Source organism: Ruditapes philippinarum, unplaced genomic scaffold (assembly GCF_026571515.1).
Source record: "Ruditapes philippinarum isolate M1 unplaced genomic scaffold, ASM2657151v2 ctg723_1_1_1_1, whole genome shotgun sequence".
In the NCBI taxonomy this organism is placed as follows: domain Eukaryota; kingdom Metazoa; phylum Mollusca; class Bivalvia; order Venerida; family Veneridae; genus Ruditapes; species Ruditapes philippinarum.
The window spans coordinates 146,243-218,331 of NW_026866929.1; the positions used below are offsets into that span (position 1 = coordinate 146,243).

At 34.1% G+C, this 72,089-nt stretch overlaps 5 protein-coding genes across 5 annotated transcripts in view; 2 read left to right on the forward strand and 3 right to left on the reverse strand.

The window, feature by feature from the left end:
- Nucleotides 1-11,754: 11,754 nt before the first annotated feature.
- On the reverse strand, nt 11,755-22,402 carry LOC132734227 (arrestin domain-containing protein 3-like). The gene is made up of 7 exons (XM_060720930.1): nt 22,212-22,402; nt 20,044-20,154; nt 19,413-19,639; nt 18,613-18,795; nt 17,597-17,782; nt 16,749-16,932; nt 11,755-15,527 (listed from the first exon to the last, which is right to left on the reverse strand). The coding sequence occupies exons 1-7, from the start codon at nt 22,327-22,329 to the stop codon at nt 15,409-15,411; spliced, it is 1,128 nt and encodes a 375-aa protein (XP_060576913.1). The 5' UTR covers nt 22,330-22,402; the 3' UTR covers nt 11,755-15,408.
- A 2,279-nt stretch (nt 22,403-24,681) lies between these two features.
- LOC132734226 (NADH dehydrogenase [ubiquinone] 1 alpha subcomplex subunit 13-like) lies at nt 24,682-35,413 on the forward strand. Its single transcript, XM_060720929.1, has 5 exons — nt 24,682-24,836; nt 29,864-29,942; nt 32,774-32,845; nt 33,255-33,348; nt 35,070-35,413. The coding sequence occupies exons 1-5, from the start codon at nt 24,752-24,754 to the stop codon at nt 35,196-35,198; spliced, it is 459 nt and encodes a 152-aa protein (XP_060576912.1). The 5' UTR covers nt 24,682-24,751; the 3' UTR covers nt 35,199-35,413.
- A 4,152-nt stretch (nt 35,414-39,565) lies between these two features.
- On the forward strand, nt 39,566-41,055 carry LOC132734248 (uncharacterized). The gene has a single exon (XM_060720952.1). It carries the CDS (start codon nt 39,613-39,615, stop codon nt 40,537-40,539), a length of 927 nt encoding a protein of 308 aa, XP_060576935.1. The 5' UTR covers nt 39,566-39,612; the 3' UTR covers nt 40,540-41,055.
- Nucleotides 41,056-52,807: 11,752 nt separating this feature from the next.
- Nucleotides 52,808-59,294, reverse strand: LOC132734251 (uncharacterized). Its single transcript, XM_060720955.1, has 5 exons — nt 58,700-59,294; nt 57,498-57,927; nt 54,468-54,690; nt 53,862-53,966; nt 52,808-53,190 (listed from the first exon to the last, which is right to left on the reverse strand). The coding sequence occupies exons 2-5, from the start codon at nt 57,649-57,651 to the stop codon at nt 53,016-53,018; spliced, it is 657 nt and encodes a 218-aa protein (XP_060576938.1). The 5' UTR covers nt 57,652-57,927; nt 58,700-59,294; the 3' UTR covers nt 52,808-53,015.
- Nucleotides 59,295-60,222: 928 nt separating this feature from the next.
- The window catches only part of LOC132734233 (probable serine/threonine-protein kinase ifkA), a 13,597-nt gene continuing 1,730 nt past the window's right edge, over nt 60,223-72,089 (reverse strand). Inside the window, exons 2-9 of the mRNA XM_060720937.1 lie at nt 67,854-67,953; nt 67,309-67,397; nt 65,438-65,510; nt 64,618-64,689; nt 62,998-63,959; nt 62,787-62,942; nt 61,421-61,686; nt 60,223-60,417 (exon numbers count right to left, since the gene is read on the reverse strand). Coding sequence (XP_060576920.1) covers nt 60,287-60,417; nt 61,421-61,686; nt 62,787-62,942; nt 62,998-63,959; nt 64,618-64,689; nt 65,438-65,510; nt 67,309-67,397; nt 67,854-67,931 — 1,827 coding nt within the window. The 5' untranslated portion in view covers nt 67,932-67,953 and the 3' untranslated portion in view covers nt 60,223-60,286. The remainder of the gene's footprint in view (nt 60,418-61,420; nt 61,687-62,786; nt 62,943-62,997; nt 63,960-64,617; nt 64,690-65,437; nt 65,511-67,308; nt 67,398-67,853; nt 67,954-72,089) is intronic.

The window sequence follows — 72,089 nt, forward strand, 5'->3', positions numbered from 1 at the left end:
TCTACTTCAAACTTCAAATATATATTTCTTATCATTACACACATGTTGTGTGACAAGGTTCATAACTCTAGCGTGACTATTTCTAGAATTATTTCCCTTGATCTTGGAATTTATGTTAACAAATGTTATTTTTTTACTATAACTTAATACATAATTATACATAATTGATTTTTCTTTCATAGTTGTGGCCTTCTTACTGCGTCCAGTATTCTATTAGTCGAGCTTGGCTGTCTTCTGTGACAGCTCTTGTTTTATATATCACTAATGTCAAATAGCTTTTATATCTTTGACTTGCACGAACATGATGTTAGTGAATTTCCTCATACCTGCCTAAAATTCAGGTAACAGTCTTATTTTATATTGATAAATACTGTATCATCATGTAACGCGTGTATAACAAACAAAAAAATCCTGAATTTGGTCTTTTTGAAATTCATCCAATTTTTTCATTCCAGAGTGTGTTCTACTTTCAGTATTGAAAGAAACCATTTTTTTTTTAATTTGACATAAAAAACGCATGTAATAGTACTATATTATAATATCAGTCCCTTTTGTTACTGTTTGTATATATTGTTACAATTATAATAATAAAAAAAACAGACTTTGATATTTTTATCATCTTATGTTACTGACTACAGTAGTGACACAAACAGAACACAGTACAGTCATGTCACATAACATTTACAAGTCTTGTAAGTCTGTTTGTATTCAATAGAATTACTTTCCTTACCAGGTAGGCATCAGTGAAAGCATTTTTTTATTAAATATCTTTCCCCTCTTTTTAATTATGGACAGTGCATATTTAGATAAGTATGATTATGCAAAAAATGGTTTGCAAAACATTTGGAAAAAATCTACAATAGTACTTAATTTGAATATAACATGACCTGTGCATAGGAATAATTTGGTAAGGTATCTGTAATGAGCGCATTTTTTGCGCGGAGCTTCTCAATTGCTGCATTGCAGCAACATTTGTACTTGTTATATACAAATGTATAGTAACGGGTGCTGGATAGAAATTTTAATGATGATCAATGGTAGATTATTTTATGAAAATTTGACCATTTATTGGCAAGACAAATTTGCCGAACGCATGTGTTACAGATAGGCATAAGACTAAGTATCAAAATACCTCTGTCTGTGGAAGTAAAATTGTTGATTTTTGTTAGAAAAAAAATGTTTGAAGTACATTTGCAATTTGAAATAATAGACTCAAATTTAATAGGCAAGATTGTTTTGCCAGTTTACCTGCCGGCTGTATGGACAACGACATGTTTATTTTCAAAATCTTGAAAATTATCTACTCTTAATTGGTTTTCCAGAGGTTAAAATTAGTAGCCACGTCGCTTTCAAAATTGTGAAAGCTCTCCGATGATTGGCTGTTTGAAAGGTCACAAGAAGGTAACTTCCTATTGGTGCCCGTCAGATCCTAATGCGTAGCATTAATTAGGAGCTGAGTTAAATCTGACTGGGGCTGCTTAAGCACAGTAACCGAGACCAATTACGATTTCTTTAAACTTTAATTTCCTGGCGACTGGTCTTGTCAAAAGAAAACGTGTGATATAACGCTCTGAAAAAGAAAATGGTGCTACTAGTATTTAGCTTACTGTACACCATAAGTGCAAAAATGTAGACTTTTTTCCAAAGAAAACAGTGACATTTAGTCAAAATATGCACGCACCTGCGTTGGCTGTTGTCCATTTTCTCTTGGTACAATGTAAAAACATATTCTACCAACTTATGTTCCTATCAACAAAGTTGTTAAACAACGAAATACATAAACAATCATACTGCTAGTCACCAAACGTGAACCGTAACACCAACACTTGACACTTAGCAAACTATCACAAGTTTTAGTTGTCAAACCATCTTCTCCAAAACTAGTCGGAAAACCATACTAAGATTGACTAAATTTACCCCAGGGCCAGCTTTATTGCATGAACACTTTAGAGTATAAAAGAATATCTATAGCTTGTCGGTTTTAAGTTTGACATGATAGTATACCATACTGTTGGTAAAAAAAGTTTAAGAGAAAGTTTTGTGAATTCCAATAGCTGGTCATCAGCAAGGGCGTTTTGAGTAGTATACGTTTGTCATAGATACATACAAGAAATCACCTATTCGGGACAATTTACACAAATAAAAACAAAATTTAAACTGAGTTAAATTAATTTTGAAACAATTGCTTTACTAGCACCAACTTATTTCAACCACTTTCTACATAAAATCTTTCAAACATTTACAACATAGATAATGTTGAAACTAATACTGACTAATAACTAGAACTGCCACTGTCATGGCGTGAATACCCCCGCATACCACTTTGTCAGAATCAACAGTGGCCATTAAGAGCTCAAGGACAACCACCCTGTCAAATCTGAGGTTACTAAGCCAGTGCATTGCTAAGGTATGTATTCTCCATGCTTCAAATGTGAAAATTTTAAAATCAAGTTTTAAAGTCAAGGCCCCTGTGACGTTGACCTTTGACCCAGTGACCTCAAAATCAATAGGGGTCATTTACTAATCATGACTAACCTCCATGCCAAATATGAAGACTGAAGGTCAAAGGAATCTCAAGTTATTGGGCAGGAAAGCTTTTTTTAAGTCAAGGCCCCTGTGACCATGAACTTTGACTCAGTGACCTCAAAATCAATAGGGGTCATCTACTTATCATGACTAACCTCCATGCCAAATATGAAGACTGTGGGTCAAAGGAATCTCAAGTTAATTGGTTGACAAGCTTTTTTTAGTCAAGGCCCCTGTGACTTTAACATTTGACCCAGTGACCTCAAAATCAATAGGAGTCATCTACTAATCATAAACTAACCTCTATGCCAAATATGAAATCTGTGGGTCAAAGGAATCTCAAGTTATTGGACGGACAAGGTTTTGTAAGTCAAGGTCCCTGTGACCTTGACCTTTGACCCAGTGACCTCAAAATCAAAAGGGGTCATTTACTAATCATGACTAACTTCCATGCCAAATATGAAGAATGTGGGCCAAATGAATCTCAAGTTATTGGGTGGACAAGCTTTTTAAAGTCAAGGCCTCTGTGACCTTGACCTTTGACCCAGTGACCCCAAAATCAATAGGGGTCATGTACTAATCATGACTAACCTCCATGCCAAATATGAAGACTGTGGGTTAAAGGAATCTCAAGTTATTGGGCAGACAAGGTTTTTTTTAGTCAAGGCCTCTGTGACCTTGACCTTCGACCCAGTGACCCCAAAATCAATAGGGGTCATCTACTAATCACGACTAACCTCCATGCCAAATATGAAGATTGTGGGCCAAAGGAATCTCAAGTTATTGGGCGGACAATGAAAAACCGACGGACGGCCGGACGGGGAAACGTCCGGACGGCCGAAAGGACAAGCTGATTCCAGTATACCCCCTTACGTATACCCCCCTTACAACTTTGTTGTGCGGGGGTATAACAAGTACCAAGCAATATTAATAGCGTAACGTCCCATTTTCACCGATATAATGATTTCAGTTGAGACAATGCGTTTCAACTGTCTCTGAAACCCACTGGTAAGTATTCAAAAAATTACATATATTTATGATAAAAGCTTAAAACATTCTTGAGTCCAATTCCTTGAACTAACCAGTATACCAGTATACTGGTGTCACACGAGGAAACACGGCCGTGGTCTTATAGGGCCTGATCCAACGATCCCTCAAAGGTCTTAAAGACGCGGCAACTGCCTAACTTAACAAACTATACAAAACTGAACAAAATATAATGAGACTCTCTTTCCTCTGAAATATTAAGCTCTAACTCTATCACTTTATTGACGACCTTTCTGTTGAAAATGTGTCAGAGTTAAATCGTATACATATGCATGCACATTGCGTTAACCGGAGTGCAGGTATTAGTTACCTGCACTCAAGAACATGCCCATTGATTGGCTCATATTTACCTATTGTGACGACAGAGAAAGGGAAAGCGACAGAAATATCGTATTGAGATGCTCTTTTTTGTGGGGTTTCATATTGTGACAACAGGAAACGTGTTTTTATGTTTGACTATGATACAAAAGAGAAAAAACATATAAACACTCGGCAATCTGATTAATACTCGGGGGCTACGCCCCCTCGTACAAATCAGATACCTCGTGTTTCGATGATTTTTCTATTACTAACAAACGGACATTTAACTACAAAAAACTATCACTAATATCTGTTTTTGTTGATATTGTGGCATTTAAACAAACATATTCAAAACAGATGAGAAAAAGTCGTCTGTAAAGATTATTCCACGTAACAGCTACTTTATGAAATCTGGGACATTATATATGTGCAAGATTATATCATGACCAGGTTAAATATTTGAGATAAAAATTAATTAAACTTAAAATTTAGCAATGATAAACATTGAAGGGAGATTTTTATGTTTCTATGTGGTTAATTTACTATTTTATTTAAGAGGGGAAAAGCCGTGACTTTCACTATAATATTTAAAAAGACGCTGAATATCATAATTTCTAGGCTCCTAAATATGTCTACTATGGAGACATTGTGATAGGTCCATATTCACGGTAACTGTGTATCCACGGATAGGTTCTTCTGTGATAAAGTATAACTCATATTTTCACATGATTGTGACTATGGCAGCTTAGCAGCCTGAAGTTAGCAGTTGACACATACGAAACATACAGATATAGTCGAAAATACATTAAAATCACTTTTTGGGGGATATGTCACCTCTAGGGCACTGTTCAAAAAATATTTCAACACAATATTCAGTATAATTCGCTCATGCTACACTTATTGTAAACCAATGATTTGTGACGCGCTTCTTATGCTTCAATCAACAAATGAGCCGCGTCACGACAAAACCAACGTAATGGGTTTGCGACCAGCATGGATCCAGACCAGCCTGCGCATCAGGATCCATGCTGTTCGCTTACAACCCCTATTACAAGTAGAGAAAATGATAGCTAACAGCATGGATCCTGATGCGCAGGCTGGTCTGGATCCATGCTGGTCGCAAACGCATTACGTTGGTTTTGTCGTGACGCGGCTCAAATATCTCTTTTTCAAAAGCATACTAAAAAACTTCCCAATATCAGTTTCTCTCTCTGTCGAGCTGTCTATCTGATCCTAGCTATAACCGGCTCAGTCGTTCATTTAAAGGTGTGTGTTAGGTCGTTTAATGTTCTCATGCTCTCATGATTTTATATCATAAATGATGCGGATGCGGATGCGCAGGCTGGTCTGGATCCATGCTGGTCGCAAACGCATTATGTTGGTTTTGTCGTGACGCGGCTCAAATATTTTGTAACTTCTAGAGTATGAAGTCTTTTTGGCTAATAATATTGGACATGCTGTGCCAATTGTGATGGATTATTTTCATGATTTGAAACTATAATTTTAGTTTTACTTTTGATGACATCTTGTCCAACAAATTTACTTTTGGATTAAGTTTTTGCTCATATTATATAAGCTTACCTAAGAAAAAATGTTCCATTGTTTATTGAAAACAACATGTGGTAATTTATTCATTCCGCTGTTGTAATGCGATTTGTGCGCGTCGCAAAAAGGCAAAAGCGTCCCTGTTCTCAGTTCTGTACCAAGGGAAGTAAACCCGTTAGTCCTTTCAGGGTCTTTCAAATAGATAAATATTTGAAAGACCCTGGTCCTTTCCAGCCTGGTCAAAAAGGTCTAAAATCCCAGTGTCGCACAGTTTGGATGCCCACTCTGGCATAACTTCTTGAAACGCTTCTTGCGGCTAGCAGCCAAATCTATTGAAAGAACCTAACTCGAACTATTAGGCTGGCGTCCAGAAACTATGTAAAATGTCAAATTATTGCCTTACCAAGAACATATCTGACATGCGGTTAAATATGTTCCTGCTTAAAGACGAAAATCATCAACTAGAATTTCCTGATATATGCAGTATGCTTTTCACATATGGGTTATTCAAGCATCTAAATGAATAGTTACAAACTAAATGGACCTAGAAAATATAGAAAAACCAGCTTTGATTCCAATCAAGATATTGACTGGGAAACTAGAATCGAATCTGATCCAGATTTTTCATATGGCATTATCTACTTCAATGTTTTAGCTTTTAGCAGATACGAAATATCTTATATGTCACGTCCTTAGAAGCATAAGTTACATACATTTGTAAATACAGGTAACGAGAACAATTGTCAGGTTTGTCAATGGCAAAGCTGTTATATAAATAGGCATATTATATCTGAATTTACGAAATTTATTTAACGAAATTATGCTTGCATTTCTGGTAGAAATTCTCCAAAACTTTGGACCATCAGTATTCCGATACATAAGATGTGACAGCTCTGGACATTTTCTTAGGTGTCTTATTGATCCAGACATTTTGAACATTCTTGGAGTAGATGCTAGCATGTCCCGGTGCTATACAACATTGATATAACGTTAATTTTTATTATGAATAGGGCATACAAAGTATTTTACTAAAGCAAATACCACTAAAGCTACAGTCTCACTTACATCCCGGCAGAGCCCCGGCAGAGCCCCGGTAGACGTCCGGGGTGATCCGGGAACGACCGGGGTACGACCGGGAACAACCGGGTACATCCGTAACTCTGCCGGCAACGTCCTGGATGATCCGGGATGATCCGGGAACATCCGGCATTCAACCCCGGATGGAATAAAATATTTAATATCACCGGAGTGGTCCGGGATGATCCGGGAAGGTATAGCTTTGCCGGCATCATCCTTAGCTCTGCCGGGAACGACCGGGGTGATACCGGGAAAGCACCGTAGCTCTGCCGGCACAAACCGGGGATGATCCGGGCTATGATATAGCCGGTAGAGCTACGGTAGAGCTACGGTAGAGCCCCGGTATATGCCGGCAGAGCCCCGGTAACTACAGGCAGAGCCCCGGAGGATAAAGGTAGAGCTACGGTTGATCCCGGTAGAGCCCCGGTAGAGCCCCGGCAAAGCCCGGATCATTTCAAAAAAATAAGGACAATTTGTGATGATTGAACTTGTTTGTATTAAAAGCCTTCCCATTTCCCTTCTATCCAGTATTGCATAAGGATTTTTCAGAAAATCATCATGAATTACTATTCTGGAACAATAGATATTAAATTAAATAAAAATTATTTATCAAAGTTATCATTTTCGGGCGTTTTCAATCCACCGGGGTTCTACCGGGGCTCTGCCTGGATCGTCCTGGGCTTTGCCGGGGCTCTGCCTGGATCGACCGGGGCTCTGCCTGGGTCAACCGGGGCTCTTCCGGCGTCATCCGGGAACGACCGGGGAAGCACCGGCATGAACCGTAGCTTCACCTGGGCTCTGCCTGGATGATCCGGAGCGCATCCTGGGTGGTTAGTAGGGAACTACCGTAGTGCTGCCGGGGTAAGTGTGACCGCAACAATAATTTCATCCCGGATCGTCCAGGATCATCCCGGTAACTTACCGGGATGGTCCTGGGCTCTGCCGGGAGTAAGTGAGACCGAGGCTTAAAACGGTGTCCTTCTTCCTTTAGATATGCCTTTAACGGTGTTTAGTGTCATTCTATCAGTGTTTAATGTCATTCTATCAGTATTTAGTGACAGTCTATCAGTATTTAGTGTCATTCTCTCAGAGTTTAGTGTCAGTCTATCAGTGTCTAGTGTCATTTTATCAGTGTTTCGTGTCATTCTACCAGTGTTAAGTGCCATTCTATCAGTGTTTAGATCAGTCTATCAGTGTTAAGTGACCGTCTATCAGTATTTAGTGACAGTCTATCAGTGTTTAGTGTCAGTCTATCAGTGTTTAGTGTCATTCTACCAGTATTTTAATGACAGTCTATCAGTATTTAGCGTTAGTCTATCTGTATTAAGTGACAGTCTATTAGTATTTAGTGTCAGTCTATCAGTATTAAGTGTCAGTCTATCAGTGTTTAGTGTCAGTCTATCAGTGTTTAGTGTCAGTCTATAAGTGACAGTCTATCAGTGTTAAGTGTCATTCTACCAGTATTTAGTTACAGTCTATCAATATTTAGTGTCAGTCTATCAGTGTTTAGTGACAGTCTATCAGTATTTAGTGTCAGTCTATCAGTATTTAGTGACCGTCTCTAAGTGTCAGTCTATCATTGTTAAATGTCAGTCTATCAGTGTTAAGTGCCAGTCTCTCAGTGTTAAGTGACAGTCTATCAGTGTTTAGTGACAGTCTATCAGTGTTTAGTGTCAGTCTGTCAGTATTTAGTGACCGTCTCTAAGTGTCAGTCTATCAGTGTTAAGTGTCAGTCTATCAGTGTTAAGTGCCAGTCTCTCAGTGTTAAGTGACAGTCTATCAGTGTTTAGTGACAGTCTATCAGTGTTTAGTGTCAGTCTATCAGTATTTAGTGACCGTCTCTAAGTGTCAGTCTCTCAGTGTTAAGTGCCAGTCTATCAGTGTTAAGTGCCAGTCTCTCAGTGTTAAGTGTCAGTCTTTCAGTATTTAGTGTCAGTCTATCAGTATTAAGTGACCGTCTATAAGTGTCAGTCTATCAGTGTTAAGTGTCAGTCTATCAGTGTTAAGTGTCAGTCTATCAGTGTTAAGTGACAGTCTATCAGTGTTAAGTGTCAGTCTATCAGTGTTAAGTGTCAGTCTATCAGTGTTAAGTGTCAGTCTATCAGTGTTAAGTGTCAGTCTATCAGTGTTAAGTGTCAGTCTATCAGTGTTAAGTGCCAGTCTATCAGTATTAAGTGTCAGTCTATCAGTGTTAAGTGTCAGTCTATCAGTATTAAGTGTCAGTCTATCAGTGTTAAGTGTCAGTCTATCAGTGTTAAGTGTCAGTCTATCAGTGTTAAGTGTCAGTCTATCAGTATTAAGTGACAGTCTATCAGTGTTTAGTGTCAGTCTATCTGTATTAAGTGACAGTCTATCAGTGTTTAGTGTCAGTCTATCAGTGTTTAGTGTCATTCTACCAGTATTTTAATGACAGTCTATCAGTATTTAGCGTTAGTCTATCTGTATTAAGTGACAGTCTATTAGTATTTAGTGTCAGTCTATCAGTATTAAGTGACAGTCTATCAGTGTTTAGTGTCAGTCTATCAGTGTTTAGTGTCAGTCTATAAGTGACAGTCTATCAGTGTTAAGTGTCATTCTACCAGTATTTAGTTACAGTCTATCAATATTTAGTGTCAGTCTATCAGTGTTTAGTGACAGTCTATCAGTATTTAGTGTCAGTCTATCAGTATTTAGTGACCGTCTCTAAGTGTCAGTCTATCAGTGTTAAGTGTCAGTCTATCAGTGTTAAGTGCCAGTCTCTCAGTGTTAAGTGACAGTCTATCAGTGTTTAGTGACAGTCTATCAGTGTTTAGTGTCAGTCTGTCAGTATTTAGTGACCGTCTCTAAGTGTCAGTCTATCAGTGTTAAGTGTCAGTCTATCAGTGTTAAGTGCCAGTCTCTCAGTGTTAAGTGACAGTCTATCAGTGTTTAGTGACAGTCTATCAGTGTTAAGTGTCAGTCTATCAGTATTTAGTGACCGTCTCTAAGTGATAGTCTCTCAGTGTTAAGTGCCAGTCTATCAGTGTTAAGTGTCAGTCTATCAGTATTAAGTGACCGTCTATAAGTGTCAGTCTATCAGTGTTAAGTGTCAGTCTATCAGTGTTAAGTGTCAGTCTATCAGTGTTAAGTGCCAGTCTCTCAGTGTTAAGTGTCAGTCTTTCAGTATTTAGTGTCAGTCTATCAGTATTAAGTGACCGTCTATAAGTGTCAGTATATCAGTGTTAAGTGTTAGTCTATCAGCGTTAAGTGTCAGTCTATCAGTGTTAAGTGTCAGTCTATCAGTGTTAAGTGTCAGTCTATCAGTGTTAAGTGTCAATCTATCAGTGTTAAGTGTCAGTCTATCAGTGTTAAGTGTCAGTCTATCAGTGTTAAGTGTCAGTCTATCAGTGTTAAGTGTCAGTCTATCAGTGTTTAGTGACAGTCTATCAGTATTAAATGACAGTCTATCAGTATTTAGTGACAGTCTATCAGTATTTAGTGACAGTCTATCAGTATTAAGTGTCAGTCTATCAGTATTTAGTGTCCGTCTATCAGTGTTTAGATCAGTCTATCAGTGTTTAGTGACAGTCTATCAGTATTTAGTGACAGTCTATCAGTATTAAGTGTCAGTCTATCAGTATTAAATGACAGTCTATCAGTATTAAATGACCGTCTATCAGTATTTAGTGTCATTCTATCAGTATTAAATGACAGTCTATCAGTATAAAGTGTCAGTCTATCAGTGTTTAGTGTCATTCTATCAGTATTTAGTGTCAGTCTATCAGTATTTAGTGTCATTCTATCAGTATTAAATGACAGCCTATCAGTATTAAATGACCGTCTATCAGTATTTAGTGTCATTCTATCAGTATTAAATGACAGTCTATCAGTATTAAGTGTCAGTCTATCAGTGTTTAGTGTCATTCTATCTGTATTTAGTGTCAGTTTATCAGTGTTTAGTGTCATTCTATCAGTATTTAGTGTCAGTCTATCAGTGTTTAGTGACAGTCTATCAGTATTAAGTGTCAGTCTATCAGTGTTTAGTGTCATTCTATCAGTATTTAGTGTCAGTCTATCAGTGTTTAGTGACAGTCTATCAGTATTTACTGTCAGTCTATCAGTATTTAGTGTCAGTCTATCAGTATTTAGTGTCAGTCTATCAGTATTTAGTGTCATTCTATCAGTATTAAATGACAGTCTATCAGTATTAAATGACCGTTTATCAGTATTTAGTGTCATTCTATCAGTATTAAATGACAGTCTATCAGTATTAAATGACCGTCTATCAGTATTTAGTGTCATTTTATCAGTATTAAATGACAGTCTATCAGTATTAAATGGCCGTCTATCAGTATTTAGTGTCATTCTATCAGTATTTAGTGTCAGTCTATCAGTATTTAGTGTCAGTCTATCAGTATTTAGTGACAGTCTATCAGTGTTTAGTGACAGTCTATCAGTATTTAGTGACAGTCTATCAGTATTAAGTGTCAGTCTATCAGTATTTAGTGTCAGTCTAACAGTGTTTAGTGACAGTCTATCAGTGTTTATGGTCAGTCTCAGTCTATCAGTATTAAATGACCGTCTATCAGTATTTAGTGACCGTCTATCAGTATTTAGTGTCAGTCTGTCAGTATTTAGTGTCAGTCTATCAGTGTTTAGTGTCAGTCTCAGTCTATCAGTGTTTAGTGACAGTCCTCGTAGTTTACAAATTCAGATCATCACAGTATTTGTTCGGCTCCGCCTCTGGTAACAGTATTTTCCTCGGGATGATATTTTTACTGTTTCCCACAAACCCATGTTTTTATTTATATAATATACAATATTGAAAATAACAGTTGTACATATGACAAAAGGAGGTATAAAATATGTATCAGTATCTTTGTTACATCATAATATATTTCCACTCTTTAAACTATTTTATTTATTTACAGTCTATATTGAGTTGTTAAACGTATCTTTAAATGCAGTGTATATGCTTTTTTTTGGAACTGAATCAAGTAGATTTTGACATTTGAATGGTTTATAAAAGCATCGGATGTTGTTAATTGTACTTGATTTACACTTTGATCTATTGCATCTACTGGGCGAGGTTATTGCTTATTCAATGTTTATATTTAAGACTTGAAATGTTATCGTAACTATGTCGTTTTAGTATGATTATATTACAACAAGTAATAGATAACTGTAAATAATATATTTAGTTATATAATTGTCATATGGTACATATAAACAACAAAACAATCCTAAAATAACACGGATTCCTGTGAACGTTTTAAAAAAGAAAAGAAACGAAAGGTCAGCTGAGAGCTATGACATATTTTAATCATGAAAACTTATATTCGAACAGTTTGATGAAAAATAATCTATTTTAAAGAGAGAATAATAACTTTGAAAAATGAGCCGCGTCACGACAAAACCAACATAATGGGTTTGCGACAAGCATGGATCCAGACCAGCCTGCGCATCCGCGCAGTCTGAATAGGATCTATGCTGTTCGCTATCAGTTTCTATACTTGTTATAGGGTCTGTAAGCGAACAGCATGGATCCTGATCAGACTGCGCGGATGCGCAGGCTGGTCTGGATCCATGCTGGTCGCAAACTCATTATGTTGGTTTTGTCGTGACACGGCTCAAATATATTAAACGTAACATATATTTCATATAACATTAATTTGTATACATGTACATACAATTTATTGTATATATAACATGTATATCTCTGGTAAAGCATAATACAAACGAAATTTTGTAATAGTTATAATAGTGGAGATATTATAAACATATATATAAATGGAATAGGAAGCAAAATGGAAAATTATCAATATGATAGGCATAGTTTCTTTCAAAGTTGACCAAGACGATTTGCAATACTATTTATTTACAAATTATGTTCAAAAGAACAAAATTTTAGATAACCAAAAAAATGGAAGTTATTACTTTGAGCTGACAAATGCATGGCATTTATAAATACCCTTTTCTTACAACTAAAAGTTGCACTCATATGGCAAAGCTAGAACTCCGCGAGTCGGATGTGTCGCCTTGTGAACAGTATATCTGTCACCAAGGCATTTTCTTCTTAAATATAGGTTATTTATAAACACCACTCTTACAATGTACATGTACCTTTAACTTGACATTTGAACTGATTGTAACAATGTCAAATCAGGATTAATAAAACTGTTATATTTGTTATTATCAAAAATAAAAATACCATGGAGAAGTTTTACACTGACAGATCAAATGGAGGACTCTGTGATGGATTCTTAAGCACTGCACTTCAGGCAATGAAAAAAGCTTTCATACCAAATTTGGAGTCAATCAAACTTATAGTGACAAAGTTATGCCCTGGACAAGCCTAAGTAGTAAGAAAATTAACAAATGGCAATAATTGAAATATCATGAAGTAGAGAGACTAGTATTTGTGCACTGCACTTTTTCTCAATAAGATCCATCATCCTATGAAGGTTCAAGTCAATAGCTTTTAAAGTTTAGGATAATTGGTCCGGACAAAAATAAAGTATTATAATTAACAAAGGGCAATAACTCTTAAATCATGAAGTATAGAGTACCGGTTCTTGCGCACTGCACTTCTTCTATATAAGATCTAACATACTATGAAGATTCAAGTCCATAGCTTTTATAGTTTAAGTGAAATGACCGGACAAAAATAACCGGACAAAAATAAAGTAAGAAAATTAACAAAGGGCAATTACTCACAAATCATGGAGTATAGGTTTTACGCACTGCACTACATCTCAAAGAGATCAATCAGCCTATGAAGTCTCATGTCCATTGCTTTTATAATTTAGGAGAAATGGCCCGGACAAAAATGAAAAATGAAAATAAACAAAGGGAAATAACTCAAAAAATAAGAAATGCAGAGTACCGGTTCTTGTACACTGCACTTCTTTTTTAATAAGATCTATAACCCTATGAAGTTTTAAGTCCATAGCTTTTATAGTTTAGAAGAAATGGCCTGGACAAAAATAAAGTATGAAAATTAACAAAGGGCAATAACTCAAAAATGAAGAACTGCAAAGTAAAGATTATTGTGCACTGCACTTCAGGTTATTAAAAGGAGCATGCATACCAAGTTTGGGGTCAATTCGACTGAGTGACTGAGTTATACTCCGTACAAGCCTAAGGGGACGACGACGTTGTCGCCGACGCCGCCGACAAAAGTAACCCCTATATGTCGCCTTTTTCAACGCACACAAAAAAGTTTGTTCGACTAAGGCCATATATTTTAATGCAACGAGTTAAGTCCCATGTCTCTAATGTACAGGAATGATTGTTCAGTTTGCTCTAGACATTACAGATAACATACGAAACAAAACTAATGAAAGAAAACATTTTACAGACACTAATGTATTTATTGTACCAAATATGAACAACATTAAAATACACATTGACTATATATAACATGTGCGTTTATAACTTAATCAGCAGAATAATTTATATATATATTATATGTATACAGTATACATGAAGTTAAATATATATGCATGTACATGTATATAAATGCCCCCATGAAAGCAGTTATAGCGTGTTCTGCACAAAGATAGTCAATGTTTCCTGACAGGGTGATGTATTTTGTCTTTTTAAAAATAACACTTTTGTTCAAAAGTGTTTCACCACATAATTATATATCCGTGTACAATTTGCATCATAAAAATTTAAAACATATGCACAATTAAGAGATCGTCGAATGACCCGAAAAGATGTTGCTAACGAACAATTAACACCAGTTAAGTATTCAGCGATATATGAGCCGTGTCATGACAAAACCAACATAATGGGTTTGCGACCAGCATGGAAACAGACCAGCCTGCGCATCTGCGCAGTCTGATCAGGATCCATGCTGTTCGCTTACAAACCCTATTACAAATAAAGAAACTGATAGCGAACAGCATGGATTCTGATCAGACTGCGCGGATGCGCAGGCTGGTCTGGATCCATGCTGGTCGCAAACCCATTATGTTGGTGTTGTCATGACACGGCTCATATATTAATTATACAGATTATAGGTATAACAAGGATAATTAACAAATCCAATAATTAACTTTTATAAACAGTATACCGTAAATTAAAGACTGTTCCAGCCATATATGCATGACCACGCCCATAGCGGTCACATTTGTATTCCAATTTAAACCATGTAAAACCTATCTGTGAAATTATATCGAAATCAATTAAACAGTATCAAGGTTTTTCACCTAACGGCCATGTCCTTCGTCCAATTAGATATTTTTAAACCATATAGGTAGAGGGTCAATTCTGTAAATTATGATCAAAAACTGACCAACTGACTTTTAAAGGCACATTAAAGCCGCGGAAATGACTGTATGTTTTCTTTCTACATTGTATAATGTTTTAAGATGTAAAATGCTTATAACCGTAAGAAAATAGCACTGAATGTTAGATATTTTGTGATAAGAATTTTAGCAAAATTCAAACAAAACGGTATCTTGACTTCTCTACAAATTACTTAATCATTATAATTGTACTTACTGCCAAATTAAGGAAGACGCAAAAGAAGGCTCAAATTAATTTTCGATCACGTGACACTGTGAAAATGGTTACATTGTAAGTGACTCGTATTTAATTTTACTCGTGTTTCTTCTACAAAGAGATCATTTTGCTTGGACTGACAGAAAATGACCATCTAGTGTTTTTTTTTATTGCACTCAACGACAAAATAAAGGTAATAAATGGGGATAATTTCAATAATATCATACCGTACGAGAGATTCTCAGTATAAACGTCTTATAATAGCACTCATTTACTTTTGAATAATATTTGTACAATAATTGAAAAACAACAACATTAAAACTAAAATCATTTGCCTACATCCAGGTTTTTGTTTTTCAGCAATGAGATTTCCCTGCTCCTTTACGTATTGGCTTAAGTCATACACTTCCAATATAAAAGTATAAATATATCAATTTCATCTATTTACAGGTAATCATAATACGTATACGAAGGTGCAAAGTTCTTCTCTCCAGCAGCATATTGTTCATCTGCGTCCATTGTGTCTACCCTTCCTAGAACACATTCTTTATAGGTCGGCGGAGCTGTAATTATACGCAAATATGTTGATAAGACTTCTAACAAAAGAATAGATGATAAGTTGTAGAGTTTGATAGGGTTTTACGTCACATCGACACAGTATAGGTCATATCGCGACGTTCCAGCTTTACTGGTGGAGGTAGACCTTAGGTGCCCTCCCGTGCATTATTTCAGGCACAAACGGGCACCTGAGTAGAACCACCGACGTTCCGTAAGCTAGCTGGATAGCTTCCTCGCATGAAAGAATCCAAAGTCCCTGTCGGGATTCGAACCCACAGCGGTGAAGGGCAAGTGGTTTGAAGTCAACGACCTTAACCACTCGGCCACGGACGCCCCAAGTTGTAGAGTAAAGCATATGTCATCGATATACAAACAAGAGCTACCGTCGACCAGAGAAAGAATATTTTTGTGAAACGGTTTCAAATAATAACATCGAAAGTGTTTCTTATCGTATTTTACATGTTTCCGTGTGTTGATCTATGTAAAGACGTCAGTAGAGGCCCTCTGATATGAAAAATGCAAAGCCTCGAAGCGAGCTCATATACACAATTAACTCCAAACATTTCACTGTATATGCATTCATTGATCAAGTCAAAGAAGCTCTTTGTGGAACATGAACTGATTAAGTAAGAATCCCATTTCGGACGCGAAATGTGAACATACCGAAAAAGATAATATCACCGCATCTATTTCTGTTGATGTTATATTGTATGAATAAGTTGCATACAGCTCTGTATATTTGAATGATGATACTTCATCAAAAAATCAGGAACTCGCTAACAGTTCGATTCTGTAAAAAGCGTGCCCGCTCGTAAAATTCATGTAATATATTAATATATTTAGATCCCCAAAATGAAGAGCTAGCAAACGCAGTTCCCACCACTCCAAACTTTTCAAAACCATCATACTCTGAAGATTCGTGCGTTATCGTAATGCTAGCATCGCGAGCTGGCTTTCAGGCCTGCTCGCTTCATCTGGCTACATGCCCCGTAATTTTGGTGATAAATTAAGTTACTGTAGCAAATGCAACCTCAGGTTAAGACGAATTTCTGACACCGGGTCATCATACTTTTTAATCCTAGTAATATTCCACAGCACATTACAAACAGCGCACGCAGTTTTTTTTTTTAAATCGATAAACTCCAAAGAGAACCTTCATTTAGAAAACAGGCAGTCTGTTGTAGAAAATAAAGATTAAGAATGAGGACTGGTAAATAAATTCTTACGTAAGTCAGCGTTTATAGACGGAGAGAATCCTGATGCACCAGACGCCTGAGGTTGTTCTGTAACAGTTCCTGGCTGACTTTGCGGCAAGTACTGTTGAACCACAGAGTGTAACGGTATGGTTCCTATTACTACAGATACAGGAAGGTGAAGGTCGAACGGAGTGTCGGCAACATCAACCACTAGCTGCAATAAAAAGGGTTATACAATTTTAATACCTGTTTGAAAGTCATTCAAACAAACACATAAAATTGACAAACATTAAAGTACCAAAACAAATTACACATCTCATTTAAGTTCTGACCCTATAGCTAAGAAGGAAATTAAAAATGCGGCTGAGGAAACTGAAATAGTCAACGATGGAGAGTTTCAGTTTTTCAGACAGTGCGTATTTTCTTTCATGTTTTTTTTTCACCTAAAAATCTATGAAACTCGGTATATGCTCATTTGGTAGTAAATTGCTAATTCAATAGACTTTGGTAGCACATTAAACTCTAACAATGAAACAGAAATTGTCTTATTTTTCCTTGACCAATTCCTTAGACAATATTGCCAGTAATTACCATCTCTAATGCAATCTTCACATCATTCAGTCAGTTAATCTGGATCTTTCTACATATATATAGAGCTTTTCCCAAAGGGTAAACCGTTTTCAGTTGTAGGACAAAGTTACAGAAATAGCCTTATCATAGCCTTATCATGAATGAGGATTTTCTGCTATATATATACATGATATAGTGGCATTATTCTTATAATATTATCCTAAAACTGCAAAATGTTGGGATGTTAAGCGAAATCAAAGAGGTCTATCTATGAGTTGAACGATAAAACCTGAAAGAAAATCAGTTACCTCAATAACATAATGGATCTCAATAATGTTACAATTTGGTAAAAATGATGGCGGACAAGGGGGAACTCGAAGCTTCTCTCGCCTCCAGACATCTGTTCCTCCTGGGGTTACAGTCCCATGATGTAAACGCCCTATTTCTCTCTTGATTTCTCTCCTAGCCCCATGAGGAGTTTGATAAACCGTCAGCTAAATTTAAGTAAATGAAAACTGGGACTAAAAATGTGTATGTCTCTGTCCCAGATGAAAGTACATGTATGCGACAATGAACAATCTCTCAAAATAAACAGTTTTAAAATTAATAATTATTTCTATAACAATGTCATAATAATTGTGTAACAGACATGAAATGGCTGCCGATAACTAGTGTGCAGTCTCGAAATATACGCATGTGTAATTCATTTGAATAATGGAATGCTCTTCATTATTTATAATACCAGACAATGTCGGAACGTTTAGCAAGAAAACATAATTGTACTCGATTTACATACAGACAATTTATGATAAGGCCAATGCGCGTTATGATGTAATATCGAACCACAAGTCAAAGCTCTCCATGCAGGGAACTATTTTATGACCGACATTGATCTGATCATAGAAAGCCATCATTAACCTCAGTTAACGAATGGTGGTACGTTTCACGAACTGCTCCTTAAGAGTGCTATAAGGATAAACATGTTCCCTCCCATTCTAATTGTTTGTTTGGTTGTTTGTTTGTTTGATTGGGTTTTAGGTCACGCCGACGCAGTAAAGATCATATTGTGATGTTCCAGCTTTAATGGTGCAGGAAGACCCCAGGTGCCCCACCGACGTTCCGTAAACTAGCTGGATAGCTTCCTCACATGAAAGAATCCTAAGTCCCTATCGGATTCGAACCCACAGCGATTCGAACCCACAGCGGTGAGGGACAAGTGGTTTGAAGTCAATGGCCATAACCAATCGGCCCGACTTATTCAAAAGAAAATGAAAATTATATAATAAAAGAAAAACATCAAATGAAATATACAAATTATACATACCATAACTAATTTGACAATTGATGAATTTATTCCGCGTCCCGTTCCATCCTGTATTTCCGCATCAAATACAATACATTCCCCAGGAACGTATCCGATTTTATCTATGCGAAAATTTGCAGACACAGGATCGCTTTCACAACACATACAACACACAGTCTTTGCGTCATTTGTTTGGGCTGGTGTCTACATTTAATTTAAATTGAATGTTTAGTATTTATTTTACATTATTACATTCAGATTCATCTGTCAATTATCTAAGAATTAACAGTTTAATTAAGTGCTGATAATTCAAGAACAAACACAAGTTAGACGTTTTTTTAGGTTGGGTTTTGAGTCCAATGCTATATCATAGTATACGGCGACTTTGTTACGTGGCGATATGTTTCCTGCCATGGTTTCATTACGAGACACATTTTATGTATCAACCCGTATTGGATTTCATTTCATACATTTAAGTAATTTATTAGGGCACGTATCACGGTATTAGCAAAAAAAAGGTATTTATTGGAAGCTATTCTTTTCAACTAATTACCTGTTCAATAAAAAATAAGTTCAGAAGACTTCAACCGCTTAAACTAAAACATTTTTCCGGTATTGATGTAGATCTATTTGAAATTTCAGTTAGCTCTTTATTGCTTGAAATTTAGAATCATCTATCAGACTGATAGTCAAGCCATATGAGAAAAGTTAATGCGGATTCCGAGCTAAAACTTTTTTTTATGGTTATCCATCAACATTTAAATTTCAAATTACTGTGCTGAGTATAATTAAGAATTTTAAAAAAGAACGGTCATACTTACACCGGCATTTACTACAGTGTTTAAGTCAAGCACCGAAGCAACCGTAAACAACATTTTATAATGTTTATCAAACTTCCATGGTCTGTCAATTGTTGCTTTAAGAAAGTATCGAACATAACAGTTTTCTAATCCCTCGAAAGATCCTGGTGCATTAACCGGAAGTAAGATCTGAAATGGAAACGCATGGTTGCCAGCGTTCAATTTAACATTGCCGCCAACTCCTTGATCTGAAAGGAAAATTTGGAGATATGAAAAATCAAGTGTAAAAAACGCTTCATATTAACGAAACTTCTTTACTTCTACATCAACTATACATGTTCCAGACTATAGAAAAACATGAGTAACGGTAAATGCTACACTTCAGGAATTATTTTATCCTTGATAGAAAAAACAGAACAGAACAGAACTTTATTTTCTAGACTTATACACACGAACATTGTCTTGTAAACATGCAATGAATACATAATATATACAACATAATAATAGAAAAACAATGTAGGGAAACGTCATGACACAGGTCACTGTTTCAAGATAGAATTAAAATGTTCATCGCCTCAGCTTTGACAATTGTTGTCATATTACTTGTATTGCTGCAGATAAATGTTTTTAAACATAATGAAAGTGAACGTACCATTGCCAAATAATTTTAAAACAACATTCAGGTAGTCCTCCGTCGCAACAACATGGTGTTTCCCGGCCTTCCACATTACTTGCCCTTTCCCTTGACAGTCTAAATATAACCCTGCAACATTTATAAATATCATCAGAACTTCATGTATACAAAACATGCTGACTTATTGTTAGTTGGGAGCAAAAAAAACCAAAAGATTTCCGCTGTAGGATATCGCTAAACATACAACATAATAATTTTATTGATTAAGTAGAGGCGGTGCAAAATCAAACCTACATTTCCTTTGATTGGGGTAACTTCCGGCTACCATGATTGCGCTAAATTTGTTTAGGAAAGTAACCTATATATCGTATTTTCATTCAGTGAAATTGCTTGACAGTTGTTAAGAATCATTATGTTTTTGCTTCATACACTTGTCCCGGGCTTTTAAAGTTCCGTCTTCTACCGTTTCAATATAATCTTTTATCACGCTATACTATAGTCAAAATATATTGACGTGCCAAAGCTTGATTCTGAGATATTTTCGTTCTGGGGCAGAATCTCGCTTTAAAGAGGCGAGATATTGCCCAGACACGAAAATAGCACAATATCTCGTCGCGCAGTACAATTAGTTGGACTAGCTATACTACAAGTGTGATAATTGTGTGAACACCGACTTCACAAAAATTTTGCTTAACAAAATGGAAATCTAAATTGATCAGAATGATAACTATGTTCACGATGATGATGATGATGATGATGATGATTATGATGATGATGATGATGATAATGATGCCGATACAATATCATCATCATCAACAAAAACATTGGTAATAATGATGATGATTTTGATGATGCTGATGGTGGTGGTGATGGTGGTGGTGATGATGATGATGATCATGATGATAAAAAATCCAGCGTCAGCATTTTATTTGACACAGGAGATTCAGTCAGAACACCTTGCCGATTAACAATAATCATCCCGTAAAATAGTAACTCTAAATAATGAGTAATAAATGTATTTATGCCAAAATAAATGTTGGCAAAAAAAATAGTCATGTCAAAATGTTTCGGAAAAAATAGAGATGGAAAAGTAGTCTATTTTGGTAACATTTTGACTGAAAAAAAAATTGGCAATTAGAATCAAATGCAAAATTGCATAAAATCAGAACAAAATCTGGAAACATGTATACTTTTTCGGTTTCTAAAATATATCAATTAGGAAGAAGATAATTTACTTTTTACTTTTCTTTTTTCTTTTTAGAATTTCCTTTATATTCATGTATAAGTTGACTTTTAACACAATAAAATGTCAAAAACATTTAAAGAATTTTATGGCTTCGATTAGACCGAAATACCGTACCTGTTCTGTAAATCCATTCTATTGTAAAACATAATAATAACAATAACAATAATAATAATAATAATAATAATAATAATAATAATAATAATAATAATAATAATGATGATGATGATGATGATGATGAATATTATTATTATGATGCCATTTTTTTTAACGACACTGTATAATCTTATTGTGACTTAGCTTAAGGTCTTCAGCGTACCCGTTTATATACTATGACATGACGTGAATGCCGCATCAGATGAAAAACAAAAATGTTAAAAAGCGGCTTATAAAGTTTTGGAAGCCAGAACTAATTGTGACTAACTATTGTGTGTAGAATTTTAAACATAACATAAATACTTGCGTTAAGTCAAAACATGTGATTTTATATGTACAAAGGGACTGTGTAGCAATTAACAATATTTTCATATATCAAATTTGAGCATAGTATATGGTTAATGTAGAGACAGAGGACCCTGAAATTCTATCCAAAACAAAAAAATCACAATTAAAAAAAATCCCATATGTTTTTATAGTATATATCGATCTATATGGGATTTTTTTTATAAATTGTTATTTTTTTTGGTTTGGATAGAATTTCAGGGCCTTGTGGTAGAGGAATATGATAGCAAAATGCCTGTGCCTGTATTTGCTGTTGGGAAGAATTTAATAGGACCAATACTTCATGTACATTATAGGGCCAATCTCATTAAAATCATATCTAACCGACATTCCACGCCACTACATTCCGCTTAGTATAACGCGCTTCACGATATCAAACAGTTCCCCTTTAAGTTAACAGTAGGCTTAAAAGTAGGGCAACTTATTAACGTTTAAAGCTAACCTCTCATTTCCATTTCCTCTTCTAATTCTACGATAAGGTGTCCTTGAACACATTGTCCTGGAAAATATACCACTTGATGATTACTTAACGCAATCTCAAACTTTCTTAATCTAGTCATGTTCGATAATTATTAATCCTCTACACTTTTTTCTGCATCCAAACATATTTATGATTAAAGGGGAAGTAATGTGTATTGTAGCCAAGATTGCCTATTGAGTATTGTACAAGAACAAGTAAATTCATTACAAGAGTAGGATAAATCTTCCCTCAGTAAAAATAGTCAAAGTCCGTGAAAACCATCCGACGACGAGGCTAATTCAGCAGTGAAAAAGATTCAAAGAAAATAGTTTATTACTTTTAATACCTTAAAATATAATTCATATAGACATTATGCTTTGATCTGTACATGTGTGAGCATGTAAAATGAATTTAACGTAATTTTCTTACACTAATACTTTTGTTTCCGTATGTGAATTAATCATTATTATCAACCGTCGAAAAGCTGACGGGTGCTGTAAAAGTCTCAGTCTGTCCGTTCGTCCGTCCGTGTTTTCTTCATTTCGTCTGGCATATTTTTGTTCGCAACATAATTAGTAAAGTATTTGAGATACCAACTTAACACTTCTTTGGTTGATGGAAGAGTGCAGTCTTCAAGAGTAATAAACTACCTTTCATAACTTTGAGTTATTGCCCTTTGCTATTTTTCATGCCCTTTTTTTGTGTCCCACAGTTTAATCATGTGCATAACTCAAAAAGTATTTAAGATATCATTTTAAAATTGCATTGGTTGATAGCTTTCATTGAGGAGGAATTGGATGCTTACGAATCTATCATGAAATAGTTTTTGAGTTACTGCCCTTTGTTATTTTCTTGCTTAAATTTTATCATAACTCAAAAAGGGGGTTCGAGATATCAATTGAACACTTCAAAACTTGAAAGATATCAGAAATATCTCATTAAGACACCATGGTGCATACAAATTTAATGATAACTCTAGTACTACACTTCATAGTGATTGTCCCTAGTTATTTTACATGCCTTAATTATAGTTTTGTTTAAACGGTACTCAAGAAGTGTTTATAATGATATCAACTTGAAACATTATGAAAGATCTCATTGAGCTTCAAGTGCATAAGTATAATAACTTTGCCTCCATACATCATCAGTTATTGCCCTTTGTATTTTTCCTGTATAATTTTGTCAGGTCCACAACTCATAATGAATTTGAAATATCAACTTGAAAATAATAGAAAAAAATCTGACGTGTTTAACCTCTTATACGCATATCTTTATACATATAATTAGTAATTGCCCTTTGCTACATATATATGTACTTTTCATGCGTAATTTTGGTCCGAGCAATATCTCCAAAATGTCCCTTGCTTACTTTATTTGTAGTTGAAATGCACAGCGCAATCTTATGATAACTCTATATTTTCTTAATTTTGGAGTCTTTCGTTATTATTCATGCTCATTTTTCAGGTCCGTGATATTATTATAGCTTCGACTCTCTGCTCTATTACTTTGCAGTTAAATATTGTCATGTTAAACATTACCAATAAGTTCCGCAGGACATTTAATTAATAGATCTATGCGATTTCTTGAGTTACGTGGTTTAAAGCACACGTAAATAAAAAATATTGTGTAATTATTTTGACTTTCACCTGAGTGTACAACCATGCTGTTATTAAATTGATTACTATAATTCTTTTCCATATAAGTTTGATATCCTTTGTCTTTTGCAATTTTGATACACCACACTTTCAGTTAGCTTCTTCATTCATTCATTCATTCATTCTTTCTTTGCGTGTTGGGGCGGGGAGGCAGGGGGTGGGTCGGTAGGGAGTAAGTCATTTTTTATGTACAAATCTGCTATTAATATTGGTTAACAATTCAATTTCAGTATAAGATAAAATAGCTAGTGGCATTGATTTGACCTAAAATGTGTTTAACCTTGTTATTTATGCACTAAAACATCAATATATTAGAAGAAGAAAAAATGATTTTTTTTCACTGTTATATTATTATAGACTATAACCAGGTACGTATATTAACGTTAATATACGTACCTGCTATAACACGGATTTATATTGTAATGTAAATCCGTGACTATAATAATATAAAAGTGAATTTTTTTTTTTAATATATTGATGTTTTAGTGCATAAATAACAAGGTTAAACACATTTTAGGTCAAATCAATGCCACTAGCACCTTTGCTTGTATTAAGTACAGCGTTGATATAGCAATATGTTGGCCAGGAACAAACATATAGATCTCAAAATCTAGCTTTGGCACCTCAAAATACCAAATGTATTTTGACTAACCATTGATACCACTTGCCCCCTCAACTGCCCCAGATTTTAATTGTTTTTTTTATATCTTTTTTTATTATTATTATTCCTTTTCTCCTCTTTGAAAAGAACACTTTTTGCGATTTTTGACGCGTTTTGACAGATAGGTATATGTTTGCCATTCATATAATATTCAGGGCCGTATATTAAGTGCAAAATCCGCAAGTCAATTCGGAGAGGCATTCAACATGGCGACGTACCGTCAAGATATGCCTCCTCCGGGAGGTTACAAAGATATTGAATGGGCAAGAGTTACAAGAAAGCCAGTTAGTGGTACGGAAGATATAGTAAAAAATATTATGAATGTTTAAGAATTTACTTTGTTTATTTTATATGATAGCATAATGAGAAAATAGATAAAAGTTCCGTGACCTTGTGTTTCTAAACACTTCGGACCCAAAACGTTTCGGGCCATTTTTTTTAGCAATTGAGAGACATGTTTAGCATATATGTAAACCTTTCACAGCTTCATAAAAGGGTATCAGAGTTTGTAAGAATCATTCCAAAATAAGACTTGTGGGTCGATATCATTATGCACAGGCTGGTGAAAATGTCCAATCTGGCTTATGACATAAAAAATAACATTTCTAAAAAAATAATAAATTTTTTTCTTTTAAACTTTGTTTGTTTATTGAGAATAATATTTGACTTTAAATAGAAAGAAAAATAATTGGCTACTGTCACTTTAGTGAGAATTTTTTCCCCTTTTTCAAGTTTTTATAAAACATAATTTTTGAAGTCCTTAAAAATATGTTACATATGCAAAATGTAAAACAAAATAAGTTAAATAACTTCTTTATGCTCTTATTCATTGTGCCAACACCTGACAGCATACATTTCATTCGGTTTTCAGAGAAAACTTCAAAGTACAGGGCTCAAACTGGCTCAAATAAAATAATAGCCAATATTTTTAACTTAAAAAAATAATAGCCAAATTGTCTGTGGACTATTCACGATTAAGCGGTTTATAACAACATAAGCAGTTGATTAAATAAAACAATACATATAAAACTTTTTCAGTTTTATAAGGATTCTCAAATAAACTGATACATTTGTGTATATTGATAACTACCTTTTTTACATAGAACCACAACTTTAATTGTTATTATAGAACAGAATAATAATGTTATATAGTATAATTACTGTATAACAATAATATTAAAGATTCATTACAACTTTACATAATGCTCTTATCAGACAATTTCTTTTGTTTGTTCTTATCAAATTTTGTCAGCTATAACCACTGTCAATTTCCACATTTCACACAGAACTGGAGTAGATCTAGGTCATATTAGCCTATAGAAATAACACTTGCAAACTCATTCACAGAATGCAGCGATTTTCTGAATAACTTACTGAAAAATGTCATTATAACCAATGTAATACAAATTTTCTGCCATAATAGTAAAGATTTTCAAACAGAACATAGCTTATTTTCACCTTTAAATAAATATCAAAATTATCGGTGTCACGAAAATATGTGACAATCGGATTTTTTCCTGTTTTCTGAAGAAATATTTACAATTTTGGTTGTTGGGCAAATAGTTGTTTGGAAATTAATACTTTTTAAATATTTTATCATTGTTTTCTACTGGCGATTTAATCTAGATGATTTAATCAAGCAGCTTAAAACAAAAAAAATCAAAATTTGCAATTTACGGTAAATTTTTGGTTGGTCAATATCCAATTTATCAATTTTAAGACGATTTTTGTGGCTAATTGACGGATATTTGATGGCTATTATAATGCTGGAAATATCTTTAAAGTACTTATACAATTTTACATCTCACATGTACTTTTATCACCTCTGGCAATATAGTAAGCAGCACATGACCGATAAAAAGTTGACACTCTGAATTAAGTGTTAATTGGGTCTACTGCATTCTTTATCGATTTTTACACCTTAAATAAACACTGTTGGAAGTAAAAAATAATCGCCAGATTTTGTAGCCAAAATGCAAAAATAATCGCATATCTTATACAGACTTCCCAAAAGTTAAACAAAAGTGTCAGACATTCAGTCTGACAAACCATGAAAATCTGTCGGACGGAAAAGAAATCTGTCAGACTAAATAAAATTAATCAAAATCAAAAAAGGAAAACCTGTGTTTGTATTTCAGTCACTTTTCGGTTTTATTTTTTTTTGGCCTTAAAAATAGGCACAGTCCGTACAGCGCATTTTCATCTCCTCCCTATCATACACCAACGATTCACGGTTCTGCTTCCATTTTTCATTAAATTTTGTCTCAGGTCTCTTCTTTTCACCCTTTTACTGCTGTTCTATGCGCTCCTTTGACGTAGATTTTCTTTTTTTCCCACGTTTGGCACCTTTAGCGACGCCATTTACAAGTGTACATGCGACTTGGATAAAAGCCAGACAGTCGGACCCATCCAGAATAAAAAATCGTCGGACCTAATCAAAATTTATCGGACATGCTCGTCGGACCGACGTATTTCGGGAAGTCTGCTTATAAAATAATCGCAAATGGCCACTATGGCGACTGACAATGGAGCCCTGAAGTATGATATTCAGTGTCAAAGAATTGTCAAAATATAAATGCCAGAAACAAATCAAAATATATACAATAAAGGTACTGGCGCAATAATCTAGAGCAAAATGAAATCGATAAGCACATTCTATTAAGAATTTAACATTACAACATAATTGTTATGAACTTCAAATATTTTGTTTCCCAAAAATGGAAAAAAGGGAAATAATTCTAAGAAAATAAAAGATAACCAAAATATTTTTATTTGTATCATAATTATAAAGGCCTAAAAAACAAAAAAGTTGGAAAGAAACATATTAATTATTTTTCTATAAATATAGTATTTTATGTCATAAGCCTGATAGGGCATTTCACCAGCCCGATGCATTTGACATGTATTTTTATTAGATTCTGTATCAAAACATTAGCAGGTCTAGGATTTCATGATATTTACGGACAGTCTGTAAATTTTTGGACGATCCATAACTTTACAGATTTTTGCATCTGTAAATTTACAAACATTAAGTAAGAAATCAGTAGAAGTTGCTTTAAAATTCAAAACCGCAGGTTAAAATTAATAAGGTTACTTACTATATGATCAAATGTAACAGTATGGTAAGATTCAGAACAATTTGATGACTTTCAATTTTCACTTTCATCAAATATTTCAAAATCATCATACAAAGATGAAACTCATCCCATTACCTTTGTAAATATAAACAATCAATAAAACAACAAGTCAGAAGCTGCGGATTTTAGTGTAAAACTAAAAACAGCAAATTTCACATTGAATATCTGTAAATTTATGGATTGAAAAATCTTTAAATTTCTAGACTATCCATAAATTTATGGACAGTCCATAAATATCATGAAATCCTAGACCTGATTAGTCAATTTTGTTTTTTAATTTTTATCTCAACTATTTTATTTATATAATAGGAAGAATTATCCTGAGTGTACATGTCTGTGTCATACTTAAAGATTAAAGTTTTTGTGCCACTCCATTTCTTTTTCTTTGAGATATTGCTTTGAAACTTTTTAAAATAAAAATGACAATCATTCCAACTAAGAGGATGTACGTCTGTCATGGTTATATAATAGAGAAAGCTATCCTACTCTCCAGGGTGTCTGTGTCACACTTTGGTTAAGTTTTTCGTTCTCACATATTTCCTATACTGGCTATAGGTAACCTTTTTGGTATTGCTTTGAAACTTTATATACCCATTAGTGACTATCATCCCCATTTCTAGGCAAGAAGACAAAATGATGCCCCTTTTACAAATTATAATTTCAGTTAATAATTATTAGGTTTTTTTGTACCACCCTAGTCCTAGTTCTACAGTAGAAGCGAGATTCTGACCCAGAACGAAAATATCTGAGTATCTAGCTTTGGCATGTCATTATATTTTGACAAGTACCACCCCATTTATTTACTATACCTCTGAGGACTGCTAGTCAGTGACCATCATCAACCACTTCCAGGCAAGTACTGTACTTCAATTTAAGCATGCTTTCTTACACTTAGGAAAGTTTTGAGTGAATAAATGGTTTTTAGCTCACCTGTCACAAAGTGACAGGGTGAGCTTTTGTGATCGCTTTTCGTCCGGCGTCCGGCCGTCCGTAAACTTTTACTTTAAATGACATCTCCTCATATACCACCAAGCCAATTTCATCCAAACTTCACAGGAATGTTCCGTTGTTGGTCACCTTTAAAAACTGTTCAAAGAATTTAATTCCATGCAGAACTCTGGTTGCCATGGCAACCGAAAGAAAAAACTTTAAATATCTTCTTTTAAAAAACCCTAAGAGCTAGAGCTTAGATATTTGGCATGAAACATGTTCTAATGGGTGTCTACCAAGTTTGTTCAAATAAAAGCCCTGGGGTCAAAATTGGCCCCGCCCCAGGGGGTCTTTGATTTTCCCTATCTGCATATATTAAAAACTTAAAAAATCTTCTTTTAAAGAACTCAAAGAGCTAGAGCTAAGATCTTTAGCATGAAACATCTTCTAATGAGTGTCTACCAAATTTGTTCAAATAAAAGCCCTGGGGTCAAAATTGGCCCCGTCCCGGGGGTCATTGATTTTCCTTATATGTATATAGCAAAAACTTAAAAAATCTTCTTTGAAAAGACCCAAATAGCTGGAGTTTAGATATTAAGCATGAAACATATTCTAGTGAGTGTCTACAAAGTTTGTTGAAATAAAAGCCCTGGAGTCAAAATTGGCCCCGCCCCGGGTGTTATTGATTTTCCTTATATGTGTATAGCAAAAACTTAAAAATCTTCTTTGAAAAAACCCAAATAGCTAGAGTTTAGATATTAAGCATGAAACATCTTCTAGTAAGTGTCTACAAAGTTTGTTTAAATAGAAGCACTGGGGTCAAAACTGGCCCCGCCCCAGGGGTGTCATTGGTTTTAACTATATGTGTATAGTAAAAACTTAAAAAATGTTCTTTTAAAAAAACCCAATGAGCTAGAGCTTAGATGTTTAGCATGAAACATCTTCTTATGGGTGTCTACCAAGTTTGTTCAAATAAAAGCCCTTGGGTTAAAATTGGCCCTGCCAGGGGGCGGGGAGGAGGGGTAGATCATTGTTTTTCATTATGTGTGTAGTAAAAACTTAACATCGTGAAACATCTTCTAATGGGTGTCTTCCAAGTTTGTTCAAATAAAAGCCCTGTTGTTTAAACTGGCCCCGCTGCGGGTGCCTTTATACAGGTGAGCGACTTCAGGGCCATCATATCCCTCTTGTTTGTATTATTAGTCAGTGTTATAATATTATTAATGTATTTGTAATTTATTCATTTTGCAGGATATAAGATACTGGGAGGTTTACTTGCAATGAAAGCTGTTGGCGTGACATGGTGGTACTTTGTAAGAAAGAGGAAAAGGTAATTGCATCCTTTACTTTAATTATAAGAAAGTTTTTGTGACTGTTGTAGTAAAATTTTAGGTCTCTAAATGAATTGACCCCCATGGTCCTTACAGGGTTTCTTCAATCTTGAGATTTACTTAAGTTGTTTCTTGCATGATGAGATCTGATTGTCTTCACTGTGATTTGGATTTCTTGAGAATGCAATTTTTACCCATGCAATCAAACCATCCTTTACAGGTATGTATTAGATGAAGCATCAAAATATTGCTGTCTGTGGAAATAAACAAATTGTTGATAGCTAAGATATTTAGCATATGTAGCATAATAGCATTGCCTTTAATATTGACCTTTACAAAACTGATGTGAATCATGCCCCTCCGGTCAAAATCAGCTCTGCCCCAGAGTCACTTGCTTTATGTAGACTTAGGAATAGGAAAACACATCTAATCTTTTTGTGGATACTTACTATGTCTTAATATTTAGGCCTCTCTAAAAGTTTATGAATCGTGCATCTTGGGTAAAAAACGACTTTGAACACCTTGAAGGACATTTAGTATCATAAGGATAATTAAGATAAAACATTTTTCAGACAAGTTTCTTGATTGAGTCTGTTCCCTGATTGAAAGATTTATTTTTGGTTACACAAACAAATTAACATTTGGGTATATGTATTGTATTGAGAGCTGCAGCTATGAATGTTACTGTGAGCACTATTTCAGATGCAGATTTATATCAGTTGGCCTATATTTTTATCTAATACCTTCTTTTCATTCTTAGTTCTCAATATTTATTCTCTTGTCATTTAGAGCCTTTATAGCTTGGTGAGTTATATAAGTGTGCTCAAGCTCTTGTAAATGAGCTTGAGCACACTTTTTATACGCCCGTTTGAAAAACGGGACGTCTTATGGGAACGCCCCTGGCGGGCGGGCGCGCGGCGTCCAATTTTGTCCGGAGCATATCTCCTACATGTATGGAGGGATTTCAATGAAACTTCATAGAAATGTTCACCACTATGAGGAGCAGTGTCGCGCACATGAACCAGGTCTCTAGGTCAAAGGTCAAGGTCACACTTAGAGCTCATTGAAAAATGCTTGTCCGGAGCAAAACTTCCACATGTATAGAGGGATTTCAATATTACTTGGCACAAATGTTCACCATTGTGAGGCGGAGTGTCGCGCGCAAGATTCAGGTCCTTGCGGCCAAGGTCAAGGTCACACATAGAGGTCAAAGTTCAGATAAAAATATGAAGATGTGTATATGGACCATTTAGTCATCATTTATTGAGGGATTGTAACACAAATGGTTATTATCAAGACTATGGCTGTGATACATATAATTTAGGTCAATATATACAAGGTCAAGGTCACTTAAGATGATGAAATATCCAGATTTTGTCCGGAGCATATCTCCTACACGCATGGAGGGATTTTAATGAAATTTCATAGAAATGTTCACCATTATGAGAAGCCATGTCACGCACATGAACTAGGTCTCTAGGTCAAAGGTCAAGGTCACACTTAGAGCTCATTGAAAAACGCTTGTCCGGAGCAAAACTTCCACATGCATAGAGGGATTTCATTATAACTTGGCACAAATGTTCACCACTGTGAGGCGGAGTGTCGCGCACAAAATTCAGGTCCCTGCAGCAAAGGTCAAGGTCACACATAGAGGTCAAAGTTCAGATAAAAATATGAAGATGTGTATACGATTTAATCATCATTTATTGAGGGATTGTAACACAAATGGTTATTATCATGACTACGGCTGTGACACATGTACTTTAGGTCAATATATGCAAGGTCAAGGTCACTAAAGATGGTGAAATATCCAGATTTTGTCTGGAGCATATCTCCTACATGTATGGAAGAATTTTTATAATACTTTATGGAAATGTTCACCACCATGATATGTATCGCTCCATGCATGATCCAGGTCTCCAGGTCAAAGGTCAAGGTCACACTTAGAGCTCATTGAAAAACGCTTGTCTGGAGCAAAACTTCTACATTCATAGGGGGATTTCAATATAACTGGGCACAAATGTTCACCGTTGTGAGGCCGAGTGTCGCACGCAAAATTCAGATCCCTCCGACCAAAGTCAAGGTTACACATAGAGGTCAAAGTTCAGATAAAAATTTGAAGATGTGTATAGGGACCATTTAGTCATCATTTATTGATGGATTGTAGCACAAATGGTAACTATCATGACAACAGGTGTGACACATTTAATTTAGGTTAATATTTGCAAGGTCAAGGTCACTGGAGATGATTAAATATCCAGATGTTGTCCGGAGCATATTTTCTACATGCATGGAGGAATTCTAATGTTACTTTATAGAATTGTTCACCACCATGAGACGTAATGCCCTGCACATGAACCAAGTCTCTAGGTCAAAGGTGAAGGTCACAGTTAGAGCTCATAGAAAAACGCTTGTCTGGAGCAAAACTTCTACATGCATAGAGGGATTTCAATATAATTTGGCACAAATGTTCATCATTGTGAGGCTGAGTCCCATGCATAAAATTCAGTTCCCTGCGACCAATGTCAAGGTCACACATCCTGTGCATATCTTCCCTACTGATTTGTTTTAAGGTTCATTTAACAACACAGTGCCAAGAATAAAAACTTGCTTGCTAGATAACACTTATCCATTATGCCCCCATCTCCATCTAAAGCTTTCGTAAACGGGCATATTTTGTGACTATGGCACCCTTGTTTAAGAATAAGAACTAACATTAACACTGTATATCTTTGTATGTTAATATTACCCATCATAAGCATTGTTCTAGTTATTGTATTTTAGATTGATATAATTATTGATAATGCAAAATGAAACTTTTTTATTTCAGGTTAGAATTGAGTGAAGAATTTGACAGTAGGATAGCTTTGATGCCCTTTGTAAAAGCTGAATCTGATAGGCTGTAAGTATCTATACCAGTACTGTAGTACATATTCATTAAATGATATTCCATCATATTCTTGTGAATGATTTGTTTTGATACTTTCTGATGTTAGAAGTTCATTTAGAAAGTAATCAAACCACAACCATTGACACATGTTCAACACCATTTAATACAGGTAACGCCTGAATTTGGCTTCAGACAACAATTTTAAATAAAAGTTTATATGCCCCTTATTTTCTTCCTTATTTTTACAAAAACATAAAGACCGTATCTACCTGTCAATGCAGGGTCAGGTAGAAGGCTAAATGCTTGTTTACAGTTAACTAAAATTAAGGCCTAGTTGAGTGGAATACACATGGTTACTGCATAAGCTTGTTATTTCATATTTAATCTTTGTTATTATCTATTTACTTATTGAAAATTGTAGGGTATTAAAACAGTGTATTAAGATGAGAGAAGCAGAAAAAGAAATAATGAAGGATGTACCCCACTGGGAGTTAGGAAAATATGCTGGACAAGAGGTAAGTTATATAACATAAAGATTATACCTTTTTTTTAACATCAATGTCACTGATTGAAAATTTTGTATCCATATTTCGAAAGCTGAATATCGTCGATATTTTTAATCCAATAGCTTGTGTAATAACTGTTATCATGGTGTATGCAAGCAGAAAATATCGAAAGTCAGCATGTCTTCTTGTTATCATATCTTACAGATCTCTAGAACAATGAAATCCAGTGTGTTTTCACACTAGGCAATAAAAAGAGAGAATAGTGACTTTTTTCTTTTACAAAAAGTAGAGAAATATTTTCACAAGACATGAAAAAATGAAAAAATGTATGCATATGAAAGAGACTGGAATAAATAATAAACTGAAAAAATGGATTTTAAATTGCATCAATATTCTGAATTGTGAATCAATATTGCATTAGTTGTTGAATATTGATGATATATCAATAGTGCTATTTTGAATTTGAATGACAGCCCTACATCAATGTAAAATAAAATCATGTTCATTAGTGATTTACAAGTGTCTTGGAATTTTTAACATTTTTAGCTCGTCTGTGACAGCGTGAGCTTTCAGGGATAAATTGGCATTGTTTCGTCCACAACTTGTACAAATGACATTTCCTCGGAAATGGAGACCTTGCAGACTGCAGAAATATTACTTGTATGGAGGTCTAAGTTGTTCAGATGATTCAATTGCATATCTAAGTCGCAGAAATTAAAAATGGAATTTAAAATGCAATTCAAACCCTTTAAAAAATTCTTAAAGCTCAAGCCTAAGGCTTAGATATCTACTGCATATCATTATTGTATTTATTATAGTTTAGATTATTTCTGTAGGTCCAAAATATGCCAAGCTCTTAGAGGGTTACTTGATTTTGAATTTTATTTAGGAAAAATCATATAACAGCAAGGTTTAAAGCTTAGATATTTGGTGTGTAGCATTGTCTATTGGATCACTACTGAGTTTGTGTAAATCCTGTAAAAGATAATTGCCCCCTGCCCCAGTGGACACTTGATTTTACTTAGTCTCTAAAATCATAATTGAGCCGCGTCACGACAAAACCAACATAATGGGTTTGCGACCAGCATGGATCCAGACCAGCCTGCGCATCCGCGCAGTCTGATCAGGATCCATGCTGTTCGCTTACAAACCCTATAACAAGTAGAGAAACTGATAGCGAACAGCATGGATCCTGATCAGACTGCGCAGATGTGCAGGCTGGTCTGGATCCATGCTGGTCGCAAACCCATTATGTTGGTTTTGTCGTGACGCGGCTCATATAAAACTTTAATTTCTCTAATTGCCATGAGCTTAGACCTTTGGTGTGAAACAATCATTGCATGGTGAACATCTACCATGTTTGAACATGTTATGACCTTGGCGTCAATATTGGCCTGATCCTGGAGATCACTCGATTTTGCTAAGACTCAAAAAAGAACAACTGTTAAAAATCTTCCAGGTCTAGAGGTTACAATTTGTTTGCCACATTGTGTAGTGTAGACTATTACCAAGTTTGTTCAAATCATAACAAAAGAGTCAAAATTGGCCCGATCTCAGGGTCAATCAATTTTACATAGAGTTGTGTATTTCAGCTATATATATATATGTAGCATAGATTTGACATTTCTATTGCATAATTGCTAATTATTTTCAAATTCTGCATTATGGGATATACACAGTGTGATAAATGGAATTTTTTCTTAACAAATCTATGTTGATTTTCTTTGCAGTTATACCAAAATGAGCAACATCATTTTGACTCATTGTTGGCAAGGGAATTTGAAACTCACACAAAGCCAGTTGCACTAAGGGAGAAGGCAAGAGTTGCCCTAGGAATGGGACCTAGATATCCGTTGTAAACATAAATGTAAAAGAATGGCACAAAAACATCATTTAGTGACGCTGAAAAAGACTTGGATGACAAATTTGGACTGCAGCTTTGAGGATGAAGTTCTGCGTTTTTTTTAAGATAAAGTTGATGAATATTATTATACTAGTATCTATTATGTCAGTTAACTTATTGATAAGATGTGTTGAATAATTAAAAAAATAAAAACATTGAATTTACATATTCCATTGAGTTTGTTTGTTTGTTTTTTGCTCAACCAAACAAATACTTATGTATATGATATACTTGTATGTGTTCTGATAGGAAGCATACAAGTGCACTAAGTACTTGAAGATGAGCTCTTGTCATTTCAATGTGTCTGTTGTTCATCATTGTCCATAGTCATACACAACAAGGCGGTTTTTGACCAAACTTTACAAGAATGACCCTATACTAAAGTTGTTTTTTAAGTTTAATGTAGGTTAGTCACAAGTGCTAAAATAATACTTGTACGCCTGAAGAAACAACTGGTATTGTTTTATGGGGTTGTCTGTCCTTGCGTCTTTAGAGAATTCATTTTTCGCAGGATAACTTTTGAAGGAGGAATGGATGATTGTGGCACGTAAAGTTCGATTTTTGATGCAATCAACTTATTGATAGAATTATTTCCCTTTTAAACGAAATTATTCTGCAAAATTATTAGAAATGCTTACTTTATAAGTCTACATTTCATGTAAACTATGTGACCCCAATGTGTCTGACCACTTTTGTCGCAAAATTACAATGTCATGAGCTTTGATATGTCGTGTAATTTTCTTAATGGCTCTTAGGTAAGAGATCGGGGTCATCATGACCTCTTTTATGCTCAAATTGCTAAAATAAAACATGTACGTTAGCCCTTGATAGAAGTACATGTATTTGAGCTTAGTAATAGGATATTATTGTTACTAATAGAGAATATTCTTCTTTGATGAAAAGAGAAGAAACTAATACATAATTGAGCCGCGCCATGACAAAACCAACATAATGTGTTTGCGACCAGCAAAGTCCAGCATGGATCCAGACCAGCCTGCGCATCCGCGCAGTCTGATCAAACCCTATAACAAGTAGAGAAACTGATAGCGAACAGCATGGATCCTAATCAGACTGCGTGGACGCGCAGGCTGGTCTGGATCCTTGCTGGTCGCAAACCCATTATGTTGGTTTTGTCATGGCGCGGCTCATATGTATTTTATTTTATAGATACAAAGAAATCATCTTCACAGGTTTACTGTAACTGTTTAATTTGGCTAAAAGGGCCACAAATATGCCTTCTTTAAACTTCACGCATTCTCTCTTTTCACCTGTGTTACTTTCGAGAGCATTATTTAATAGTTTCCAACTTGCTTAGAATTAGTATTGGAGTGCAAGATTGTGGTTGATACACCGATTGGAAGGAAGTGTCATGGTTCTACACTTCATGTGTATAACATTTATTGTTCACCGAAAGTGGTTCATCAGTAATGTGATCGTTATTTTAGAAAGCACCGTTAACAGAGTGTTAAAGAACTACTGAATAAATCTTGGAGAAACAAAACATTTTGGTATCATTGTCAAAAATGGTCAAACCATTGAAATCACATTGCAGATTTACATGAACATGTACTTATTTTTAATGTATTATCATTGTGTTCCGTTTGTTGCAATTCACACAGAATATATCAATTTGCCGCTTAGACATTACTGGTGCTGAATATAGCAAACAATTTTAAACATGATATAAACCAATGGGTGGATTCTCCGAACTTGGTGTGTACCATTTTCCTCCTGTCACCTTTCCTGGGGTCCTTTCGAACCGGGACATAGACGTTCATTTGATGTCCCAGCTCCGAATTACTGTCCCCATACTGCTGATAATTCAAATTCTGAAAGTGAATTTGGATTACGTAAGGTTATGAAGCTAATTGATAGCTTATGGAAGGTTAATGGTTTTACACAAGATTTGAGTGTTCGCGTGTTACACAGAAAATGTCGAAAGGGCATCTTAGGTATTCAATACATTTCAATCTGTTTTAACGGACCAAAAATACAAATGCATGAAATACAGACTCGAACTTCAGGGAACATAGTTTGTTGCAGTAAAGCATAAATAATTAAAATAATTAATTACACATTTATGACATAAAGGAGAAACAAAGAATCACATAGGACGTGTATCAAACATATTACATGTAAATGGTTAGACCCCACAAGGGACGCATTGGCTTTTCGTCCAATGTCTAATAAGGCATGTAGCAGAACTGCCAATACCATTAACTATTCCGGAAGGGAGAGAATTATACCAGTACAATGTATATATAAATACTATTTCTCTCCCTTTATTAAATACATGAAACCTGCGCGATGTTTAAAAATATACGTATTGTTAGAATTTCTACTTGGTTAATTCCACATATAATAAAATACTAAAATAACTGTTCTTAATTTCTTTTTTCGTTTATTTAATATATTAAATTTGACGAGTGGTTGACTAGTCATTGAATATTAAAAAGCATTTTAACATTTTGCTACTTTAAAGACAAATAATTTCACATTTCAGCATGTTGTTGTTTTTTTTGGCTAATTTATATGCTTCCAAAAATGCATGAAAGTAAATTGTCACCACTTCTGCTTCCAAATTATCTCTTCAAAGGGGCTGTACTCGATTACTACATTATTTATGTACTAACACAGAATAGGTCATATTGCGACTTTCCAGGACATCACTAGACATAATATATATCATATTATATTTCTCATCCGTAACCAGTTCATGATTTAATCACAAAAATTTATTCAATTTTAACATGAACGAAAAACAAGAGAATCAGATGTTTCCGGTTAAGAAATCATCAATCCTGTTTCCAGCCCTACAATATCTTCATTTAAAACTTTCTTAAACAAGGACAGAAAAATACACCAACATACTTTTATACAGGTAGTCGTAAACTGCAGGTCCTTCACACTCGGCTTCGAACGAACTGCAGCGCATTAAATCACCACCTGTTTTTGATAAACATTTCTCTTACCCCTTTGTGTAATTGTGGGCAAATTGAAACTACCCAACATTTCTTTTTCGAGTGCTGTGCATACGATGCCGTCCGCAGAACTCTCCTCCTTAACTTGCAAGACTTCAGCATAAACCTTTATAAACTTCTCTATGGTGACCCATCTCTTACATACCAGGACAACGTTATTATATTTACAAATGTACAAAATTATATAGAAAAAACGAAAAGATTTACTTAGATCCATTCTAATTGAGACTATAATCCTCTCTCACCCTCTTACTTCTCTTTCCCACTATTTTGTTTTCTTCTTTTATATATATTCTTACATTTTAAACATCTACTTGTAGTTAATCTATTCTATATAAGTATCTTCTCTTTCCCACTATTTTGTTTCCTTCTTTTATATATATTCTTACATTTTAAACATCTACCTGTAGTTAATCTATTCTATATAAGTTTATATAATATATAAATATATATTTTTATGTGTGTATAATTAATACTTATTCCCTTGTCTACTATATACTAATTATAAACTTATTTAAGACAAACCCTATATAGTTCGCCAAAGGAGAAGAATTCTATAAGACTTGTCTTTCATTCTCATCCTTTTCCATTGTGTAAAACTGTTTTGTTTGTTATATATTTGTATGTACATTATATATACTTTCGGGAATAAATATGTTTAAACTAATCTTGTTTCCGTCGGATAGGAAGCTCGAACACAATAGTAAGAATACACAGTACGGATACGGTATTTCGGTCTACCCTATGATAAGAACAAAGAGTAATTCTAATGCTAGCAGTTTTAGACTCAATTTATATCAATATATCGAGTAAAAATTCACCAAAATTTAGCAACTTTACAAAAATGGTTAGTACAACCAAAGGGACCCGGCACAGTGTTTGGATAGTGTAAAAAAGTAATTCTAGAAAAAAATAGTTTATATATAATATATAGACTATTACATATAAACTTTATTTTTTTCTCTCTAAAATTACTTTTTACACTATCCCAACACTGTGGCGGGTCCCTATGAGTATACAACATGTATACCTGTTGTCATTTGTTCGGATTTGGTTATAACTGTATCTCAGTGAACATTTTTAAATTGATTATATATGATTGTCAGAAGTATGTGAAATCATAATTTTACCAAATCAGACTTTATATTTCCTCTGGATGTCAAATATATACATTCGTTATACCTTATCAAGGGTAGAACTACTTTCAACCCAGGTTATTATTGATAAATAGCCAAGATGTTCCGATTGGTCGATTTCTGACATCTATAGCATGGACGAGTTCATACTACTTTTTATATTTTATATACGCCTTCCACGAGCTCAATAAGGATAGACGTTAAGGCATCGCTGTTAACATTTTGAAGGAAGTCAATATCTGCTGTCTTAAATATGTTAAAAACAATCGGATTCTTTCTCGGATTGCTATTCTTTACTCATTGCGCATTCTCTGAGAGGATTGTGAACACTGATGGTGTAAGAAATGCATTAAAAGTAAGGTTTAAAATATTTAAAGATGTACCAAGGAGTGAAGCAGAGGCGATAGAAATGAACTTTACAAAAATAAGTGATTGTGAAACTGAACATTTTAGAGGGAAACAGTACATGAGATATGGTGACCCTTTGATTATACCGCTCTTTGACGTCAACGGGTATATAGCCGGGCTTCAGACTGGAGTACCAGTAGGACTTGATAATAATTACCCACCTGCAATTATGCAACCCCCATTTATTCAAGATGGTGATCTATTTAAACTCACAGCCTACTTTGTAGACCCTTTATTGATATGTAAGCGCGGCCGATCCAAACAACAATTTATTCGCACTGGTACTGGTCAAGATTTATTCATCCAAACGGGAAAAGATCCGGAAACCGATATTCTTGAGATTGACGAACACATGACTGAGACAAAATGGGTGCAAGGTCTTTGCTTCCCGCAAATGGGCTACCATTACTTCAAGGAAGTTTCTTTAGACATGTCTTGTGAAACTTTTTTTCCCGTGGCATTATTGTATTATCATGGGGAACTGCAAGGATTCGTTTGGTCTTTGGGCGCGATTTTGAATTCAACATTCGTAAGTTACGAATACCCTGAACCAGAATTTTTCCTCGAACTGTTGAAAGAAGTGCCAACTTGCCTGAATACACTACGCAGGTCGACAATGCACGTGTATTTCAAAGATAATATCGATACCTTTACCTGCAAGGCTCCACCTGCCAAGGAATCCCCGTGCACCAGTGATTCTGCGTTTCCAGTACTAGAGAAGATATTGATAGTGTGGTTCTCCATTTTTATGTTGATAAAAATGACTTATTGAACTAAAACCGAACTTTATAACTACTGTATACTTTAAATTTTATCTGGAATATATATTGTTTTTTTTTGCACATCATTAGTTTTAAAAAGACTGGTTTAAGGACTGATAAATATGGAAATTCAGCAAGTTAGGTTTCAATTTATTAATGGAGGGATTTAAATAAAATGTTTTGAATTTTGACCGTAACGGAATTCAATTGATATATGACGACGGTGATTAAAGATGTATTTCAGGATTTTAACTACATGTACATGTATATGCATCAGTAGATGTAAGAGGTACAAGTCAATGTATTTGTTAATCGACTTATGATATGTTTTTCATACATTAAACATCACTTCATCTTAATAGATTTCAGTGTAAATAATGATGTTATTTTTTCTTTACTTGCACTTTTGACGCTATCACTCGTTTATGCAATGCTGTTTGATTTATATCATATTATGCAACATAAATTAAGTGTCTTCTGTCATACTTTTTCATATTTTCAAACAGCTGGTTAATAAAAAATAAATGAATAAATTAATATAGAAATAGTGAATGAATAAATGTCGCTGGAGTTCAGATCGATGTTAACAACCGATAATAGGTCATATTTCAATATGCAATATTCATTCAACCTTCTACATTGACAAAATACTTTCAAATTCAACATATGATATTCACATTATATTATATTATATCTGTATATATATATATATATATATATATATATATATAGCAATGAACATGTTGTATATTTATGTTGAATAAACTCTTCAAGGTAATCTTAATCTTTTAAGAGTGTACAACATTTACAACAGCTTAATTGTCCTTAACTAATGGGCTGTCAGTGCATACTCCATTGCATAAGCTTACAGTTTCTTATAAAAGTATGGGCGTGTTTTACAGAGCTTAGAAGGATATAAATGTGTTTGTTCTGGGTAAATATGCTATATAACGCACTGAGAAAATTTTAGTATTTTAACGTTACTAATATGTAAATACATGTGCTTTCTTCAAACATGAAACTCGAAATCATTTTGTAGGCGCCTGCGAGGTAAACATTATATGGAATTATTCTCTTAAAGAAGAAGCAATAGCTCTTTTATTCAGGAAGGAGTCTATTTCATGAAAAAAAAAAAAAAAAAAAATACCCAACAAAATATGATATAAATATGAGCCGTGTCACGACAAAACCAACATAATGGGTTTGCGACCAGCATGGATCCAGACCAGCCTGCACATATGCGCAGTCTGATCAGGATCCATGCTGTTCGCTTACCCACTCTGTTACAAGTAGAGAAACTGATAACGAACAGCATGGATCCTGATCAGACTGCGTGGAAGCGCAGGCTGGTCTGGACCCATGCTGGCCGCCAACCCACAATGTTGGTTTTGTCGTGACGCGGCTCAATAAGGAGCGCCAGTTTGATTCAATTTACCCCATGTTTTGTCGCCTAATATGATTTGAATATTAATAAGTACCGTGCACATAAATTGTAATTGTCAGTCTGAACGGCGAAACACTATGGCCCTCTACATATGCCACATGGGTCAAATATTACCACCACCACCACCACCACCAATATTATTACCACTGTGGTTATAAAGACATTATAAAAAAAACCATGGCCGCGCTCACAAGTGAATTTTTTTACATCGACTTGTGTAAGTAACTTTAAAAAATCCTTTTTCGGAAACTACAAGGCCCAGGACTTAGATATTGTTCTTTTTGTTTTTTGCAAGATATGGGCATTTTACAGTAGATCCAAATATTGATTGGTCCTCATTTTGATCTGATTATTTTTGTTTTTCTTTTGTTATTCATTGATTTTCTTCCCCCAAAAAACGTATCAGCAATTTTTGGCATTTGAAATATGTACCATTTATATCTAGCAAAATACGTCAATTTTAATTTTATAAAATAATGAAAATAAAATCATGATCATTTGATCCTGATCCCGATCTTTTCTTATTCTAGGGTCAAAATTGGCCTCGTCCTAGAAGTCAATGGGCTTATGTATAAAAAGGGGAAATTCCTTAAGATCCACAAAGATGAAAATATTGCAAGATCGGTCCCATTCAAAATGTAATAAATGTTTCTTTCAATACTATTTGCTAATATTTTCAGTTTTTAAAACTGCACGCCTAACTTTTATGAACATTTGAATATTGCAAAGTTTATGTCAACCTAGCCCAATGCACTTTTAATCCATATAAATTATCAAACAAAACAATAAAAATGTTGAAATAACTACTAATGGGACAGAAATAAGCTCACAAAATACTAAATTTGGTCATATTATACATCAAATAAAAGTGGTGATTTGTATTACTAGTATTCTCAATAACTATATATTTTTACATGTACTAAATTTTGCCATTTTATGCATCAAACATGTTAAGTAGCAATAAGTATCATAACGAATAGCTTTACATTTTTAGTCTACTCATATAATTTCGTTTAAGTTTTATATTTTGAAACTAAAGGCATGCAGCTATTAAGCATATTGAATGTTTCAAGCGATACGGAAATGTCATACAGCCCGCCAGAGTTGATGATATCCGATGTACACGAGTTCCAAATTACATATTTTATTTATTTAGATCTAAATTTTTGCACAACAACTCGAAAATTTTACGTATACATATTGCCATGTTGTTGCCGTTTATGTGTCAAAACTTAAATACATGTATATATATATCTATTATAGTGTACTTCCGGTTTTACAATAACAATGCGTATTATGCCTCAGAAACTAAAAAATATTTCCTTCTTTAGAAAAGTAGAAATGATTTTTTTTATGTTTAAATAATGGTTTAAGAGCATGTTACATTCTTATCATATGAAGAAAATACCGCTAATCTGAAATCATTTGTCACAAAAGTAGTACAGTGTACACAAAGTAGTATTTGAACTTCCATACAAAATACTTAATCACTATAACTGTACTTATTGCCAAAAAGCAACATAAAAATACTCATGTAAATGGCCAATGGAAACTTTAACAGGACACTCGAGGTAAAAAGCTTTTAATAAATGAAAATGGAAACATTTCTGAGGAATGGTCCTTTAAACTAATATTGCAATGTTTTTGTAAAATGCTATATCATGCACACATCAACGCAATTCTTTCACCTTTGCAAACTCTAAAACAAAACAAAAACAAATATTTTCATCTATGTCACATTTATTATAAATGCACCCGTGTCAATATTAAAGAAACTGTATTTTTAAAACATTGTAAAATAAAACGAATCAAAGAAGCACATGTAAGGCACAAAGATGTCATCAGCGTTTCCGAGTAACGTTAGTTTCTTAAAACGACGAACTACTCGAAAGAAAAGAATTCGTCCTGGTTCACACGCTTACATCATATAAAAATTTGTTTACAGAAGCAAAAAATACTTATATATAGTTTCTTGGCATTTAAAATGCGCTAATTTATTTCCTAAACGTCTCAGATAAGTTTATTTTATTTTCATACCAATTTACCAGAATTACTGATTTTATTTTAGACCTCTTCATATATTCATACATTCAGTGTGACTTGTCTTTGCCATTATATATGCGTTCATTTCTTTCTAAATCGTCTCAGATTATTCTTATTGTTGTAAATGGAACCTTAAATTAACATTGAAAAAAACTAAAGTTGTAGTTTTTAGGAAAGGAAGGAGGTTTAGAAGAAACGAGATGATTTCGATAATAACAATGCTGGTGAAGATGATAGCTATTATATGACGATAATGATATTTATGATGACAACGACGGTTAAGATGATGATGATGATGATATCTATGATGACGACGACGGTGAAGGTGATGATGCTGATGATGATAATGATATTTATGATGACAACTACGGTTAAGATGATGATGATGATGAAATCTATGATGACGACGACGGTAAAGATGATGATGATGAACTCTATGATGACGACGACGTTAAAGATGATGATGATGATATCTATAATGATGACGACGGTTAAGATGATGATGATGATGATGATGATAATGATATCTATACTGCTGAAGACGGTAATGATGATGAAAGCAATGATGACGACGACGGTAAAGATGATGATGATGAAATCTATGATGACGACGACGGTAAAGATGATGATGATGATATCTATGATGACGACGACGGTAAAGATGATGATGATGATGATAATGATATTTATGATGACAACGACGGTTAAGATGATGATAATGATGATGATGATGATGATGAAATCTATGATGACGACGACGTTAAAGATGATGATGATATCTGTAATGATGACGACGGTTAAGATGATGATGATGATAATGATATCTATACTGCCGACGACGGTAATGATGATGAAAACAATGATGACGACGACGGTGACAATAATAATGATGATTGGGAAAATACTAAAGAAACAAACGTTTTACAGCTTGTCTGATCTTTCGGACTTGAAGATGTTGATATAGTCCCAATTCTTGTAGAAAGTCTGTTTTTCTGCACGAATCTCGTTCTCGTCCTTCTTGCAACAGACGGTTTCATTTCTTCTTTAGTATCTTCTTCTAGAATGTCAATTTCTTTCGGTGACAGAATCATCCCGCTGAATAATGACGGCATTCCTTCATTGTCTTCGCCTCGACATTTATCTCGTGTGAGAAGAGAAACTTTATGTATACTTTTTATTGTATTATTAATGTAATCAGACACAGCTAGGGGGTATGTACAAACATTCAGTTGAAGATATGAAAAAAGCCACAAAAATCGCCATGTTCAATCTCTTACCCACTTTACTAAGCTTTACATTTTAATACAAACTTAAAAATGTATAACCTGTCATTTGAACAATTCAACGCAATTCTTTCAAACCTTTGCAAACTCTAAAACAAAACAAAAACAAATATTTTCATCTATGTCACATTTATTATAAATGCACCCGTGTCAATATTAAAGAAACTGTATTTTTAAAACATTGTAAAATAAAAACGAATCAAAAGAAGCACATGTAAGGCACAAAGATGTCATCAGCGTTTCCGAGTAACGTTAGTTTCTTAAAACGACGAACTACTCGAAAGAAAAGAATTCGTCCTGGTTCACACGCTTACATCATATAAAAATTTGTTTACAGAAGCAAAAAATACTTATATATAGTTTCTTGGCATTTAAAATGCGCTAATTTATTTCCTAAACGTCTCAGATAAGTTTATTTTATTTTCATACCAAATTACCAGAATTACTGATTTATTTTAGACCTCTTCATATATTCATACATTCAGTGTGACTTGTCTTTGCCATTATATATGCGTTCATTTCTTTCTAAAATCGTCTCAGATTATTCTTATTGTTGTAAAATGGAACCTTAAATTAACATTGAAAAAAACTAAAGTTGTAGTTTTTAGGAAAGGAAGGAGGTTTAGAAGAAACGAGATGATTTCGATAATAACAATGCTGGTGAAGATGATAGCTATTATATGACGATAATGATATTTATGATGACAACGACGGTTAAGATGATGATGATGATGATATCTATTTTAATACAAACTTAAAAATGTATAACCTGTCATTTGAACAATTCAAATTAGAAAAAGTATATTGCATACCTATGTTTTTTAATTGACAATAAAGCTCTTTCTGCCAACATTTTAAAAAAAATTTATACGGTATGTAATTTCAAATTGCAAATACATGCAGTGATTATATTCATAAAGAAAAATGCGATGGAGCTTGTACTTTTTATCGCATTTTTTAAAAACTGCAATTGTCATTCAACGGGTGAATTATTTCGTACTGACGTGATAAAATAACTAGGTCACACACATTTGATCTACTTTTTTCAAAAGTAGAGCAAATGTTTTATCCTATTCAAGTGCAGCAAAGCCGAAAAAAATAAGTTAAACATGGAAATTAGAAAACAATCTAGAACAGAGGTCTTTTTTTACGTTTATTTCTCTTTGATCAGATGAATTTAAGTTAAACCAACATTGTAAAGTTTATATTGCATTTTTTTTCAGGCTTAAAAATTATTAAGAATTATTATTTTTCTATGTCCGAGCGGTCCTTTCTTTAGAAAACTGGATATAGCTTCCTCAAATGAAAACATTCGCTGTCTCTTTACTGACTCGAATTCATGGCGTTGGGGAGCACGTGTAGCGATATATTATATCGACACCTAAACAAATGGGACATAATCGGATTCGGGGCCTCCGTGGCCGAGTGGTTAATGTCGCTGACTTGAGATCACAGGTCCCTCACCGCTGTAGGTTCGATCCTCACTCGGGTCGAAACCTTTCACGTGAGGAAGCCATCCAGCTGGCTTACGGAAGGTCGGTGGTTCTACCCGGGTGCCCGCTCGTGCCTGAAATAATACCCGGAGGGGCATCTGGGGTCTTCCTCCACCAATAAAGCTGGAAAAAATCGACGAAAAAATCTCGGCGGTACGCTATAGGATGGCCCGACTTGAGTGTACGGTCGCCTATATGCGCTTCCCGGCGGCGACCTTAAATAAACGCATTAAAAAAAAGATACTTGCGAGGTCATTTTACAGATACGTTTTGATAATAAAACTATCCGGGCCGCCATTGCATTAAGCCGGGTTTTTTTTGTTGTTTTTTTTAATTGCATCCAGAGCCTCGCTTATTAAAAATCGTGCAATAATGGCACCTGGTCACGAGAATCTATCAGTTATGGCATGTTTTGTTTTGCGTTAAAGTATACCCGCGTGCGCATATTTTTTATGCAAGAATAAAGTATTCTATTTTTTTGTATTTTTTAAAAATATCGATTTGATTTTTTCCCAACTTACAGTATATTCAAAAGATATACGAAAAAGGAAGTCACCGTCAAAACAATACACCCTACGATACAGACGTTTCTAAATGCGAGTAATTATATTAGGTACATGTACATACCAGCTATGTTAAACGATCATTATACGATTTAAATAATCGTACATTATTGTATCTTAAATTCTGTTTTTCAAGATCGTTTTACATTTTTATATGATAGGATTATCAGGTCGTGTCGAAATATGTCAATGTTATGAAAAATAAGATGTTTTCAAATAATTCTCAAATGCAAATGCTGTAATTAAATGTGAGCTCAATGTAAGACGTGTACTGTGGTACTACTATAAATGTAATTTAAACCAACTTTTTTTTAGTAATGTTTGTTATTTATTTAAATTTCATGCATTAAATGTCTTTGATCTTGATAGGAAATAGCTTTTTTGGAATTATAGTATGACAAAAGGCCCGAATTTTTGAAAACAATGAGTATCAAAAAAAAAAGAATGCATATATATTATATCAAAATTGAATAAAATAAGCATTTCAGACTAACAAAGTAAGAAAATGTGATTATTAAAATAATTCTTCGGATAGTTAACATCATTGTCAACTCGAGAAAATCAAATCCCTTCTTGATATAGTTCTGCTAGTAGACGATACCATATGAATATTTTGAATTTACATTGATCACATACCTGTGTCGCTTTTGCGACTCCGTAAAAATGGTATACCACGGCCGTGCATATATTTTGACAGGACGTCATTTTCGTTAAACAAACATAGTGTATAATGACGCGCTAAATGTTAACGTTACATTATAGGCGCGTCAATGAAAAAATGATTCCCATTTTAACTTTATACAGTTTTTTTTATTTTGGGTATGTGATAAATAGAATATTATATTCGTGTAGGTTCATTACTGAATTTATTGAACTCGTTGAATAAAATATAATTTTATTCAACTCGTTAAAGAAATCCAGTATTGAACTGACACTCATTCAATATCCTCTATATACCACTATGTTGCTAAAACTGTTTTGCACTGATTCAGACGACAAATCGTTCAACATATTTTCCGATTACTGACGAGGAAAATTTGTCGCTACGATTTGAACGTGTAAATTTTGTACAGGTTCTTGTATACAATGCGAGTTTTTCTCTGGCATAATGGGACTTAAATATATGAAACATTGTTTGATGAATAAAGACCTTTCTAACTTCAACAGCAGATGAACTTTCGAATCCGATTCGGGTAATGTGACGGTGAATGAAAATTTTAAACGTTTCTTATCATTATGTGTCACAAACCAAAAATATAGTATTAATTTTAATTTCTTATTACGTATTTAAAAAGAACGTAAAAGAGGGTAAATTATTTATATATTTATTTACATTTGTATTGCAATTTCGTTAATTAATAATGTATCATACTGACAGGAGACATTAGAAATAACGATTAATGACTCTTTGTTTTATCAAAAACCACATGCATGGTAATTTAAGACATCTGGCATTCATGATTTACCATCATGTAGTAGCTCGTTTGGAGAGCATTTGAGCCGCGTCACGACAAAACCATCATAATGCGTTTACGACCAGCATGGATCCAGACCAGCCTGCGCATTCGCGCAGTCTGATCAGGATCCATGATGTTCGCTATCAGTTTCTCTACTTGTAATAGGGTTTGTAAGCGAACAGCATGGATCCTGATCAGACTGCGCGGATGCGCAGGCTGGTCTGGATCCATGCTGATCGCAAACGCATTATGTTGGTTTTGTCATGGCATGGCTCATTTCTCATTTTAAATTGGGATCATCATATACCATTTGTTCTGTGATTGGCACGAAAGTGTCATAATTTAATGTACACTGATAACCACCCTATGGACTTATCTGTGAAGTTTTAAAAATTCTGAATAAAGCACTACTTCATATTTGAATGTTGTTGTTTTTCCGAGACGGTAAGACGGTTTTATCACTAAATCAAACCGAGTCAGCAATATTTCCGTGTTTTTTTATGTTTCTGTTTTCTGTTTGATACATATAATTCGATTGTCATAACAATAAGTGCTGTTTAAAAGGAACCTAAAATTACTTTTGTTTTGTTTTTGTTTTCCCGTAATACTGCAATTATGCTTTCTGGGTCTTATTACCACCATCGGCAAGTAAACTTTAATCTGCAATGAATGAAATAAAGACATTTATACATGCCCCTGGTGATATAGTAAGCTCTTAAAAAATACAATACATGTATGTTTTTCACTTAAAAAGAAATTTGCACGAATAAAATTTAAAAATTCACACGAGAGCTGCTTGGCGATTTGCAACATCTCCTGTAAACAACTTGGCTTTTCAACATTTATCGTGGGTTATGTAAGTCTTTTCATATCTACCTTGCGCCAGGAAGAGTGTAAAACGCTTAATGACTTCTTTTAGTTAACCAATCAGTGCTGGTTTTCCAGGGAAAACATAAATCTTGTAGTCGTCATTTTGTGGTATCATTTCTTCGAAAAAAACATTTTCGATTAATTGCAGAGTAAGTAGCGCTCATTCTATCTAGAGTCATTTATAACAATTTGTTTGCAAAAGATTGAGTTGATCTTTTTGTTCGACTCATCTGTAGGAATTTCCCTTTACAATGACGGTCATTGATGACCCGTTGTTTGCTTTAAAAAACACATTTATTAGTTTATTAGTGTTAACTTTCTATGGTTCTAATGTGGGTTAAAACATATCCTTATGGGTGACATATATAAATTTACCAATTACCGTGCACCTGACTTAATTTTGAAAAATATAGGGATATCTATGTCACGTATAGCTATGCTCTTCATTTCATTTTACTGCAATCATTGCAATTCGAACTGGATTGTTTCATATATATTTAGCATACATATTTATACACAAGAAAAAGATGTTTAGAAAAGAAGCATAACAATATTTAAATGTACGTACACACAAGATATTCAATAATAATGCAATTTTTTTATCCACATTAATTATTGAAAGTGTGTAGTACATGTATAGATATTAATAACAAGAGGGCCATGATGGCCCTAGATCGCTCACCTGACCCATCAAACTCATCCAAACAATTACCTAGACAAGCATTCTGACCAAGTCTCATGACATGTGAGTCAAAAATGTGACCACTACAGTGTTAACAAGGATTATCCATATTTGAGCAGTGTGACCTAGTTTTTTACCCAGGTGACCCATATTCAAACTTGACCTAGAAATCATCAAAACAAACTTTCAGACCAATTTCCAGGATACTTGGATCAAAACAGTAGCAACTAGAGTGTTAACAAGATTTTTCTATTTTTAGCTCCGGTGACCTAGTTTCACATGCGATTTCGAACTCATCCTAGCAATTACTTAGACAAGCATCCTGACCAAGTTTGATGATAATTGAGTCGAAAATGTGACCACTAGAATGTTAACAAGATTTTTCTATTTTTAGCTCCTGTGACCTAGTTTTTCATCCGAGATGACCAATGTTCGAACTCATCCAAGCTATCAACTAGACAAACATCCTGACCAAGTTTGATGATGATTGAGGCAAAATTGTGACCGCTAGTGTGTTAACAATGTTTTTCTATTTTTAGCTCTTGTGACCTAGTTTTTCATCCGAGATGACCAATGTTCCAACTCATCCGAGCTATCAAATACATAAGCATCCTGACCAAGTTTGATGATGATTGAGGCAAAAATGTGACCGCTGGAGTGTTAACAAGGTTTTTCTATTTTTAGCTCTGGTGACCTAGTTTTTCATCCGAGATGACCCATGTTCGAACTCATGCAAGCTATCACCTAGACAAGCATCCTGACCAAGTTTGATGATGATTGAGGCAAAAATGTGACGCTAGTGTGTTAACAAAGTTTTTTCTATTTATAGCTCCGGTGACCTACTTTTTCATCCGAGATGACCCATGTTCGAAACTCATCCAAGCTATCACCTAGACAAGCATCTTGACCAAGTTTGATGATGTTTGATGCAAAAAATGTGACCGCTAGAGTGTTAACAAGGTTTTTCTATTTTTAGCTCTAGTGACCTACTTTTTCATCAGAGATGACCCATGTTCGAACTCATCAGAGCTATCACCTAGACAAGCTTCCTGACAAAGTTTGATGATGATTGATGCCAAAATGTGACTGCTAGAGTGTTAACAAGGTTTTTCTATTTTTAGCTCCGGTGACCTACTTTTTCATCCGAGATGACCCATGTTCGAACTCATCCAAGCTATCACCTAGACAAACATCCTGACCAAGTTTGATGATGATTGAGGCAAAATTGTGACCGCTGGAGTGTTAACAAGGTTTTTCTATTTTTAGCTCTTGTGACCTAGTTTTTCAACCGAGATGACCCATGTTCGAACTCATCCTAGCTATCAACTAGATAAGCATCCTGACTAAGTTTGATGATGATTGAGGCAAAAATGTGACCGCTGGAGTGTTAACAAGGTTTTTCTATTTTTAGCTCCGGTGACCTACTTTTTCATCCGAGATGACCCATGTTCGAACTCATCCGAGCTATCACCTAGACAAACATCCTGACCAAGTTTGATGATGATTGAGGCAAAAATGTGACCTCTAGAGTGTTAACAAGGTTTTTCTATTTTTAGCTCTTGTGACCTAGTTTTTCATCCGAGATGACCCATGTTCGAACTCATCCGAGCTATCAACTAGATAAGCATCCTGACCAAGTTTGATGATGATTGAGGCAAAAATGCGACCGCTAGAGTGTTAACAACAAAATGTGAACGGACGACGGACGGACGACGGACGACGGACGACGGACAATCATCGATCCTAAAAGCTCACCCTGAGCATGCTCAGGTGAGCTAAAAAACTGGTAGCTTAATGCTGAAACGCAAAATCTAATCCCCATATTTTTATCGTACTAAATTGGGCGTCCCTGCATTTATAATAAAAAGCTTTTAGATCATTCTCATCTTAAAAAATATTTCTCTCTTTAGAAAAGTAAAAATGATTATTTTTTTGTTTAAATAATGGTTTCTGAGCATGTTACATTCTTAATTTTCATATGAAGAAAGTACCGCTAATCTGAAATCATTTGTCATAAAAGTGGCACAATGTAAACAAAGTAGTATTTAAACTTCTATACAAAATACTTTATCACTCTAACTGTACTAATTGCCAAAAAAGCAACATAAAAAAGGTTCAGGTAAATGGCCAATAAGTAGCTTTTTGGAAACTATAACAGGACACTTGAAGTAAAAAGCTTTTAAATGAAAATGGAAGCATTTCTGAGGAATGGTCCTTTAAACCAATATTACAATGTTTTTGTAAAATGCTATATCATCACACACATCTACGCAATTCTTTCACCTCTGCAAACTCTAAACAAAAAAAACAAATATTTTCATCTATGTCATATTTATTGAAAATGCATCTGTGTCAATATTAAAGAAACACTATTTGGAAAACATTGTACACTAAAACGAATGAAAGGGGAACATGTAAGGCACAAAGATGTCATCAACGTTTCCGAATAACATTAGCTTCTCGCATTTGAAATTATGAATAAAAAATCGTACTTGTCCATACGCTTATATCATACAAATATCTGTTTACTGAAGCACCAAATACTTAGTTTGTTGGCATTTAAAATGCACTCATCTCTGATTTGGAACGACTCCCGCAGTAAAACAAGATAATCTATTTTATTTTAATGCCAATTTGCAAGTATTCCTGATATTATTTAACAACTCTTCCTATATTCATACATTCACAGTGTGACTTGATTGGAACCCGTCCATATCGTACCGGCGGGCTAACTTTTCCCACCAAATCAGGGTCGTACAGAAGCATGAATGAATACTTATACGACTGGGTACAAATTCCGATTCCTCGACACGATCTGCCAGGGTTGCTGAAATACGAAAGTCAAAATAAGATTGTATTGAACTGTTTAGATACCCGTCATCGCAACATTTTATGTCAAAAAATTAAGTTTTACTGTTAGAACTATATATAGCGTCGCAATACTGTGGGTTAGAATAACTGCTGGGAATTTAAAGCATTTTGTTAAAAAAATATGTCAAGATAAATGTAATTCGTGAATAGTCTGCGTTTTCCGTAAATTCTTATTTAGATAAATTCTACCCTCGTTGTTTAGCTAATCATTTTACCCTTTTTGGTGCGACCTGAAACCTATCAAATAAGTTTCGTGAAGCAGCAATTTTAATGGACAAATAAAAATATACAAACAAATTCTGAACGTATAAAGTTTCTTTGTCTTTACTTTAATGGAAATGGAAACGTTTTGTTTTGGTTCACAATGGACATTGTCCGTACTTATTTGAAGGAGGCGTTTGTTTAATGGTTTAAAAAGAAATAATATTGTTCTGGTTCTAAGAAAACATCTGTATTCTTATTTGAGGGAAACAACTTTGGTCCGATTTAAGAGGGATAACTTTCTACTAAATTCAGGGAGGTAATTTTGCACACGTACTAGGAAACAATTTCGTGATAACTAAGTGATTGTGTACTGATTTTATACGGAATTTCAATTAAATTAAAGTAGACACTATTTCTACTTACACACATTCCCCCTCCTGTACATACTGGTAGGAATGGTTCATATGTACCACAGACATTGATTTACCATCCACCATCACCTGTCCCGGGGCCGTAACTTTAAGTTCACTGCAAACATCCATAATGAAAACATGACCAGAAAATAAGCAAAACAACAACAACAACAAACACACACATTCATCAATGATTGAATAGTGCCAAATACCATTTTGTTTGCATATTACACTTGAACTATAAGCAATTTAACTTTATACAACTTTTTAACTTTCAAAGAAGTGACAATCATATTGTTATGATGATTCGTCAACGATGACAAAATTGATGTCGATAACGACACTTATAATGATGTGTATGAAAGAAGAGGGGATAACAAGAAGAGATGATTTCGATGACAACCAAGATGATGAGGATGATAGCTATTATGACTACGTCGGTAAAGATGATGATGATGATGATGATGACATCTATGATGACGACGACAGTTAAGATGATGATGATGATAATATCTATGATGACGACGACGGTAAAGATGATGATGATGAAAGCAATGAAGACGACGACGACGGTGATGATGATTATGATGATTGGGAAAATACTAAAGAAACACACGTTTCACAGCATGTCTGATCTTTCGGACTGGATGATGTTGAAAAAGTCCCAATTCTTTTAGAAAGTCTGTTTTTCTGCACGAATCTCGTTCTCGACCTTCTTGCAACAGACGGTTTCATTTCTTCTTTAGTATCTTCAACTAGAATGTCAATTTCTTTCGGTGACAGAAACATCCCGCTGAATAATGACGGCATTCCTTCATTGTCTCCGCCTCGACATTTAGCTTGTATGAGAAAATAAAAAGATTTCAATGGAAAAAGTGTCATTATTCATATTCAGACTGTTTATTTAAATGCTGCAGCACGAGGATACAGGGAGACGGATTGAATAAGTCCAAGTGTTTCTGCAGTTGTTAATACAAGAAAAAAGGTGCAATAGCGCTGTTATTCTTGCATAAAAGTATACATTCTATGGAGGTTTTCCGCGTTTCGTTATTTGTATTCGTATTATAAACTATTGCTCGTTTGTGCCATTGCGACATCACTTGAAAGTTACGTTTTGATAATAAAAGTTCCTGGTCCGTCATTGAAATCGTGCAACAAAGACGCTTGGTCACGAAAATCTATCAGTTATGGCATGAATGCATATCCGCGCACGCGGTTTTTATGCAAGAATAAAGTATCAATGTCCTACTACAGTATAGTAAACGATTTGAATTTTTTCTCAATACAGTATATTCAACAGATATCTGAAAAAGGAAATCACCATCAGAAAAATAAACCCTACGATACAAGGGACGTTTCTAAATGCGAGCGATAATATAACGTGCATGTACGAACTTTTTGAGAAAGCGGCGAATTGTCAGGACGTTTGTAATGAAAGGTTTGCGAGCTGTACGGCATGTTTAATTTCTGCATTGGGTCTGCACATTCAATTCTGACCAGACAATTAAATTTGAAGAATATTTTATTTTATTCATCAGGATATATGCGTATTTACAATAAACAAATGTAGTTACTGTTTGTACTACATGTATTTTCCCTGATTTGTTTGATGATAAATACTAAGCGCTGATTTACCGCAGATAATAATTGTCTGTTGAGAATCATATTGTTTAAAGTTTAAAGATGGTGGTTTTAAATTAATATTATAAATCACCAACTGATAAATGAATCTACTTGATAACACTGTCCGTGTGTCGATATTACTAAAAATGGCAATAAAGAGCGCAAACTGGTCGTCTCTCGGGGCCCTTATACGAGTCAAAGGGCTGCAAGCTCGGTGGTATTTTCTGATCTTTGCAATCTAAATCGTACTGTATATCTGTATGTATTTTCCTGTATAAGTTTATTTTTATGTACTATAATTCATCTTGCAAGGCACCAGAGTTTGATACATACGGAATTTTGCATAACTAGAGTTGCATCAAAAAATCATTTATGTTCATTTTTTATGACAGCCACACTTTATCCTTGCATATCATGGCTACTTCCTTAACAAAGACACTTAAAAAAGAATTTAAAAAAAGTTGCCTCGACTGGGATTTGAACTCCAGACCTCTCACACACTAAACGAGCGCGTTACCCCTGCACCACGGAGAAGTTATACAAACAATGCCTGAATAAAATCAAGTCATTCTAAATTTAGAACTTCCATTGCATTTCGGGTTTGTAATCCTTATTAATTTCGAGGTATTTTGTTCAGGATAAACCTGTTGTTTAAAATTGAAGTAAATAATTTAGCGAAAATCTTCTCGCCCAAACAGTCCGACATGTAGCGCACTACTAGGCAGTCAGATTTATTTGTGTAATATTCGGTAATCGACATCGCTAAAAATTGCATTTTCATTGATTAAAATCATATTCATCCGCGTAATTTGTGATTGTGCATTTATTGCCAACGCTACTTTTAAACTTTGAATGCGTTGTAATTTGTTGGATACTTGTAACAAAATAAAAATATTTCTTTCTTTTAAATCGCTCGTTTTAAGCTGTTTTGAGAACTACTTGTTGTTAGGTTTGTCGTGAAACTTCTGTGTCAGAGATTGAATGTCAGCTTTGTATTTACTGATCTTTGATCAGAAAATACATAAATGGAGCGAAAAGGTGACCGTTTTCTTTCTCGCTTCTCATAACACACAGTAAAATGGTTATGGTTATATGATCCGGAGACATTGAACACTCGAAAATGTCTTTTCAGAAGCAATGACGCTGGTGACATTTTTAATTTAAATTTCGACGTCACGAACGTCATGTTGTTTTATCATTAACGTGCGCCGGATCGTGTGCCCCTTGTTTTTTGTAAGTGACACAAAATTGTTATTTGTAAACATATTGTGTTGATTTTTTCAATGTATGTTAAGGACATGTTCCATTATTTGTCTGTTGTTAAACTGTGTACGCAAATTAAAAAATGTGAACAATAGAGCCGAAGTCCACGAACTTTTTGGACAGCCCTTGTACATACCAGCTATGTTAAATGATCGTTAAACTTTCATTTTTTTAATATAATTATTGTACATTTCTGTATCTTTAAACCTTTTTTCAAGGTTTTACATTTTTATATGAAAGGGTAATCAGGTCGTGTCGAAATATGTCAATATTATGCAAAATAAGATGTTTTCTAATAATTCTCAAATGTAAAAATGCTGTATATATGAGCTCCAGGTATTATATAAGACGACAACAAATACTTCCCGTGGTACTATCATATAAATATCATTTAACCAACCCTTTTTTAGTAAGGATTGTTATTTATTTAAATTTCATGCATTAAATGCACTTGATTTGATAGAAAATAGCTTTTTGAAAAAAAAATGCCTTTGTAAATACATGATTCTGAACAAAAGTGATATGATTTTAAATCGTCACATCAAGGTCAAAGTCAAAATAATAACTGTTGTCTCTTCGCAGTTTCGCTTTTTAGCATTGTTACATTTACGCATTGTTGCTTTTTTTATATTCGCGTTCCACATGTTTTGAACTCGGAAAATGAAAATAAGTCTCAATGGAGCTCAACACCCAAGAGGTCTGTATACTAGTGCATGAAAATATTGTTACAGATGCATTTATAAAGCATAATAATACTTACGCAACAAATTATTTAAGTCCGTCGGGTCGGTATGAATTGGTTTGTTCTTCAAGTTATTTTTCTTATTCTTCTTTCGTCTTCTATTTGCAGTTTCTATTGGCTCGAAGTATAGCACGATAGCAATCATAACAACCAGAATATTAAGTAAATTCATTATTGTTCATCTATTTCTATCGTCCAATTATCAAATTGTTGGAAACTATATGTAGTCTTATTTTTTCTACAACGAAGTTTTCTGTGGTTTATTAATATCGGGCTTTAACAGTCTTCAAACTGGCAACACCCAAAAGGAATTCGTTTAACTTTTTCGCCTTCAGTTTCCGTTTCAAAGTGTTGACGATCCTTTACTCACTTTCACTGATACACTACTCCGGTTAGTTACGACACGGCCATTACAATACAAGTCTATTAACTTAACAGCGTCCTGAAACTTATTGTTTGAAATGAATGTTAATATTTATACAATTGTAAACAAAATAACGTTTAGCTGATTTTACATCTGCACCAGACTTTCCTTCAATTACATGTATATCACCAGTGTTACAAAACCCAGGTCTTTAAACAAAAGCAAGTTGAATCTAAATTTATTTAAATATTTATAAACAAAGCGTAAAATCGTGAAATTTCTCTTGTTTGAATCAGTTAAAATATATACTCTACTGAAACCGCAATCACAATTGAAATTATATATAGACTGAATTGACGTAACAATATGCTACCGGGAACTTTACTTAGAAGACATTCTCGAAGATGTACATTATAAATGTTCATTATGTTTCACATTTACGCAAAAACTAACCACTAATACGTCATTTTAATGTTAGAAATAATTTTTAATGTTAGGGTTAATACCGGTTATTAGTCTTTATTCCATACTGTTGTATTGCACATGAAGCAGTGAAATGTAGATGACTAAACTTTCAATTTAATGTCTTTTTAAACTTAAAATTGTAAATAATTAGCCCAAATATCTTTGAAACGGTGACAATGTGCCTGATTACCGTTTACATAATCTACTTTATTTCACTGTTAAATGTTGATGCGTATAAATCTATTTTTTATAACATGCGTATCAATCGCGCGCCTATAATCCCTGTATAATTCAATTTACGTGAAGCTTTTTTTCAGGTATTAAATTCTCAAATTGAAATTTTATTTCCCTTTACAATCTACAATAATTTTGTTTCAAGAATCTTACATACCTTTTTTAAGCTTTACCAATTAATGCTGCTTTGACGTTTGTCGGCGTTTTAAGACAAATATATTTCCTTTCACGTTACTATAAATAATTCGCTGACATACACCTAGATAAATATATACTATTCTAAAGATAGAATACTTCCCTAAAAGTGATCGTGTATAGACAGTAAATTAGTGATTGGACGATATATTAATGAGCTAAAACATATGTAAATAATGGTCACTAATCATCATTAACGTAATACAGCCAGTCAATGATTCGACAACTGGCTTGTTTTTATTGTCCGTGTAATGTTTTTATCATATAAAAGCTCACGCGAAATTGCATCAAAAATTAAAAGTTTAAAGAACTGACTAGAGATTATGTGAAGCGCTAGAATAACATTAGGAAAATGTTCTTAAAAATTACAAAACTGCATGATTTTGGTTTATTAAAATCATGTATCGGTATTATAATGACATAAGTGCTTTGCCTTAAGGGGACAAAGTGTGTCTATGCGGTTAGACGCATATAATTACGGCTGTCTATTTTTAACGTGGATAATATAACGATTCTGTAAGTGACGTAAGAAATTTATCTACAATACATCAATAAATGTATCCAGTTGATCTTTATAAGTTTATTTTCTCATTTAATTTACAAAATCATTTTACTTATACACGCATTTGGTTGCTTCTCTGAAAATGTAAATCTGTATATTCCGTTATGCGCTCAATTTGTGGGAAAATGATCACTTGAAACTTTGTAAATTTGAAAAGCAAATGTTTATCAAAAATGCAAAAAGCCCTTTAATAACGGCATGTTAGAGTACAAGAATTTAGAAGTTTAGGACCTTAACTCGAAAACCCAATACCACTGTAAAATGTATATGAGCCGTGTCACGACAAAAACCAACATAATGGGTTTGCGACCAGCATGCGCATCCGCGCAGTCTGATCAGGATCCATGCTGTTCGCTATCAGTTTCTCTACTTGTTTTAGGGTTTGTAAGCGAACAGCATGGATCCTGATCAGACTGCGCGGATGCGCAGGCTGGTCTGGATCCATGCTGGTCGCAAACGCATTAAGTTGGTTTTGTCATGACGCGGCTCATATTTGGGAAGCGGTGGCCTAGTGGTTAAGGTGTCTGCCTCTCACCCCAGGGATCATCATGATTTACGTATCACACCAGAAAGTAATCAATAGTAGATGCCAGGACTTGTTCCATAATCGAGCTAAAATTATTATGTCTAACCAAATGCATATTTTAATACGGGATACATACCTTACATATTAAAGCATTCAATGTTATATGGCAATAAAAAAAGCTGCACATTACATAATTTCAACTGGATTTTAACTGCACTTAAACTTGTTGCCATTTAAACTATGTCTAATTTTAAACATGCTTCACGTTTCATTTTTTAACTAACTTAGAAATGGATTTATCCACTCTTGATTCGACATTCTTCCAGTTTCTGTTTCTAATAAAATATTTAACAATTCAAGTTTGCAACAACCGCAGCAAACAAATAATAAAAACATGTCTTTAAAAATATATTTATTCATAATCCATGTCCTCTTTAATAAAATGTAATACAACAGTTTTACTAATCGTCAAATTTTATTTTCTTTCCTTCAAATGCTTGAAGCACAGCCTTCTGTTCTTGTTTACGTTTTTTGCTTGCCTCCCAAGATGGATGTAGACCTACTGACTTCTTCTGATCAGGCTGCCTTCCTCCTGTTCATAGAAAAAAATAAACAGTAAAAATAACTTCTCATATTTCATGACAAGAGAGAAACTTGGTCTGGAACATTTTGTAATTAAAATGTAGAAACTACATGCATCTCCTGTATTTTTTAAATCACAGAATGTATTTGATTTTAGAAAATGACGAGTACAGTGTACATTATAAGATATCATTGTCTCTAAAAATTAGTATATAGACTGTTATAAGACTTTGTACAAACAGACCAGATGAGACATACTACATAGAATCATCTACAGATATCCCTAACATGGATAACAAGAGCACCACAAAAGCAATATATGCCCAAATACAAACTTGCTGAAGACCACAACGTTATGCTACATGCCAAATATCAATGCAATCAGCATTATAATTTTGGGTGAGATTTTAATACATGTTTACTATATAGTTTATGTAAACTAAGTGGGCCCTGGGCAAAGGCTTTTGTGACCACAGGGGCAAGATTGATATATTTTTATAAAAGTTCACTGGGCAATGTTACATGCTTAATATCTATGCCCAATGCATTAAGTAACTTCACATGATTTATATAACTTTTGCAGAGGACAACAAGGTAATGCAACTTGCCAAATATCTATGGTGTGGACATTGTAGTTTTCCATTACAAGATTTAAATGTGTTCTCCGTATCACTAAAACGATGATTCCATTATAGCCCCTACCCCTCCACCCTATTTATGTACTGCAGGTACATGTATAAATATTGATAATTGTTTTAACTTGAATCTGAAAGTAAATGTCATCCTGAATAACACAACTAAAAATCTCTTATCTATTCCCTACAAGTGGTTGTCAACTTCTTCACATGTGAAACATCATAAATAATTCCACATATTGCATCCATAAAGATGAGGTGAACCAAATTCTGACCATTCCTTTATCCTTTGTCTAAATGTTTTTAAACCACCAAATTCAATTAAGCTCATAGGGTTCAAAATGTGATAGTCAAATATATTTGGAAAACAATCTCTACCTTGTCCTTTGTCAAATCCTACTCTCCCTCTATCTGGGCCACCACCTCTACCACCAAAGCCTTGGTCATGAGGCCTACTTGAAAAACCTCTTCCTCTTTGATCACCTGAAAAACCCCTTCCTCTGGGCCCATCTGAAAAACCCCTTCCTCTAGGACCACCTGCAAAACCCCTTCCTCTGGGACCTTCTGAAAAACCCCTACCCCTGTGAGACATAAAACTGTTTGAAGAACCTCTTCCTCTAAACACTGGACCCTGTCCTCTACCACTGAAAGTATTACATTGAAATATATATTAAGTATAATTAATAGTATTAATTATTCTTTAATCAGAAAACAGTGAATTTTATCAGAAAAATTGAAGTACTCCTACTTTGAAAATAATTTTCCAGATTAGAAATACTTATCAAAACCCAAAATTTAAAGGGCTATATACTTTAAATTTCCTGTTTTCCCAACTCTTTGTAAATTTTTGTTAAAAGGCCCCAAGGGAAAATGTTTGCATATAAAAAGTAATACTGAGTAATATGTTCTTTTATGGATTTATTCAAATTGAAGTTCTTCATTTAAGACTATGGCATACTTGTATTGCTACTTACATTTTTTTTTTTTTTTAAGTTCATACGGGAATTTTAATTTTTTGGGTTCAAATTTTTTGGTTAAAAGCTATTACAAATTCCCTTATTAAACACATTTCTTGAACCCATTTCCGGGAAACCCAAAACCAAAGTATTTAAGCAATGAGTTTTTTTTTCCTCAGAGAGACCACTGACAACAGCTTCCCCTTTTTACGGGGTTTTAAAGGCCCACGCAGCCGCCCAACCCAAATTTATTTCCCTGGGTTTTGATGTATTTTTTTAAACCCCACTTGGCCACACTAAAACAAACCTGTTAAACTAATGAATTTTTAAGCTTAATACGACAGAAGTTTTTGAAATATTTGGGAATGTTTATTCGGGGGGACTAAAAAAATTTGAAAAACTTTATATAAATATTAACTGAAACATGATGATGATTCTAGCAGGGCTTGAACCAAGGATTCCTGGGTAGATAAGCAGACACTATAGCCACTAGGCTACAGCTGTATTTTCAGTTTTTGTTGGTAATATATTTGCTGAGTTATCACTGGTAATAAAGCTTTTCTCTTTTGATTTCATTTGAGTGAGAATGTCTAGCTATTTTTACTGAAATAAAGGGGTTCTAGAACATAAAGGCTTTTTGAAAGGGTTTTTTGGCCCATCCCAATAAATAATGGAAAAGAGGGGGATTTTCTTCCAAAAAGCGGGAAAATGTTATTTTAAAAACCCTTTTAAAAAAGAGGGTCCCTTTTTTAAAAAGCCCCAAAATCATACTAATAAGTTATACACACCTGCCAAATTTCTGTTCTTTAGTTTCATGGCGAATTCTTTTCCAGTCTTCATTAGATCTATATTGACTACCCATTACATCCCATAAAAGGTCCCCAAAGTTTTTTAAAGAGCCTACAAAAAAAGTTTTTAAAGCTGTAAATTTTTGGGGTTGAATGCTTTTTTTCAAAAATTTTTCCCTCTAGCATCATTTTTCTAACATTTTCTTTAAACCCATGATCACCACTGTCATTTATTTCATTTTCATCTCCATCTTGGTTACCGCTGTCATGATCTTCCCCAGTATCGAAAAATAAATCTTTCCTTTTCCTTTTATGTTTTACTTGTTTATCTTCATTATCACTTAATAGTATTTTTGGTATATCATCATCTACAAAATCTTTTGCTAAATTTAATTTCTTAACAATCATTTCACCTTCCACTTTCTCTGCTGAAACACTTTTCTTTGGGATATTTTCAGTAATTTTGTATCCTCCTGGGTCTTTATGTTTGCCTTTTGTTTTCTTTGTCACTCTTTCTTTTGTATCAATTTCACTTTTTCTAATTTTTGAAAATTGTTTTTTATCATTCATGTCCTGTATTGTTTCATCATCATCTTCATCATCATTGTCATCATCATCATCATCAGAGTCATTATTATTGTCATCATCATTAGAGTCATTATTATTGTCATCATCATCATCATCAACATCTTCATTGTCAATGATTTCATCATCATCACTATTTTCTGCTTCTAAATTATCACTTTCTTGATCTTGAATTGAGTCAGTCTTCTTGAACGTCCCCATCCTTTCATTCATATTTCTGATATTATTTTTTACATGAATTCTTTCATCAATATCTTCATTCTCATTACTGCTGTCATCTACCTCATCATCGTCACCCCCATTAACATCATCTTCATTTTCCACATCTTCTAAATCAGTTCTACCCTCTAACTTTTGACCAAGATATTTTTGTACAAGATTTTCTGAGGCTAAAACGTTTGCTTCAACTTTCTTTCTTGTCTCTTTTGTTTTCTTCTTCTTGAAGTCTCTGGATGTATGTTTTGTCATCAGATATGCTGCAAGATCTTTCCAGTCCTCATGTGCCTGCCTGAACTTGTCCACTTCCTGCATTATAAACTTGTGTGCAGCAAGCCTGGCTAACGCTCGCATTTCTGGTGTAGTGCTTGCCTATCATACACAAGAAAACACTTAAATAACATACAATTTGAAATTTGTAATTGTGGAAAACAAGCCACTTTACACATACTGTAGCCAACAATTAATCTATAACATTCTTTAGAAGTAACTCCTTTTAAAGATTTTTGATTTTAAGTCTTTTTATTTTTTTTTATTATTTTTTTTTTCGTTATTTCATCAGAAAATTCTGACACTTGAGTTTTGTAAAATATCTTATCTTAGAAAATCTTACATTTATAAACCAAGAAATTTCCTCATTAAATGAAGTGTTTAAACTAGAATTATGGTAAATATTCTATATATTTACTACAGTAGTGCCATTTGTACAATGTAAATGTAATTAAAGAATATTTAAATATTAAATCAGTATTATTAACCAATTGATATCTCAAACATATGAGCCGCACCATGACAAAACCAACATAATGGGTTTGCGACCAGCATGGATCCAGACCAGCCTGCGGATCCCCGCAGTCTGATCAGGATCCATGCTGTTCGCTTACAAACCCTATAACAAGTAGAGAAACTGATAGTGAACAGCATGGATCCTGATCAGACTGCGAGGATGTGCAGGCTGGCCTGGATCCATGCTGGTCGCAAACCCATTATGTTGGTTTTGTCATGGTGCGGCTCATATAATATTACATACCTTAGCTGCCAGTTCTTCAAATTTTACAGTTGTACCTAAAGCATACTTTGACACATAGTCTGGTTTCAAAACCTGATTGTACAAAAAAAGACAAAGAATGAGTTTTTCAGTATCTGGTAATACAAACAAAACATCACTACACGTTTAATTTGCAAAGATTTTCAACTGTCAAGGTTATGTGATACAAAAATGTTATTTAAGGTATGCAACATTTATGTGGATGGCATGCCCCAAGTGAGTAAGAACACACTCATTACACATACATGCATGTATATACAACAAAAGATGCTATAGTAAAGTATTCTATAGATTCTTTTTAATTTTATCATGAAACTGCCATGGCAACTGCCCTATAACAGTTACACTTGCATGATAATTATTTTGATATCAGATAAGTAACCTGATATCAGAAATAATATTGATCAGATGAAAATGAAATAATTTTAAGTTGAGAGAAAAAAGGTCACCATTTACAAGTTGATTCTAAGTTTCAAATTTGTACACAAATTGCCATTTAAAAGTAGATTATCTTGTAATTTTGACTGTTTTTATGTGTCAATAACATGCTTCTGTCTTTTGATATCAATTTTATAAGGTGATGTTTATATGGGCTGGAAGAATGAAATGTTGTGCAATTACTGCATTTTGTATTGGCACCCCTTGTTTTTGAAAATCCATCTTATTTTTTATAAGTGAGGGTGGAAATTCACCCCTAGTTTTCTATTTCTAGAACAGACACTGTAACCATATTAATACACAGAGCATTAACAACTTGTTATAATTTACTATAACTAACATCTACAAGTTAAATTGATCTTACCTTGATAATTTTTATATCTTCCAGCATTTTGTCAGCTTTGTTTTTATTTTGTTTCTTCTGATCTTCTGAACCCCTATAATAAAAGCAAGGTGAAAATATTAGCCGCGCCTTGACAAAACCAACATAATGGGTTTGCGACCAGCATGGATCCGCGCAGTCTGATCAGGATCCATGCTGATCGCTTACAAACCCTATAACAAGTAGAGAAACTGAAAACGAACAGCATGGATCCATGCTGGTCGCAAACCCATTATGTTGGTTTTGTCATGACGCGGCTCATATAATGTTTTCACGTTCAAAACCAAACAAGAAACGACATAATGTGATGATACCAGGTTTTTAAAGTTCATGTTTCACAGAAGCTTCGTCAACAAGTGCCCTGGTGAATTGATTGTCAGCATTTTACAATTTGAACATTTTGGGGAGAATTATTGTCTTTGGAGTTTTTACATATATATTATCAAGTTGACAAACCAACTCAACTCAAATAATTTTATTGGCATAAAACAAATAACAAGTTTATAGCCATACCAAATAACCAGATCAGTGATATTGAATAGACTTGCATGTATAGCTCATTTACTGGTTGGGGACCACCAAAACCGGACAACCACCAAACCCGGACGGCCCCAAAAATGCTTAATTTAGTATTTTCTTTGTTCAGTGGTTGTCAGTCACTTTTTTATCAACAATAAATGCATGTTTCTTCTAATATAAAGTAAATAAATTTATTTCAACCTCCTTAAATTGTTATATTTTAATGTCTATTTCAAGAATGTATACGTAGAAATTTGGGGGTCAAGAAAGCAATGCCTGACCTCATATACCAGCTATAATCATTTACAGAGTAAACAATAGAATATCCAAAACTTCAGCATTTGTTGCTGAAATATTGTATCACATGTTAAAAATCAAAACTACAAAGCTTTTATCTGAATTAAATCACATCATGTACATATCTTTCCGGACACATGGTACTGTAGTGTAGACAATTTAGGTAATTTTGATACCCTCCTTGTCGAGCCTCAGATATAAGTGTCAATACAATCAAAAATAAACAAACTAGTTTGTTAGTTAAGAGAAGAACCTAGCTGAACTGTCAAATTTTTAGATCTCTAGGTTAAAAATTATGAAATCTGTACGGAAAAACGTTAAAAAAGTGTCCGGTTGATGGTCCCCGACCAGTACAGAAGAGCACTGCAAAAAATTAATATAAAATAACTTATTCTTAAATATGTCTGTGAAATTAGATTTAATTTGACAAGACTTAAAACTGATTTACTGTAATATCAAGTTTACTCAACAACATATATTATCAGCTTTCTGATGTATATCTCTGTATTAACAAATAGCTTTTTTGTTGTGTTTCTTTTCTTTTTTTTTAACTTAAATTAGAAAATTTATATAATTAGGAGACTTGTCATTTTGTTGCTAAATATTTATATTTGGACAAGTTTGTAATAGTTGCATTTGATATAGATGGCATTAGATTTCATAAGCATAGTTCTCCAAGTAATTGAGTCTTAATTCTCTTTATTTGTCAGTTAAATTGTTAATACTTCTAAACACTGTTTTTTTCCAAACTATATGTTTCTAAACCTGTAGAATCATCAGTTTAACCACACCTGAATACTATAGATGAATATTAATTTGTATGTTTCATGTTTATACAGATTAGAATGCTGATTTTATCTCATTAGATCAAACATGTATAACGTATGTATAATTATTACAATTTGAAACATACTAAAACAGCATTTCAGTTATTTAATTTTTTATAATGTGGTAAAAATTCAAAGTTAATAAAAATTCAAGAGGCACTTCATTTGGATAAAATATAGAAATTACTGTTCAGAAACAGTAAAACTTACTTTTTGTCCCTCAATTTATGAACTTTCTTTACTAAACCATTAATGAGGTGTAATTTGGATCGTCTAACAATAGCTCTCATTAGCACAACCTGTAAAACATAAGAAAACAATAATATGTAGGTGCCAAAGCTCTGCAAGTACTGAGTATGATATATCCACTAATGTTGCCTGTAAATTTTGTGCTTTACAGTTATTCTTAGTAAAACAAGATGCTTTTTTGGTATGTGACTTGGTCCCAGGGACTGATATGCAGTACGTAGTGATAGAGCTATAATATCTGCTTCTAATAGCAATATCAAATCTCCTTTACAGCACACTAAGGCATTATAAACCCACGTCTTCATCAACTAACCAAATTACAAGTCACAAACTGTTAAAATTTTGAATCTTTAACTCCTGGCTATGCTGTTCATGAAATATCTGCTTCACCTGAACTAAACAACATTTTGTTATTAAACTGAAATGAAACTAAATCTTTTTGCATAAAAAGGAAGAAGGTAAATAACATGTATATCTTTCTTTATTAAAGTCTGTAATTTTCTTACCTTGTTGTTTAAAGCAACTTTATCAATAGTTGCAGTTGGTGCTAGATCTAACTCCCTCTGATATCCTCCAGATGACATGTTTGTATGTAAATGTCAGCACCTACAACACAAATCTAAGTGTGAATCACTTGCAATTCAAACTGTGATTTATAGTGACCTATGGCATAACAAATATGATTCTGAATTATCCTTTCAAAGGAAATTTTTTAGCTTTTTTACTTTTTGCAGTCTTACCCTCTCCCAATGGCTTCCGAATATTCCAGGCCCTTTGCTGGCTTGAACTCAACATTGCCTTGAAATTGACCTTTTAGAATTTCACTTTGTCAGACTGTTTGATATCAAGAAACCCCTGAAGTGGGGCCAATCCTGACCCCTGAGGCATTATTTGAATGCTGCATACTACATACAGCTCTATACTTAGGCTTTGTAGTAAACAGATAAAAATGCATCACATGTTAAACGTATGTGACACACATGTTTTACATATGGATAATGGTAGAAACATATGGTGTTTCCAAGAAAAGTACCCCATATGTTTTACATATGATGCAAAGACATGTTTTTCATATGGATACACATGTATTACATATGTTTTTCATATGGTAGGATAACATATGTTTTTCATATGGTAGGATAACATATGTTTTTCATATGGTAGGAAACAGTGTTTCTCCAAGAAAAGGAACTGTATGTTTACATTTATGGTATAGACTTATGTTTTTCTCATATGGATTTACATGAATCATGTTTTTCATAACAAACGGTATAAACTTGTGTTCCAGAGTTTGGTTTGTTTGAACTTGATCATTCATAAGAATTTTACAAGTGTTAGGTGTTTAACACCACACTTAAGTGAAATTATATATATGTATATAATTATGCTTATAAAACAATTTTCATATGTATTATATGTATATAATTATGCTTATAAAACAATTTTCAAACATCGAAGAATATGTAAAATATGTACTGCAAGTATTTGTACATATTATATGTAATCATTAGAATATATGCATTCATTTTTTATTGAAAATTTGACTTAGACTTTATAGAAAATAAACTTTTTATTACCTCCCTTTATTTACATAAAATGTAAAATTTGGTCATATTTTTATAAATAATGCTTTTTGGAACTTACAAAATTGATCAATTTTAATTTGAGCATCATATTTATGATATGATGGTCACTCCCTACCGATCACTTCGTTTTGGGTTCTTGATTGTTAAAATTTCACACTAACATATACAAAGGGAGAAAAAATCATGAATAAAAATGAATGGCAGACTATTCTCCCCATAACCATAATAAGCACATAGATGCTTGAACCAAGAATCTTTTAAGAATTTGTGTACAATCATGTAGAATCTAATTAAGACTGTTCAAAGTGTAAATCTTAAAGAATATATAATCATAAATTTATCATATGAAAAACACATGAAAGTTCACATATATTTAACATATGAAAACTTATTCACATGAAAAACATGTGATAACTGTGAGTTTAACATATGTTTGTTGACACATGTTTTTCATATGGTCCTGTTTAACATATGTTAATCTTACATATGAAAAACATATGTTCTTATACACATGTTTCTCAAAACATATGAAACACATATGCTTTACATATGGAAAACATATGGTGTACCAAACATACAAAAAACATGTGGTGCATTTTTATCCGTGTATATGGACTTATTCACAAACGTGGTTAGATTTTTTCTTAAATAATTATTAGAATTTTGGTAAATGAAATTCGAAAAGGACATTAAAGGACTTTCATTATCACCAATCAATTACCACGTGTATGTTAACCCATTGCTTCATGAGCATTTTGTGAAAAATGGCTGTTTTCATTGAAAAGTCTCCCGTTACAAGTTCAAATTGCTATAATACTATAAAAACGGCTTCAACACTAATCAAACTTGGCACAAATGTTGACTGGACCATTGTCCTTGCAACAACATGCTCAGACTTAAATTTTCTGTTACCATGGCAACGAGGGGACATCTCAAAATTGCCAAAAATCACTATTTTGCGTTGATTTTTTCCATCAAAATTGATTTCAAAGTGCTGCAACTTATCAATGGATTGAGATAGAGTCAAATGCTTTTCAGCGTTGGTTACACGTTACCTTATGATCAATCTGGGGTCATTTACAGCTTCTCACAAGTCCAAAATTTTCTTGGCGATGAGGGGGACTCCGCCCCCCTTCAAACCCCCCAAAACAGAAGGGGGCACATCCCCCTTCTGGCAACCCCCTGATGTATCTTTTGGTTGGGGGGCCGCGCCGAAAAAGAGGTCAATTTTTTTAACAACATTTCTCAAACAAAAACAAGTGTTTGGGGCCTAAATAAGGCATTTTTTCATCATTTGAGACAACAAAAAGGGGGGGGGGTGAAAAAGGCGTTAAAAGGCGTGTATATGAAGTAATGGGTTAACTGAAAATTATGAAAATACTTGAAATTACCCTAAATCGCGTTTTTTCATGTTTAAACATGGCCTGTCATATAAATTTGAAGAAAAATTGTTGTTTTGTAGATTTTTTTATTTTTTTCATTAACCCATTGCTTCATGAGCATTTTGTGAAAAATGGCTGTTTTCATTGAAAAGTCTCCCGTTACAAGTTCAAATTGCTATAATACTATAAAAACGGCTTCAACACTAATCAAACTTGGCACAAATGTTGACTGGACCATTGTCCTTGCAACAACATGCTCAGACTTAAATTTTCTGTTACCATGGCAACGAGGGGACATCTCAAAATTGCCAAAAATCACTATTTTGCGTTGATTTTTTCCATCAAAATTGATTTCAAAGTGCTGCAACTTATCAATGGATTGAGATAGAGTCAAATGCTTTTCAGCGTTGGTTACACGTTACCTTATGATCAATCTGGGGTCATTTACAGCTTCTCACAAGTCCAAAATTTTCTTGGCGATGAGGGGACTCCGCCCCCCTTCAAACCCCCCAAAACAGAAGGGGCACATCCCCCTTCTGGCAACCCCCTGATGTATCTTTTGGTTGGGGGGCCGCGCCGAAAAAGAGGTCAATTTTTTTAACAACATTTCTCAAACAAAAACAAGTGTTTGGGGCCTAAATAAGGCATTTTTTCATCATTTGAGACAACAAAAAAGGGGGGGGGGGTGAAAAAGGCGTTAAAAGGCGTGTATATGAAGTAATGGGTTAACTGAAAATTATGAAAATACTTGAAATTACCCTAAATCGCGTTTTTTCATGTTTAAACATGGCCTGTCATATAAATTTGAAGAAAAATTGTTGTTTTGTAGATTTTTTTATTTTTTTCATTAACCCATTGCTTCATGAGCATTTTGTGAAAAATGGCTGTTTTCATTGAAAAGTCTCCCGTTACAAGTTCAAATTGCTATAATACTATAAAAACGGCTTCAACACTAATCAAACTTGCACAAATGTTGACTGGACCATTGTCCTTGCAACAACATGCTCAGACTTAAATTTTCTGTTACCATGGCAACGAGGGGACATCTCAAAATTGCCAAAAATCACTATTTGCGTTGATTTTTTCCATCAAAATTGATTTCAAAGTGCTGCAACTTATCAATGGATTGAGATAGAGTCAAATGCTTTTCAGCGTTGGTTACACGTTACCTTATGATCAATCTGGGGTCATTTACAGCTTCTCACAAGTCCAAATTTTCTTGGCGATGAGGGGGACTCCGCCCCCTTCAACCCCCCAAAACAGAAGGGGGCACATCCCCTTCTGGCAACCCCTGATGTATCTTTTGGTTGGGGGGCCGCGCCGAAAAAGAGGTCAATTTTTTAACAACATTTCTCAAACAAAAACAAGTGTTTGGGGCCTAAATAAGGCATTTTTCATCATTTTGAGACAAAAAAAAGTGGGGGGGGGTGAAAAAGGCGTTAAAAGGCGTGTATATGAAGTAATGGGTTAAAGGTACAGATTAATCAGGTGATAATTATGAATGACACTATCATTCAAATTTGATTAATGAGCACCTACAACTAATTTGAAGCTTATGATAATAAGTTAACATGTTTTTATTTCATATTTTTTTGAAGAGTACTTTAAAAACAAAAAGCATCAAAGGAAACACATTTGCATTATATTAATTTTCAACGAATCTGCAAGAATAAACGTAACAAATTTCTTCTTAATATACTTTAATTCTGCAGAACAGCTTGCTGTGATAACATAATCAGAAAAAGTTAATACCTTCAATATGTTTTTTTCTAAG

Excerpts from the sequence above, each read along its gene's own strand:
- LOC132734227 (XM_060720930.1), bottom strand. The coding sequence starts at position 22,329 with ATGACTAGATTAAGAAAGTTTGAGATTGCGTTAAGTAATCATCAAGTG. Across the intron at positions 19,640-20,043 it reads TTTAAAATTATTTGGCAATG|ATCAAGGAGTTGGCGGCAAT; the intron begins GTACGTTCACTT and ends TTTTCCTTTCAG. Across the intron at positions 17,783-18,612 it reads CAATTGTCAAATTAGTTATG|CTGACGGTTTATCAAACTCC; the intron begins GTATGTATAATT and ends ACTTAAATTTAG.
- LOC132734226 (XM_060720929.1), top strand. The coding sequence starts at position 24,752 with ATGGCGACGTACCGTCAAGATATGCCTCCTCCGGGAGGTTACAAAGAT. Across the intron at positions 29,943-32,773 it reads TTTGTAAGAAAGAGGAAAAG|GTTAGAATTGAGTGAAGAAT; the intron begins GTAATTGCATCC and ends TTTTTATTTCAG. Across the intron at positions 32,846-33,254 it reads AAAGCTGAATCTGATAGGCT|GGTATTAAAACAGTGTATTA; the intron begins GTAAGTATCTAT and ends TGAAAATTGTAG.
- LOC132734248 (XM_060720952.1), top strand. The coding sequence starts at position 39,613 with ATGTTAAAAACAATCGGATTCTTTCTCGGATTGCTATTCTTTACTCAT.
- LOC132734251 (XM_060720955.1), bottom strand. The coding sequence starts at position 57,651 with ATGAATTTACTTAATATTCTGGTTGTTATGATTGCTATCGTGCTATAC. Across the intron at positions 54,691-57,497 it reads GGACTTAAATAATTTGTTGC|CTAAATGTCGAGGCGGAGAC; the intron begins GTAAGTATTATT and ends TTCTCATACAAG. Across the intron at positions 53,191-53,861 it reads GTACAGGAGGGGGAATGTGT|CAACCCTGGCAGATCGTGTC; the intron begins GTAAGTAGAAAT and ends TTCGTATTTCAG.